At 36.9% G+C, this 70,741-nt stretch overlaps 6 protein-coding genes and 1 long non-coding RNA gene across 9 annotated transcripts; 3 read left to right on the forward strand and 4 right to left on the reverse strand.

Annotated features, from left to right (window-relative positions):
* Positions 1-8,431: 8,431 nt before the first annotated feature.
* On the reverse strand, positions 8,432-13,018 carry LOC103448372 (adenylyltransferase and sulfurtransferase MOCS3). Its single transcript, XM_008387627.4, has 11 exons — positions 12,751-13,018; positions 11,992-12,084; positions 11,817-11,872; positions 11,523-11,587; positions 10,775-10,849; positions 10,559-10,637; positions 10,316-10,354; positions 10,074-10,182; positions 9,686-9,804; positions 9,129-9,245; positions 8,432-9,025 (listed from the first exon to the last, which is right to left on the reverse strand). Exons 1-11 carry the CDS (start codon positions 13,016-13,018, stop codon positions 8,633-8,635), a joined length of 1,413 nt encoding a protein of 470 aa, XP_008385849.2. The 3' UTR covers positions 8,432-8,632.
* Positions 13,019-13,133: 115 nt separating this feature from the next.
* LOC103448373 (uncharacterized) lies at positions 13,134-16,617 on the forward strand. 3 transcript variants are annotated; one of them, XM_008387628.4, is made up of 10 exons: positions 13,134-13,265; positions 13,600-13,672; positions 14,609-14,738; positions 14,821-14,904; positions 15,017-15,097; positions 15,186-15,325; positions 15,410-15,524; positions 15,623-15,692; positions 16,080-16,142; positions 16,225-16,617. In XM_008387628.4, the coding sequence occupies exons 3-10, from the start codon at positions 14,677-14,679 to the stop codon at positions 16,300-16,302; spliced, it is 693 nt and encodes a 230-aa protein (XP_008385850.2). In that variant the 5' UTR covers positions 13,134-13,265; positions 13,600-13,672; positions 14,609-14,676; the 3' UTR covers positions 16,303-16,617. The 3 variants fall into 3 exon arrangements, with proteins under 3 accessions (XP_008385850.2, XP_028944721.1, XP_070664300.1); XM_070808199.1 differs by lacking the exon at positions 13,134-13,265 and adding an exon at positions 13,429-13,515; XM_029088888.2 differs by lacking the exon at positions 13,600-13,672.
* Positions 16,618-16,836: 219 nt separating this feature from the next.
* LOC103448374 (uncharacterized) lies at positions 16,837-19,291 on the reverse strand. Its single transcript, XR_531209.4, has 3 exons — positions 18,072-19,291; positions 17,360-17,611; positions 16,837-17,091 (listed from the first exon to the last, which is right to left on the reverse strand). It is a non-coding gene; the product is annotated as an uncharacterized lncRNA (long non-coding RNA).
* Positions 19,292-26,517: 7,226 nt separating this feature from the next.
* LOC103448375 (GDP-L-galactose phosphorylase 1-like) lies at positions 26,518-28,913 on the reverse strand. Its single transcript, NM_001293885.1, is given in 7 exon segments — positions 26,518-27,114; positions 27,210-27,458; positions 27,568-27,753; positions 27,841-28,083; positions 28,217-28,276; positions 28,382-28,503; positions 28,792-28,913. Coding segments are annotated over 7 exon segments (1,341 nt in total). The 5' UTR covers position 28,913; the 3' UTR covers positions 26,518-26,754.
* Positions 28,914-33,602: 4,689 nt separating this feature from the next.
* On the forward strand, positions 33,603-36,952 carry LOC103448376 (uncharacterized). Its single transcript, XM_008387630.4, has 5 exons — positions 33,603-33,911; positions 34,213-34,366; positions 35,128-35,178; positions 36,428-36,520; positions 36,656-36,952. Exons 1-5 carry the CDS (start codon positions 33,769-33,771, stop codon positions 36,713-36,715), a joined length of 501 nt encoding a protein of 166 aa, XP_008385852.2. The 5' UTR covers positions 33,603-33,768; the 3' UTR covers positions 36,716-36,952.
* A 153-nt stretch (positions 36,953-37,105) lies between these two features.
* Positions 37,106-41,161, reverse strand: LOC103448377 (prohibitin-1, mitochondrial-like). Its single transcript, XM_008387631.4, has 6 exons — positions 41,028-41,161; positions 40,401-40,588; positions 39,956-40,072; positions 38,974-39,144; positions 37,966-38,178; positions 37,106-37,493 (listed from the first exon to the last, which is right to left on the reverse strand). The coding sequence occupies exons 2-6, from the start codon at positions 40,575-40,577 to the stop codon at positions 37,317-37,319; spliced, it is 855 nt and encodes a 284-aa protein (XP_008385853.2). The 5' UTR covers positions 40,578-40,588; positions 41,028-41,161; the 3' UTR covers positions 37,106-37,316.
* Positions 41,162-41,293: 132 nt separating this feature from the next.
* On the forward strand, positions 41,294-47,037 carry LOC103448472 (condensin complex subunit 2). Its single transcript, XM_070808200.1, has 13 exons — positions 41,294-41,623; positions 41,970-42,071; positions 42,174-42,291; positions 42,452-42,516; positions 42,600-42,660; positions 42,736-42,936; positions 43,257-43,513; positions 43,663-43,801; positions 43,887-44,137; positions 44,692-44,746; positions 45,721-45,866; positions 46,259-46,369; positions 46,548-47,037. Exons 1-13 carry the CDS (start codon positions 41,351-41,353, stop codon positions 46,773-46,775), a joined length of 2,007 nt encoding a protein of 668 aa, XP_070664301.1. The 5' UTR covers positions 41,294-41,350; the 3' UTR covers positions 46,776-47,037.
* The last annotated feature ends 23,704 nt before the right edge of the window (positions 47,038-70,741 follow it).

Raw genomic sequence — 70,741 nt, forward strand, 5'->3', positions numbered from 1 at the left:
TGACTGTTGCATGCACATGAGAATTCCGATGTGCCTCAAGAGTAATCTTGTCATTATTATCCAAAAATCCATTGTCATTATTATCCAAAAATTCACGTGTCATTTTTTGAAATTATTTTTTACTCCACACCATGCTTAAAAAATGTTTTTTTTTATCAAAGCATAGTACTCATATTTTACAAAATTGTAATTATTGCTCCTACGTTATTCTCTTTGACAATTATTATGTCATATTAAATACATATAATTTTTAGCCATTTCACATATTCACAACAATTTATATAAAAATTTATCAACTACTCAAACATTATTTTTTTGTTAAAAACATTTTTACCAAAAAAAAATGTTTACCAAACCCTCAGCAACTGTATTTTACAGCAATTTATTCTCACATCACAATAGAAACAATTCTTTTAAAAAAAAAACACAGTAATATCAAACTACCCATAAATTAGACCCAAAAAAAAATTGTTTTAGTCGTCATGTGGCCTCCTTCTGTAGTCAGCCCCGGGTTCATGTTCCTTGTACCTGTTCTTGACAGATTCAACGTTAGAGTCACCCAAGATAGCTTCCTCTGTCCCATCGTATGCCTTGTCCGCTGTCTGGCCGGCCACACCTTGCTCCACCACCTTCAGCTTCTCCTCCGCCTTCCGCTTCTCCTCCGCCACTCTCTTGAACTCCTCAGCCGTAGAAGGTGCTCTCTCTTCTATACCTGTGTGGCCGTGGTGGTGCTCTCCCTTGCTCCCTTGGCTGCTATACCTCTTAATTGAAATTTCAGATAGCATAGCAATCAAGTCCGAATTCCAACATTGATCAAAGAGTTCCATTTCCAATTGATTCACTCAATCATAGTACAAATATCACCACCAAATCAATGTTATCACATTTGGATTCGTATGTTATTTTTTTTCTTAATTCGAATTGCATCGTTAATTTATGTTTGAATTTGGGACATAGTACAATAAACTGGAGAATTGAAATACTACAAGTGATTTTCACATTTCTCCGCATACTTTCTAAAATAAAATCGTAAGATTGAATAAATCAGACAAAAATCAATTATCACACAATTAATTAGTTACTTGACCTAAAACCAATGGATCAATCATTCATTATTTATGAACCAAATTAGTGATGAAACTATAACTTACCTGGTTGGTTGTGTAATGACATGCTGCTAATGACTTCAAAATTGTGGACCTTGACCTTGATGAGAAGGCGCGGAGAAGAAAAATATGCCCTCCCATGTTGAACTTGAACACACTAATATAAGTAGCTTAATTTGATATCTTGATTTCGGATTGCAATAGAAAGAGAAGGAAAGGAAGTGCCAAATTAGATTTGTGTTGGCATATATATGATATATGGATGAAGGTGCTGAGGTAAATGGCATTACACGCGTCTTCTGTTCTGAGCAATGTGGGTGCTATAGAAACGTGGTCCTGTGTACGTTTGCCATGTCATTCGAAGCATGCAAACGTTTTGTACATATTTTGTTTCCTTTGGGATGTGTACATTTTTGGTCTATCTGTTGGAAAGTGATATAGGATAACAATACATTACCCTATATTGTATTTAAAGAGAGATAGATGATCAATAAAAAGCTTAAGAAATCTATTTACAGAATCATTTGTGCAAATTGAAGAAATCAAGAACTGCTTCGTTTATGTCGATATAATTTTGTACAAAAAGTTGCACTACAGACATTTGTCTCACAAATTTGAGATCAATGATCTCAGTCTTAAAGTATTTTTTGGAGATTGAGTTGTACAGAATCACAAGGTATCTTTTTGTCTCAGCGAAAGTATATGATGGAGTTATTCACAGGGATTGAGATGCTTACTTGTAAACATACTAACACATCTATTGAGATAAATCACAAGTTACGTGAGTAGGAATTGTAGACATCGAAATTTCGGTGAAATAAATGTTGATCAATAATTTGAATTTCAACGTTCACGTGTCACATAAATTTTACACATAGCATGTGACTCAACAAAAAATCGAGAATCATCAGAAAAGTCATCAAACATGACACGTGTCAACACTTGGCAGAAATGATTTATTTCATCTGATTATTTAAATCCAAAAAGCAGGTTTTGAAATTCTATAAATAGGAAGCCAAGGCACTCATTTTGGGGAACCAGTTCATAACCAATTCATAACCAATTCAAGACCAATTCATAACCAATTCACCTCACACCAAAACCTTGAAGCTTTGAAACTCCAAAGCTCCCAAGCAAATCCCGAAGGATCAAGAAAGCTCTCTTCGTTCTTCGTCAAATCCTCCTTCAAGATCAAGCCCCGACGGCCCTTGAAGAACTTTCACCAATTCAAGATCAAGCCCCGACGGCCTTTGAAGAAAGTGTTCATCGTTCATCATCCGTTCATCCTAAGATCAAGCCCCAACGGCCCTTTGGATCAACAACATCAACAAATCCACACATCCAACTGTTCTCCAAGATCAAGCCCAAAAGCCCCTTGAAGATCTGTTCATCACTGTTCTTCAAGATCAAGCCCAAAAGCCCTTGAAGACTCGTTCATCCATCAACCTTCAAGATCAAGCCCAAAAGCCCCTTGAAGATCCGTTCCCTCGACCTTCAAGATCAAGCCCCAACGGCCATTGAAGAAACTTCCAAACATTCATCCAAGATCAAGCCTCGATGGCCCTTGGATCAATCGCACATCCACAAATCAACACCTTACGGAGATCGAATCAGAGGATCAAATTTGAGAGAGATTGTAACCCTAAATCATTAATACAAAAAATTATTTTGTACACGTGTTCTTGTCTCGTTCGTTTCAGGAATTTCCGTGTTTACAGGAATATTACTAGCTAGCTTGTTGTTGGAAGGCTAGTATATATACTTGGCCCCCACCAGACCAGATATTGCTTATAGTAAGTGTGGTAGCAAAAATCAATTGTCTTCAGTTTTGACAAATTTGTATTTACAAAATAATAAACACATTTGATCAAGGTCAAAGCCTCACACGTTCACTAAGTTGGGGGAGGGAGGTTTGGCCAATGGATCTCCAATGCCTAAGTCAGTTTCTCTGAAAAGAGAAAGAGTTTAGGGATTCTATTGCATAGCAAAAGTTTACCAAAAACATATGAGGTATTTATAGGGAGGTGACCGGAGGGTTAGGATTTTGCCTACACATGGTGGCTTACCACTGGTCATGGTGTGTCATCCGTAAGATGGATCATGAAAGAATTATCCCAATATATTAATTATGAGATAGTATCTTGGGATTATTTGGTAAATCTCATTGATTGTGGTGAGTATTCCTTACTTGTTTGAGTTGATATTCAACCAAGAATGTATTAAAGATAGTTTTGATGATTAATCATATCTTTAATGTCTTTGACTTTTCCATGACACTAGTAGGGGAGCTTGGTGTAGTCATAATCAGTTGCTCGAGCCTCCAAATATTGAGTTGCGCGTGAGAATATTTGTATGTTCTGTCTATTTAATGAGAGCAATCTTGTCTTCTTCGGAAAAAGATCTACATGTCGTTTTTTGAATTTTTGAATTTTTTTTTTTACTCCACAGTGGTTAGTTAATTCATGCATACTCCTAATACTAAACATAATAGTGTTATTGATGATTTTTGAGATACTTGATGTCCGCATCGTGTAAATGACTTGTGTATTTAAAGCATGCTCACTTTGATGTTTTTGGATATAGGAATGCAGATTGGGCATGCTCAATCATTGACAGGTGTTCAACTTCAGGTTATTTCACATTTGTACTTGGAGGCAATCTTGTTATCTAGTGAAGCAAGAAACAAAAGATTGTTGCTAGATGAAGCATTGAGGCTGAGCTTTAAGGTATGCACGTGACATTTGCGATTTGTATGGATTTGGAATTGACTTTCAGTTGGGATTTATACCTCAAAAGCTTACGCAGTTGAATTGTGGTAACAAGGTTGCGATTTACATTGTTCACAATTTAGTTCAACATGATTGATCGGCCTAAACATGTTAAAGTAAAGAGACATTTTATCAAAAAAGAAATTGGAAGCTAGATTAATTTGTTCACTGTTTGCTCTGTGAGGATCAACTGGCAGATATTGTTACAAAATTGTGTTTAGCAAAGTCTATCATACTCACTCGATAAGTTGGACTTTGGTAATATTTATGCACCATTTTGAGAGGGAGTATTAACTTATGTGAGCCCAACCCAATTGAGTTTAGTTAACTTATTACTAGCCTAAGCCCGTACATTTGGCGTGTAAATAAGTTTTTTTTTTTTATTTTGGAAAATATATGGGAGAGAGAGAAGTTGGAGAGAAATGTGGGGGAGTGAGAGGAAACGTTGGAGTGGAGAGAGGTTTATATTTTTATTTTATTTTTCAAAATTAGAGATATACTATGATGATATGTGGGTGAAAGATGAAAAAATCAGCAAAACTTAGTTTGTGTAAAATTACATTACTGCTTATGATTTTATTTTGTGATATAAGATCGAATTGACAAAGAGGATTTTATTAATAAGTAGCTTAGATAATTAAGATTTTGTATAACTACGACTTACTTATATATAGCCCTCGGCGTTATCTATTTATATTCCTCCTCCATATTTTAGCATTGTTTTGTACTTTTCCTCTGTAATTCTTTCAGTCCCATCTAAATCTCATATATGTTCGAGGGCATTTCCCCCCTATTCGTCCAAAAGTTGTGCAAAAGTGTTTACGTTCAAGCTCCATAGTATATACGTAATCGGACCTTCATGTGCATGAGGTCTCTAACATATGATATATATGAGGCCAGCTAGCAAGCAAAATGAAGCTTACCAGTTTGCTCTCTGTCACGCCATTTGACCCACTCTAATCACTTGAATTTGATCATAGAGTTGCCCCCAGAAATGCATCAAGCTAATGAAAACCTCGTTCATATCTCACGAAATTGTTTGTCTCTCCACATGAACAGCATCCACCGTCCATAACTGACTACAAAAATCCTCAAATCATAAACCATGTAAGAAAAGCATGATCTCTGTTAAGACAAGACCGCCCTTAATTAATTCTACAACAAGAAATAACTGACTAATCACATTAATTAATTAAATTAAAACGTACAGGTACATGTGTTAATTACGTGTATATATATGTTAATTACGTTTATATATATCACAATGAAGTCCCCTCCCTCTTCAAAACCCTAGACGATGCTGGTTTCCAAACTTCAATTTGTGATCGTTTCCACACTTCTACTATTGCTATCGCTTTTTGTGAGCACAATCCAAGGGCATTATTCCAATGCCACCACAACTGCTGCTGCCGGTGCATCCACGTCACCGTGGCTGAAAAAAGTAACAACGAACTGGCCACGCCCACCAAGGCCACGAGGGTGCCGGGGCCGGCCTTGGATATGTCGTAGGAAGGAAGAGTTTCCGGAAAAATGGCCGGATCCGTTTCGGCAAAGATGGCGGTGCTGTAGAGATCGTTGTGTTGACGTCAGCTTCGATGTTTACAATTGTGGGTTGTGTGGAATCAGATGCCCGTTTAGTTGGCAATGCTGTGGTGGTTTTTGCAGTAATACCAATATTAGCCCATTTAATTGTGGGAGATGTGGAAACAGGTGCCCTTATGGTATGCGCTGCTTGTGTGGCATGTGTGGCTATGCGGAACCGGACTTGCCTCCATGAGTTCGTCCTCCGTTTCCTTTTCCTCCTAAAAGACCATGGCCGCCGCGCCCTTCGTTTCCTTTTCCTCCTAAACAACCGTGGCCACCGCGCCCTCCGTTTCCTTTTCCTCCTAAACGATCATGGCCGGCGCCGCGCCCTCATCCACCCCCATTAGTGGAGCAGTAAAGTTCTTAATTTTTCGAATTGTTCGTACGTAATCGTGTACTCTTAGTTTGGTCACCTCTCCCTTTTAAAGTCCTGTGTGCCAGGAGAGTTAGTTTGGTAATTAATTTGGAGTCTTGGTTCATATTGCAGTTCCATGCATGGAAATAGCTAGGGCTTTCATGTTTTTAATGATGTTTGTAAGAGTATGATCAAGCCATGCATGCATGCAATTTATTTGTCTATGTACGTGCCCCTTGGTGTTGATCCTATATTTGACTTTTTACATTGTGATCACTATTTTACCCTTTTATAGCTTTTAAACGTTGTGCATAGATTTCCCACGGCTTAGATTTGTATCATCATCAGTTATCCATCATAAAAAAGAGTAATTATTCTGCTTCTTTCATCTTCTGCTTTCCGATTTCTTGATAATATTTTTTTGAATTTGAAATACTTATCAATCTATTTTAAGGACGCTTTTAATTACTTATGTCAGGTTCCTTATTTATCGGCATTACCTAAATTTCTGTTGATCTTTTACAATCTAAGCTACCTCTCATATAAGTGTTTTACAATCTAAACTACCTGTCATATAAGTACTTGTACAAGCTAAACTACCTATCGTATTGTAACTACCTATCCTGGTGGAACATGTAATTTTACATTTTTTAATTTTTTGATCAGAAACATGTAATTTTACATGATTCTCGTTTTCAACAATATAAGGTGCGGTCCTCCATCTTGGTAATGTCAAAAGCTCATGAACACACAATCAATGTCAAAAGCCAATGGAGCAATACTTATATAACACAATCACATATAAAGCTCGCGAATCATGTATTTGAAATCTCGTGGGGATGTGCCATACCTGTTATCCAGGTAGCAAATACCAGAAAAACTCAAACCAGATATTTGTCATGTTTGCCTTCATCGTCTGCAGAGATGTTCCTTATAGTTCTAATAGCTTCATACGAATTCGAAATTCAAATTTGGATGCTAATTAGGAATCGCAAGGTATATTCAAAACAGGAGTGGGTTAGGGTTGTTGAAATCGTGATTTGTAATTTATAGTTCAAGTTAATTTCTGGAAGAGTCCTAATAAAACATTCAATGGCAATTGATGTAATTTGATTTCAAAGTATGAACACTTTAATTGCTGATGTGGATGATTGTTCTACTTATTAGAACTCACCTATGACTGTGTAATACATTGGACCTATAGCAGAACAAGCTTATAAAATTGGACACATATCAAAAGACCCCAAAAAACAAAACTTTAAAAATTCACCTAGATCTTTTGGTTAATAGAAATCCGACTACAACACGACCGATATTCAATCCAAATCGACCCTCTCTTATTAATGTCATGTTTACTTGAATTGATTAGCAGAATTGTTGAGAAAAAAAGAAGAAAAAAATCACCTAAACTTAGGAGGCGGGTTCATAATGTACAAGTGTATTAGATGAACTAACATTAAGGGACGCTTGAATTTATGTGACTAAATTTTGACTCACAATTTAACCATTTAGACACTGATACATCCGTTTACTATTGAGTTGGGTTTACATATACAAGAATAAATTTCTTTTCCTTGTAGTTTTGTCCAGGTTGAAATCTTGTGCTCATGATATTGTGTGAGTGGTTTATGACATGGTATTATGTGAGTGGTTGATTTTTAATCATTCGAAGTCTCGCAAGTGAATCGCGAAAGAAGTTTGGCCCGACTCTCTATTGTCTAATTTGCACTTTAATTTGAATAATTCCCTTGGGCTGTCTCCAACGGGAAAATCCAAATTTTGGGTCCAGCCATCTCCAAGAAATGCATTTTGGGAGGGAAATATAGGAGCTTGAGTTTTGGGGTGGGTATTTGGGTCTTGCATCCACGGTCCACCTCAGATGGATAAGAAATGCAAGTGAGAAGAGTGCTCAGCGAGCTGCAACAACACACGAAGCGAGGAGAGTGGCGAGCCCGAGCGTCAGAAGCAACATGGTAAAGGAAATTCGGTTCCGGTAGGCTTACAACAAGCTCATTTTCTACGGCTGAGATGCACGAGTCATTGCCATCCATTGACTGTTGCTCCTGTTGGGTTTTGACCGGTGAGGTGCGACAAGCTACATCATTTTTAAATCTAACTACTCAAATTTATTTTAACGGTATTAAGAAAGATCCAACGCCTCATATTTAAACATGATGGTCAAAATAATATTATTAATTAATCAAAATCATATCCAACACAAGAACTCATCCAAAACTCTATAAATATCCAGCCATTTGTCAATGATTCATTAAAAAATTTGATTTTTTTCATATTTCACTACCAAAATTGTATTTTTAGGAATTTGAATTGTTTTTTAATAAAAGTGTTCATAAAAATAAAATATAGATTATAGAAAAACTAATTTCAAAATTATTAGCAAAAATCAAAGATATACAAAAGTTTAACAAATTATAAAGTTGCGGGTGAGAATTATAAGTGCAGTACCGTAGGAGAAAAAAACTCACTAACCCAAACTATAGATGAAGAGTTGAAAATTCGGGACTAAATTTTAGAATTTTTCACCTTTCGGTTGAAGATAGCCTTGAGATTATAAGTTGAAAAGAAGAGAGTAAAATATTCCCAATTGCACATAAAGAAAGAGTAAAATGGCTTGTTTAAGTGGAAATTAACATGACCAAAATCTTAATCCGAATTATCCCTTCGTGTGTACATACATGAAAATGCAACACTAATACCCAAAATAAATACTCTATATCAAGACGTATACCTGCAAACTCAGACCGGAAAGACCAAAAAAGGGTATACAGTACACAAGTTCCAGAACTAATCAACTCCTACTAATAAGTAGGGACGTTTGGATCGACCTCATGCGCCCAGCCCTCCAGTCCTCCGATGATGTCTTTGGCCGATGTGAAACCCATCTTCTGGAGATACTGAACAGCCCTTTGAGAATCGTTACCCCTTCTACATATTACATATACATGCCCACCTGAACCAGAATCAGTACCCCTCTGGTCTTCCTTTTCCTTTAAGGCTGAAGTTATTTCCGGCAACCGAGCCTCCAATCGTGGGAGTGGGATGTTTAAGGAATTCGGCAGAGAAACAATCTTGAAGTGATGTTCTGGACGAACATCGACCAAAACATGAGCCTCGCCACTAACTAGTTTCTCCTTGTACTCTTTACTGTTTATTCTGGAGTCTGGCTGAAGTAAGTTCAACTTCAAAGGTAACTGTATTGAATAAATAGCGTGATTGTTAATACCAGTTCTCAATCCAATCATACATTTAAAATCAAATACTTTAATAGAGACAAATTGTGAGACAAATTTTTACCGGAGTCAGTGGAGAATGAGTGAAGTTTTCATAATCAAATTCTTGAAATTGCTGCTTAGAGAATGGTGCTTTCACACCGCACACTACGCACTGCGGTGACCTTCCTCGAATCTTAACCTGGAATACAAAGAAAATTTCTAAAATGCACACCAACAGACAAATAAGCCGTATCTGATAAACGTGAAACGTCAACTGTGAAGCTAATTATTCATTTTCAGTTCTAAAAGAAAACAAATCCAGATTTCAAAAAAGCAAATCCACGTAGTAGGATGGTAACTAACTCCTTATTAAAAGTTAGGCACAATCGACCTGAAATCGAACATGTAATCCAATATCCAAAGAATGGAGAGGTGTTTAGGGGAAGGGAAGGACGAATGGTCATTGTGTAGGGGGTCAACTCGACCAAAAGCCTAAATAACTAGCATACTGAGGTGACATTGATTACGTACATGCAAAGCCATATGGCTTCAACAATTCTTGTTCTAAGACTAATGCATTCATAAAATCAAAGCAAATTAAAGTCTACTGGATTTCAGTGATACTAAGATGAAGCATACATTACGTATCCGTCCTGACAATGCATCAAATAAAAGCATGCGTTCTGAGAGTGGTTCTCCAACTGCACTTGCAATCTTAATAGCTTCTAGGGCTTGGAGACAGCCAATGACACCTGGAACTGAAATAATTGAGTAGTAAGAAACAGGGACTTGGTTTCTCAAGCAAGGAATGAAAATACTAAGTGAGATATTTTAAATCAAACGAGAAATTAATGATGATTAAACTCCTGATTACCAAATTTTCCTCCTAACCACTATACAAGTCATCAAACTACTTCTCTTTGTAGAACATTTCACCTTGTACAGCAGCAGACTGGGATTGTTAATAGGTAGTTTTCCAGAACTTTATATTCCATGATTTTTTAATAAAAACAATTTATTGACATACCAACTCCTAGGACACCAGCGTCAGAACATCTTTGACATGCGGTTGTAGGTGGCGGAGTTGGAAATAGGCATCGATAGCATGGACCACCATTATAATTGAAAACCGTGAGCTGCACAAATATATTTGGAGTAAATACTTGGAAACTTTAACATGATAAAATACTGCAAATGACAATTTATACTACCTCATTATACAAAATCATATATTACAAATGAACCAAATAAGATTTCTACACAACATACCTGCCCTTCTAATCCCACTGCAGCACCAGATACAAGAGGCTGTAAGAGTATATCAGCACCCATTAGTACTTAGTGGAGAAAATTGAATAAATGAGTAAATGGAAAGTTAAAACAATACAAGAACAACCTACATATCCATACAATATATGTATATACATGTTGCATATATGAAAACCATGAGCTGGTAAATAAAAAAGGTAACACAGAGTGCCTTCGTAACATCATCACAAGGAGCCAATTTACCTTCCCTAACACCACACAACAATCGTTAATCATGTAACGACTAGGAGCATTGTCCGTTGCATCTACTATTATATCAAATCTTAGAGATGAGTTAAGGATGACACTATATTTCAGCAATTCGGGACCAATAATAAATATATAAGATTGTAAAAGTGTATCTCTGAATTACAATAAAGGAACAAAAGATATTAAAAAATTGAAAATCTTCAAGGATACTTGCTCATAATTTCCAAAGCATTGGATGTACGTAGTGGTTCTTGGTACTCCACAATCTGAATAGTGGAGTTAATCCTGGGACATGAATCCATGTTAGAATGACGCGAAATAACTATAGTAAACAGGAGTTTTTTCAACCAAATAAAAAACAGGAGTTTGTCTATTAGAAGTTAGAACCCAGCAATTGACTGTGTTGACCTGCCCTGTATTGAAAAAACATTGAAAAAGTAAGCTAGATCCCCCATGCAGCGTCCCTTCCCCAACCCCCGAACCCTCCACCAAATGACACCCCTTCCTTCCCCATCCTCACAGCCAGTGGCGGAGCTACATTCGTTATCTTGGTGTGGGTGATGGGGGTGGGACCCTGGTTTGAAAAAAACTTTCAGAGAAATGCAGAGGTTTGGCAGTTTTTCTTATCAACTTTGCATACCCTTCTGGGACAGATTAGATACGCCCCTGTCCACAGCCACCTACCTCCAAATCAACCATTAAATAGTCCCTCCTCTCCCTCTCTAGCTCTCAGAGGGGTGGCGACAGGATTTTGCTGGGTTTACTCAACAGACAAGGGTAAATTTGGAAGTTCGTTGAAAAAAAAACTTAGTGCTGGTGTATTGTATATTCTGAGTGTTAATAGAAGCCCTCAAACAGAATTTGATAGAAAGCAAAGGCCGGTATATCATTTGCAATACTACTCCAATAAAGGTCATTCTTTTAAACACTGAAAAATATTCCCAAAAGAGAGACATACGAATGACAAGCAGCTGCAGCAGATTTCACTTTTGGCTGACCAATAAAACTTTCAGTGTGGATAATCTGAAATAGGAAAGGAAACAGTAAAAATTCGATTAATATAAAGCGAAAAAATATCCACATACATTTGCGCACACACAAACTCCGCTTAACAAAGCGCACTAAGTCTGCATCACAATAGTAAATTAACTGAGCTTTACCAGTTAGCATTGGTATCTTATTACCATTAAATACATGACATAAATTCAACAATATGAAGAACAGGAGTAGGAACATGATTTCCAACTTGTACCTGTCTGTGCATATTATTGAGCTCAACCACATCATGATCAACCACCCCCAATCGGCCTAAAGATTCAGTTCCCAAAAAGCAGAAGAGTTCAATTTCAGTTTCATGGTATCAAATCATCATAAAGACAATATCTATAGTAGGCATTGTTAAAATCCCAATTAGCCGGAAACATTACCAACACCAGAGGCTGCAAGATACAGCAGAACAGGCGAGCCTAATCCTCCGGCTCCGACCACCAAAATCGATGACTTTAAGAGCTTTGACTGCCCTGATTCAATCAGGATATAAAGTCCAATTAGAAAATCTCAGCCATTAAAAAAGATGCAAAAATCATCTCATCGTTTACATAGATGTTATATGAATTACAAGGCTCAAAAATCATTCTTTCACCTCAATGCCTCAACTTTTATTTTTTTCACAACAAGCCTCATTTGGTGCCTAGGATTGGATAGGATCACATAACCCACTAATTCAACAGGTATGTTGACTGAAAAAATAAAAAATTTGTATCCAACTTGAACGTAGAAGACGGATTACTCATTAAGTAAACTTGTCCATTCCAATCCCCCAAAATGGTAGAATTCCAATGGATAAGTTTCCTTCGTGTCTAACCCCCATTAAATCCTACAAAATGTAAAGTCATTCACCGCTACCCTTAATCCACCTTTAAAATACATATATAACGGATTATCCGTTCCAATCCAATCCTAGATACCAAATAGAATTAAGTTCTTTGTGTTACCAAAAATGAAAAAGAAATTACCCACAAAAATTACTATAAGAAGTGAGCTCTTTTGGACAATTCTAAATCCTAATTAAGTATAATTTATAAAGGTTATAACTTTGCAACATATGCATGCCATACATGTATACATACATACATATACATATAAAATAAACATATACACACAGACACGGGCTCATAAAATTATACCTTGGACTCCGAAAGAAGGGAGCAAGAGGTGGCGACTGTAGCGGTAAATCATCTGAGGCGACAAATCGTGGCCGTAGCCCGAACCAACGGACGGGATAGTGGGAGGACAAGAGCCATTGGAAACGCTGCCGTTGGGCTGCGGAAGGGTAATCTCTTGGAGCCGAGCTTCGAGGGCTGAGATTTGACGCTCTATTTCGCTCTTACTGGCCTTCAAGTCTTCGAGCTGGCGAAGAATCGCAGAGGCCTCGCCGCCGCCGTCGTGATCCATGGAGTCGCAGTCGCAGTCCCAGAGAGTAAAAGCTAGCTGAGCAGGGAGCTTTTGAGGTTTGGAAGAGCGGGCGCAGCGCGCGCCTCTCTGCGGGTTTTGTCCATGTTTCACTTGTGAGGGGCAATCTTGTCATTTCCATTATTGGATCAAACCGTTCGTCCTTGACGCCGTTATCATACAAGCCCCCCTCCTCCCTCTCTCCCTCCCTCCCTCCCCTATTGTGCAAATGCATCAGAGAGTAAAGTAGGTGAGTTTATCTTCTGAATTTCTAGTCGCATGCATTAATTTGGTTTCAAGAGGCTTTGGATTGATGTTTAGAATTTCATATTAGCAAAGTTAATTTGGTTTTATAACTTTCTTAATTGCCAGAAAAAATAAATTAAGAATTTTTCTGTTAAAATTGGTTCTGTGGAGTTATAAGAGTTTGGGTGTTTGTGAAAATTCCCCATCGAGTTAGAAACAAGGATATGATGCAAATCTGAACGTGGTGTGTTTTGGTATGTGTGTATGTGGGTATAGCGTATAGGGGCGTTACATTTAGATGACAGGATGCTTAATATACCTATTTTTTCGATTGTTAGATCGAACAAGGAAGTTCAATTTATCAAGGATCAAGTTTTGGAGTAACAGACGCCACGCCACCTTCGGTTTGAGGTATGGAAATCTCGAACTTGGAATCTGGCTGCTTTCGTGTTGTGTTTTTCTTTGAATGCTCTGGATTGTATGTATGAAATCAAAACTGAAATGCTGTTGCAATGTTTGATGAGTGGGGTTTGTTTTGGTCAGTATTATATCTACTCTTCATGGTTAGGAATTTACTCGAAACCATGTTGAAATTATTTGAGTCATGTTTTGAAGATAAACCATTGCTGTCAGAAGGTAACTTGGATTTTTCCGGCAGAATAATGAATTAGGATAGTCGTTTGAGCTGCAAGTAACAAAAGCTACACCTGATTTTCTGGATTCCTGCGTCACCTTCTTCACAGTCAGCTGTGGCTGGACTTTGGTTAATCAGCCCGAACTCATGAAATATAGGATTATGAAAGGCTTTTGTCTATGTTACTCTGTCAATCTCAATTTTTTTCCACTAGACATTTTAGTAAGGTGAATTTTTACTTGATTTCTACACAGCAGAAAGACCTTTTACGTGTTGGATAATAATATTTGATCAAGTTGGATTGAGAGAATGAACAGATGGTACTTTATCTGTTTCCATTTTTTACCATGCTTAATTTTCTATTCAAAATGAGTTGGCAAGATGCGGCGGCTCTCTTTTCACTTTGGGCCTTGAGAGTTGTTGCATCATGCTAGAAAAACTAGTAACTTTTAGTTTTAGAGAGACGAAGGGATTCTTGACCACCTAATTGTAAAATAAGGCATAATTGGCTGACAGAAAAAGTTGGCATGTTTGGCTTCTGACATTGGCGTAGATATGTTTGTATTTGTGGTTGTGTTGCATGTATGTGTGCATTTGTGTCTGTTTTATTAGTGAAAGTAGTACAGCAATTATTTTTGCCTGTTTTTGGCACCCAGAAAATATGTTTGAGGAGCAGAACCAGTAATAACATGCAGAGCCACTTTTAATTGCAGTCTCAGAACCTTTAATTCATTGACGCAAGTAACTGGTAGTTACTCCCCTTCGGATTTTGGTGGACATAATGCCTCGATACAAAGATGAACCTCCAGCGGTTCGCGTTTACACAGTTTGTGACGAATCAAGGTCTCTCCATGGTGCTTATGTATGTTTCCAGAAAGTAGAAACTTGTTTTCAGTGTTTTGTTTATGCATATATTTTGTGGCAGGTATTTGATTGTGAGGAACGTTCCATCTTTGGGTTGCGGCAATGATCTGTTGAAATTGTTTGCATCCTACGGAGAAGTAGAGGAGTATTTTACTATCCTTTCTCTTGTACAAGTTTTAAGTCTTTGATAATCCAACTGTAAAGTGTAGACTGTTGTCCTTCAAATCCTTGTAACTTTGGTTGTTTTCCATATTCAGGTGTAAACCAATGGATGAAGCAGATTGTGATCAATTCACCGACGTTTATTGGATAAAATTTCGACTGGTCACCAATGCCAGGTGATTATGTCAGATGATAACTTGTTGATAATAGTTAAACATAGATCTAACATCTAAGTACCAAACCCTATTGGTTTTAACATTTTAGGTTTGCAAAGAGAAAATTGGATGAGTATGCTTTCCTCGGGAATCGACTTAATGTATCATATGCTCCTGAATTTGAGACCCTTTCTGATACAAAGGATAAGCTGGAAAGCAGGACAAGAGAAGTTCTAGGACGATTGAACCGTATGTTCTTTTGTAGTCATGTGACCAATTGATTTAAACTTATCATATCTCCCAGAAACATGATATATTTATTTATGATTTCAGCCAGAAGATCTAAGGGGTCTACAGTCAATAAGTCCGGTGCTTCGACTGACCCTTCTTTGCGTGCAATTCCCACTCAGATTGATTGCTTTCCCCAGCATGTAAACTCAAGTCAAAGGTATTGCGAACTTTGAATTGGAAAATTGCTCTTCTTGTCACGGACACAAAACGCATTTGAACCTTGGTGTTCTGAATTGCCTTTCTTTTTCTGGTTAGGGACTCTGGAGAATCACAACTTGCTTCACACGTTACTAACCCTCCTCTTTCAAGAGTTTCCTCTGATCAGGTTTGTTATTATTTTCAAATGATTACCTTTAGGCCTCGTTTGGTGTCTAGATTGGATTGGAATAAATAACCCACTATGTTCACAGTATATTGAAGGTAGAGGTGAATAATTTTTCTTTTCGTGGGGATTAAACGTGAAGGAAACTTATCCCTTCTATACCTACCATTTTTGGGCAGATTGGTCGGGATAAGTTTCCTTAATGAGTCATTTCATATTCTACCTTCAAGTCAGACACAATTTTTTTCATTTCTCCACTCAACATATCTTGAATATAAAGGGTTATCCATTCCAATACAATCGTAGATGCCAAACGAGACCTTAATCTTATGCTACTTTTGTTGTGTTAACTGGTTAAACTGACATTTGATCCGCTGTAATTCATTGAAGGAGTATTTTCCTTCCCAATCTATGAATCAGACCGTCAAGATGGTGAGGGAGAAGCTCAATAAGGTGATAACATCAATTGCATGTGTTTTTTCTTCGACCTTTGTTCTGGGTTTTGTAAAATGTAATGCATTTTCTCCTCTACCAGGTTCAGTCAAGTAGTGAGCATCTGCAAGATGAGCGTGCATCCAAGAAAACACGGGTGGACAATCGAAGGAGAATTTAATGATGATTTTTTTTTTCAGAGAAACCCTAGAGGATCGAGAAATTGTCCTCTCAGTCTCATATGGCTATCATCAAATTGTGCAAATCAGATCGCAAGAATTTTGTAGGACGGTCCTAAAACTGATTGATACTGGTGTGGTACGACCTTCTACTCAGAGTGCGCCATATATTTGTAAGACAGACCTACAAGTTTACTTGCCATGTAAACTACGTTGAGTAGCAATTTTAATAGATAATATTGTAAATGCTACCTGTTTTGTAAGGGACAAAAAATTCCCATCTATTACTGCAGCATAAATGAAAGAATTCGACAAAACGTATTCCATCTCGGAGGGCTGGGTGGTTCTGTGATTTTTTTTCTTTTGCTTATATTTTTTAAGAAAATAACTCAGGGTCACAAATCCTTGCTAGACCCCTATCCGCCACTGACTAGTGCCTTCGAACCTTGTTTTTTACCAGGTAGCATTGTAGATTGCACATCCAGTGCGATGCTTGTAATTTAGTTCTGCCGCAAGCTTTACTTGGAACGCAAATCTGAGTCGGGCGCAACCCTCCCTTCATTGCCACAAACATTACAAAAGTCGTTTGCACAGGTATCAAAAATATCGTTTGTAAACACCAAACCTACACAAACTAGAAAGTTCCAACTTCCAAGGCTCCATGCCCAATTGCCACGATGAATCAGAGCAAACGGATCAAAACCAAATCATTCGGGTGAATGAGAGAATAAGACCACCATGATGCAAAACCATTTAGATGCCTATACAGCATATAACATGAGCGGTAAAACCTATACCGAGGATAACGTTGAATTAGAATTGCATAAATAGCGAAGAAAAGGAACAACTCTAACTCCAAATCCAGATTAATTCTACTTCTGATAGAATATCAACAGTGATTAGCATGAAAGACTTTATCAACTTTTCCCTTTGACTTAAACAGAAACTTAAACTTTTCTCCAAGTTAAACAAAACATAGAGTGGCAAGGCACAAGTGCTTAAAATCTCACAAAGCAAGTTCATCTTTATTCCGAAACAAAGTTGTCAAAGAATCCAAACCTTTTCAATCCATAGGCACGTTGACTTAGCAATCACGGTTTATCTCTCGGAGCAATCTGCTTCTCGTAACGCTGCCTAAACTTGGCCATCTGGCTCATATGCTCAGCCATTTGGCGTTTCGCCTTCAAGTGGTAGACTTTACCAGCGTGGTGGATCTTTGGCATCATAACCTGCATCAATCTCCCACTCTGTGTCACGTAAGATATCCATTGCATCTGAGGGTGCATCCCTTTCTTCATCTCCTCCGATAATCTGCAGTTTCAAAGTATCACTTCTCAGTTATCAAAACATCACCTTTCACAAATTCACACCCAAATCTATCAAAAATCAAACGAAATTGAGAAACAAAATAACTATCACAACTCAAAAACACAGAGCATTTTTCAGTGTATCAAACGGTTGGTAGAAGCATTTCATCAAACAGTTGGTGTTCATCTTCACTTTAAGCCCCAAATTTTATTACTTTGACTGGTTCCCTTTGAATATTATAAAGCACCAAGTTTTACTTATATGCATTTCATCAAACAGTTGGTGTGCATTGACACTGTTTCCTTCGATGCTCATAGTCACGTTAGCTAAACCCTAAACCCTAAACCCTAAACCATAAGTGACTGTGTCACCAGTAAAAACAGAGGATTCGAAAATATAAGTAAAAATATAAAAGGGATGGGAAATCTAATGGCGTGTGAAGTGGAATACTACCAGTACTTACAGAGATTAAAGCAAAGCCGACGACAGAATGAGAGCTTCCAAATACAATCGTCAGGTTTGATACAAAATCAGCCGCTCCGACGCCCTTCTTGTTGCTTGGTCGTCAAAACAGAGTGTAATAAAATGTGTCCGACGGCCTTGCCAACGCGGGCTTACAATTAGATTTGGGCCTCCACCTTACAATTTTGATGCTTGCTCCCAATTTTCGATGCTCGCTATAGTACATTGAAACACTTAGGTCTCGTTTGGCACATTGTATATAGGACCAGATAAGAATAATTAAACAAATCCGATTGTTTGGTGCAGTTTCATACTAGACAGACTCCGGATTAATTACTCTGCCCCACTTATTATATACGGCTCACGTTGTATAAGTAATCAATAATGTTATTCTTACTATATTTTTGTACCACAATTGTATACCACTTTAGATGGCGTGGACAGTCACATCATCTAAATTAATTAGCATTTAATTTCAAAATGTTTATCAATAATTAATAAAAAGATTGTTAATTAAATGATGATTGTGGTATACAAGGAGTCTCATTCTTCCACCTAAGATTATTTAAGTGTTCTAATTAATAAAAAGATTGAAATTAAATGATGTAACTTGTCTAACTCATCTGCCACCTAAGATGATGATAAGAATAGGATTACGCATAACTAATACACTCTAAAACCTCAATATTATTTAGTCGGCTAGGAAATTGCTCACTTTCTCCGTCCCCTCAATCCACCGCACCCACCACCAACTCTCGACGTTGTGTCCTTAGTGAACCACAAGGCATTGCTAAAGACCAGACAATGCCTCGCCGATGACCGTATCACCAACGAACTGATGCCCTAATTGTAGATCTGAGGAGGATGGTGAACGTGATGATGGAGCAGGTTCTCTGTCACTGCATCGGCTTCGTTTCGTCCTCCAGAAAAGGGTTTTATAGACTTCATCCTCCATAAAAGGGTTTTACATACTTACCCAGCATTTTGTGTTTAGGGCTTTTTTCAATTTGGAAATGCAAAATTGTGAGCAACTTTGTTCGGTTTACTGGGTTGGGGAAGATGCGGTGGCGAGAAGCCATGTTCAACAATTGAGGTGTTCACAAATTGACTGAGATTGGGGTGGGTATGGTGTTTGTCACCGGAATTGAATGAGGGTGGTGTGGCGATGGCGTTTGTTAGTGTGTGGGATGAAGGGACAAGGGCGCTGATTTTTTTTTTTTTTCTGTTCTTAAAATTTTTAAAACATATTAATAGAAAGTTTAAAAGAAGACTAGAAGATGAAAACACTGTGAACAATTTCATTTTCTTTTTTGGTTTTGATTAAGGAGTGATTAGTTTTTAAAAAATTTAAAAATAGTATGAGACAATGATGATAGGATCTCTTAATAAGGGCATATTTTTCTTAATATTACATAATTACCATTTTCCCCTCTTTATGTAAATATTATTATGTATCAAAAGTGAAGGTAAAATAGGAAAAATAGGAATATGATTGTCATTTTCTTAAAAGATACAATATTACTATTTTGTCCTCCTCATGTCAATATTGTGTATTGAAAAGTGAGGGCAAATTTGGAAAAAGTGGGGAAAAAAGTTGACAAGGTATAATGGTTTGAAGGCAGAATATATCATCACAAATTTGTTCTTTTTTGGTCTTTTTTCTCATTAATAAAATTAATAATAGTTCGAACTCTTTATTTGGAACAGTACTAAACATAGTATAAATAATACATCATTAGTCTGATACTGCACTAAACGCCCAACTAATTTAGTCAGTACTATCTGGTGGTTATTTATCTTATCCGATAGAAATAGTCAGTACAGTTCGAGCTGCCAAACAAGGCCTTAATATAATTATTTATTGACGGTCGATGTCTCTGTCATTATATATGAATGTAAATAAGTGATTGTAATAGTATATGGATGTATTGTACTTAATCTCCAATTTCGAGTGCTACTTATTTATGCTCAGCTTTCAATGATATTTTTTACTAGTTTACCTTTTTGTTAGAATGACGTAGAATCATTTTTTTTCAATCTCTCATAATACTTTGGGAGCAGCCTCTCCATAAATGGGGGTAAGGCTAGCCGACATTCACCTCTCCCAGACCCTGCTTAAAGCGGGAGCCTTGTGCACTGGGTACGACCTTTTTTTTTTACGACCTTCTCATAATACTTTGGGAAATACCCGAAAATCGGACAATTTTTTAATCTTGAGACAGAAATATGACAAATCGGTCATGTACAAGCCATGCACACTATGCACAAAACCAAATTTAATAAATACTCACATATAAATACTAAAAATCAGAAGCCCATTGCATCATTTTCTTATTTGGAAGAGAGGGATGTCGAGAGAGCTCTGTGAGCTATGGGTTTCTGGGTTGAGGTTTGATCTCTGAGCTTCGATTTCAAAGAGAGAGAAGTCCAAAGAGAGGTGAGAAGAGTGAGTTGATTTTGGGTTGACCTCATACTTGTGATTTCGAACAAAGAGATGCGAAGAGAGGTGAGATAAGTGGAGCTGTGTTTTGTACTATATTTTCTGTTTTGGCCAGAAAGTTCCATTTTTTCCAGTGACTGAAGCTTCGACATGCATAGTAAGGTAGGGTGTTTAGTTCCAAGTTCCTTCATCAATGATTTTTGTTTGTAAGATGAATTAATACTTAGAAGTTAAATTAGGGTTTGTGTTTCATGTTGGGGCCTATGGATTGTGGAATAAATTTTAGGTTTTGACGTTTTACAAAACTAGGATGGAACCATTTCTAGTTCAAGTGTTAAATTGCATAAATTTGTGAAAATTTTTCCGTAATGTGCATATGGTGTGCATGGCTACATCTTAATATGAAAAGCGGGAATGTTCACTAGTTATGATACACGTATGTTGTGCCCCGGAAATAAGCGAGTATGACCACAACCTAGTTGGCCTCAGCAAAAAACTAAATTAAGAAAAAGCTTAGAGGATGTTAAGGATCATGCGTATCCATTAAATAACGACAACGAGTATCATGTTTTCCACGTGCACGGTTAAGCAGTGATTGATATACATAACAAGACTTTTCGAATTGCCATTGTAACCTTATATATGTAACAATTATGTTACATTGAACTACTTAAATGTAATTACATATTGATGGTCAAATATGGTCCTTGATGTCTCTGTCATTATATATGAACGTTAACAAGTGATTGTAATAGTATATGGATGTATTGTACTTAAATCTCCAATCTCAATGATGTGTTTTTACAAGTTTACCCTTTTATTAGAATGACCTTGAATCATTTTTCTTTCATCTCTCATAATAATTTGGGAAGTACCCCAAAATAGGACAATTTCTTAATCTTGGGACAGAAATAGGACAAATCGGTCATGAACAAGTCATGCACACCATGCACAAAACCGAAATCACTAAAATACTCACATATAATTTATAAATACTAAAAATCAGAAGCCCATTGCATCATTTTCTCATTTGGAAGAGAGGGATGTCAAGAGAACTCTGTGAGCTCTGGGTTTCTGGGTTGAGCTCATATCTTTGAGCTCCGATTTCAAAGAGAGGGAAGTCCAAAGAGAGGTGAAAAGAGTGAGTTGGGTTTTGGCTTGACCTCATACCTCTGATTTCGAACAAAGAGATGCGAGAATGTTCACTAGTTATGATGCACGTATGTTGTACCCTGGAAATAAGCGAGTATGACCACAACCTAGTTGGCCTCAGCGAAAAAATAAATTAAGAAAAAGCTTATAGGATGTTAAAGACCATGCGTGTCCATGAAATAACGACAACGAGTATCATGTTTTTCATGTGCACGGTTAAGCGGTGATTGATATACATAACACGACTTTTCAAACTACCATTGTAACCTTATATATGTAACAATTAATGTTTAATTGTATCCATGGTCTAAAATATCCATAATATCCCGATATTTCCATCGAAATTTCCGTGTTTTTGGACTACCGATATTTCCGATATTTTAGACCTTGCTAAGTCACTCATGTATCTTACCATGCAATGTATAAAGTGTAAAATATTGTACTAATTCATTATATATAAATGATTATGGTGTGTTTAAACTTCTTTCATTAATTACTACATATTTTCTATACTCATAATGTTTGCCAGCTCACTTTATAATCAACTTAAATCAGTTATATTTATCATGCAATGCATTTCCTTCCAATTTTTTGTGATAAACTAATAGATAATTGACTAAATAAACATCCTGCAAAGTTTCAATAAAAATTTCCAAGCTTTTCTTACAATTTCCGTGGTTTTTATTCAATTTTTATCGATATCGATAATATCCCAATATTTCCATCGAAATTTCTGTGTTTTTGGATTACCGATATTTCTGATATCATCGATATTTTATACCTTGATTGTATCCACTATACCAATAGGTTGCCGTTAAAGTTTCTTATTAATGTGAAAAGCAGCTCGTTGCTTGATCTCTAGTTCTACACATGTACTGTACATATGATGTGCATATAGTGTATATGAACAGGTGATGGCATTATTTTTCTGATTTCAAAGAGAGAGTTGTGAGCTCTGGGTTTTTGGGTTGGCTCAGATCTGTGAGCATATCATGTGCATGTCGTGTACATACAGTGAGCAAGTCTTGAAAAATTCATCAAATAAAACACTAGCATTTAATGTCTGGGCTTTGTTCCACCCTCGATGTGAGTCCAGTGGTGGTGATCTCGAGCCTCAATCGTTTGCCGTGTTGCCAGAAAATGGCCGGAAAACTCGCAACCTGCTTGAGTTTTAATCCCAACTATCAGGGATGAGATTCGTGATAAGGCTAGGTGTTTTGGACTCGTGAGGACGAGATGAAATTGGTGATGGCTTCGATTTGGACGGTGTTGGTCGGGATGACTATGCACCGTGTGTGCACAGTGACAAAGGGAGAGAGAATGCATGAGGGAGAAAGTGAGAGAAGAGAGAATAAGGGAGAGAGAGAGTAGAGAGAGAGTAGAGAGAGAGAGAGAGAGAAATCAGAAAATTGGAGGAAATAACCAATTTATATATGAGCGTAATTAAGTCTTCAAGGTGTAGAAAAGTCATATTTATGTCCAATTGTTGTGCATGGCATGTGCATATTCAAAATGTCCTATTTCTGTCCCAAGATTAAGGAAAAGTCCTACTTCTTGGTATTTCCCTAATACTTTTGACACAACTATATATTTGCAATAGAAGTGGAAAATTTGAACTAAACCACACAATGAGTTAGTTATAATAAATTAGTATTGAACTTGTTATTTATGAAAATCGAACGTAAGTTCTCACACTTACATAGTCCTCCTATACTAATTTTACCAATACTAGACAAATAACTTGTTAGGCACAGCCACGTTAGTTAAGTGCTTCCCCGACACTCGAATTCAAATCTCCTAAATAGTTTAGATAAGTAGAAAACGGTACTTTTTTTTTCGGAAACAGAAAACGGTACTTTTGATATGGTATAATTTATGGGCTTTGTTTTTGTCAAGGAAATTATTCTTAATTATGAAGAAATAGATTTACGTACTAAAGGTCCATAAGAGAAACAAAAACAAGCAAAAAAAGGACCAACCAAACAAACCAATAAGAGCCCAACCAAACAGCTAAAGCCTAAAGACAGAAAAAACATAAAGCCGAGAAACCCGTTGCTACCGCCTCCGCCGACATAGTGCATCTTGACCAACGCAAATCTATGCCCATCACCAAACATCGCCTCGCCAAACTCATCATCCAACCCTAAATAGCTCTCTGTGCACATCCACAAAGTAAAGAAACCGAAGCTCTACGCACCATCTCGATGGGAAGTATGACTAAAGGTCGAAGCTCAGATGAACGATAGGAAGGGATGCCAGTAAAGTAAAAAGAGGAAGGCAGATCGAGATGTGGAGCAGAGGAAAAAGCACTAGAGAAGGGGAAAAGAAGAGACAAAAGAAGAAAGGGGAAATTGGCAACCGACCCAACCGAAGATAGAGTTGGCACCACCGACTTTTAGTAGGATTGAAAACCCCATGCTAGAGTCGGCGCCACCTATTTTTGTGTGCAACCTATGCATTTAGATTTAGTTGTGGGCAGCTCTTTTGGATAGCGATCAAATCGGGGCGTTTTGATATAGACCCCTCATTTTTAGGCTTCTTAGATTAAACATCTGTTCAATTTAACAATTTGATTAAACATTCTCCTACAATTTTGGTGTCATGTGTATTTTAATTAACCCATTGTAACATACCTAAATTACATATTTTGCCATAGCCTTTAACATATCTCTTTGCCGTATCCAGTTTCTTCACCCCAAAATGCAAGCAAGTTTCCTAGATTCTTGCTAACTATGTCTCAGAGTTTTAATCCGAGTAGAATACTTGTTGACTATCAGAAGGATTTGAATTTAAGGATATTAATAATGTTATTTTTCTAGTGAATTTTATTTTCCAACGGCACTTCCTTCCTATGACATACCATAAGTTTCAAAAGCCTTCTTTTCGTACCGAGGTCGACGTTGGTATTCAGGTTCCAGTTACTGATTTTTATTCAATTATCAGTTGGGTGCATTGATTTTGATTGTCTTTCAAAGTCGAAGGTTTTGATTAAACGAAAAAAATAAAAGATGAAAACTTGATTAATCTAGGTATAGCTGAAGTTGTTATCGAGTTAAAAAACATGATTCACATGTTAGGGTCGATGCATGTTGTGTATTAGCCAAATTATTAATTATGGTTTTAGTATTAATTGAATTAAGAATCCCATGTGGAGCTTCGGTTGGATCTCAGATCCATCCAACTTGCTAGGAGTTACACCGCAACCTACGTAGCTAGTATAAGAAGTTGAGGGTCCTGAGCAAGGCTATGATTAGTACATTATTAATGTTATGCTGACTCATATTGGACTGCAACTTTGTAATGCACCAGTTAACATTTTTAATTTGGTACATTATTGGACTGCAACTTTGTAATGTACCAAGAGTTTGGTACGTAAAGTTTTTATTTTTGAAACGTATTTGTCTGGAAAAACGTTATACAGTGTGTGTTTGTAATGTACCAAGAGTTTGGTACATTACTTAATGTTACACCGACTCATATTGATCGTTTGGTTCATGATAGAATGTTAAATTAGATCATTCAAGACGTTTGGTACGTAAAGTTTTTTTATTTTTGAAACTTATATTTCTGGAAAAACGTTATACAGTGTGTGTTTGTAATTTACCAAGAGTTTGGTACGTTACTTAATTTTACACTGACTCATAATGATCGTTTGGTTCATGATATAATATTAAATAAGATCATTCCAGGCATTTGGTACGTAAAGTTTCAGTAATTTTTGAAACGTATTTGTCTGGAAAAACGTTATACAATGTGTTTGTAATGTAACAGGAGTTTGGTACGTTACTTAATGTTACACTGACTCATACTGATCGTTTGGTTCATGATATAATATTAAATTAGATCATTCCAGGCATTTGGTACGTAAAGTTTTTTTATTTTTGAAACGGATTTGTCTGAAAAAACGTTATATATTGTGTTTGTAATGTACTAGGAGTTTGGTACGTTACTTAATGTTACATTGACTCATAATGATCGTTTGGTTCATGATATAATGTTAAATTAGATCATTCAAGGCGTTTGGTGCATAAAGTTAATTGCATAGGGGCAAAGTTGTACTCACCGGTCATTAGCTCCTATCAAAACGAGATTATACAAAGAAATTAGACTAAAAGCTAGAAATGGACGACGCCATTGGGCTAGTATCGATACATGTAGTAGGCCAACTAAGAAATGTGGTTCTCTGTTCGGAGGCTTTGATTTTGAAAAAAAAAAAAGAACACGAGTAAGAGACTTTCATAGATGGGATTGAATTAAAAAAACGTGGAAGAACCGGCTTCCTAAAGAATAGGCACGTACATAAATATATCTACATAAAAGGATATATATGGAATTTAATAATTAATATATTAAATTAAAAAAACACAATAATGACTTGTAATCTAAATAAATATAAAAATGTTGACATAGCTATTGTTTAGGCATCCTAATCAAATTTTGTATTAGAACCAATGTTTAATCTAAAGAGGATTAGAAAAGTGATGGGGATTCTAATTTTCCCAATTATAATTTCTTACACGACATGTTAACCCGACTCAAAATGATTCGAAAATAGCAAGTTGAGATCAACACGTTAACTAATGGGGTCGTTATCAGATCACACTTGGGTAGAAACTTCTTATTTTCCTTCACGCAACCAATTATAAAACCGAGGGATCAAAGTAATACACCACGAATTATAATACAGGTAAATGTCATAACCAATATGCCCATTTTAAAATATATTTTCAACGTTGCTTCACTTATTTCATAACACGTGATATACATTCTTGTGTTTTATGCACACAGAAAAATCTTTGGACCAGGAGGGGGTAAAACACAACTGACATGACACCTTTATACACAGAAAATAACATTTATTCACCCACAATAGTAACCACAAGGGATTTTACGTATCCATAAGGCACCCTAAACAAATAGATCGAAGTTGTTACGCAGAATACACACACTGCAAACCATGAACAGCTGACTATGCAAAACCAGTTTTGCTTATTTAGGCATCGGCTAGCATCCAATAAAAGGTACAGACATTAACCCAAATCGAATACTGCAATACTAGATTCACATTGTAAACACCCACCAATCTGCTCATTTACTGCAGAACAATGCATTCTTGTGTCTCACCAACCATAGCAGCGCGGGAGCTTTTGTTAATGGTAGCGTCGACTTCTTCATGAGAACGAGGCTTAACTTCTGGATCCTCCGGCAAATTTTCATTCCCATTATTACCGGAAGCAATACGTTCGAAAATAAGAGCATTCACTTCTTGGAACCTCTCTTCAGAAAGGGAAACCTCTGCCAGGAGCTTCCAAGCATTTTCATCTGAAGCCTCGTCGTAGTCCTTTTTCCTCTTCAAGACCATATGCCCACTAATTTCCCACACCGCTGGATTCACCTGTGTATCCAGAACCTCTGCACTCACTTCTCCAAGAGCTTGTTTCTCAGCATAACACTGCATTTCATACGATATGCATGGAGGTGAGTGAAACAGCCTATGCACAACAAAAATATTACTTACGAAGCATTTGTGTTTCATTGACTATATACCTGTGGCAGGAGAAAGATTCGCTTTCCACAATCAGAGATAAGGACATTGTACGGTACGTTGTTTTCTTGAAGGCATATGCAGGCATCAGAGACGGTGTAAGACAAATCTTCCAGAGTGTTTCCACCCTCAAAAACAAGACCTCTGACAGGATAGTTCAGAAGCTCAGAGACCTTCACCTCAGCATTCAGAGTGGATATTTTCTTGGTAGGAGCCTTCTCAATGGGAAAGGTCACGGCCAAGTAGTAAGCCTATAAACGGAAGAAAATTTGTTTGAGTGACAACTATAAATAGTGAAAAAATCAGAAGCTGAATCCAATAATTAACGCCAGCTTGCTAGAAAAGTATGCAGTTAGAAACCTGGAAGTGAAGGTGATTGATGGTAGCAAATGCACCCAAGCTGTTGTAACCCAATCGAAAGTAAGGACTCCCAGCTTCAGCCGCCATGTGAAGTGCAAGCAAGAAGCTTTCCCGGTCAATCCTTTGTGGCAAACGCTCAAAAATACGAGGAATCAACAGCACATGGCCATATTCAATAGGACTGACCTGTTAAATGGGGGACAGTAAACGATAAATACTTTTTTCTCAAATACCTTGTTAAGAACAAATAATGCACAAGGAGAAAGAGCTTACATTAATGGCAACAACGCTCGGAGAATTTTCAACATCAATGGGTGCACTAGGGAAAAAGTGAACTTCACCATCTTCACTGGCTTCAAACCGGAATAGAACCTCCTCTTGTCCAACTTTAGTGAAGTTAAACTTGCTGCTATCAAAGGGCTGGAGGACCTTATCAACTCGAAACTCAGTTGGTCTCTTCTTAAGATGGCGACCCTCATTCAGCTGGGCAATGAAACCATATTGCCCTGGGATCACCTACACCAAATTATCAAAGAAATTGGTCCCCATATGCCACATAAGTATATAGTCCATACACATTGTTCCTCAGCTCGAATTTCAATTCCCGTTAACAAACACTACAAAATTGAGGAAAAGTAAGTGAATCCACCTTGGTTTCACAAGCAGTGACATCATAGCGAAATAGCCCTCTCTGCATGCGATCCTCCCACTGTACCATTAAGTGGTAAGCAATTTTACTCCAAAATAATTGCTAAACACAAGAGGTAATAAACAAATCTGGTGATCTTTCTTCATCTCCTGTAAATCAATTTACCTCCCCGAGAAGCAGCGAGTCAAGAAACGCAACGGGAGGCTCTCTTTTGTCATGTCCGGGCACACCCGTGTCACCATTATTCACGTTCCGCTTCTTGAAGGCATACAATGGAAGTTTTGCCCCTACACAAACCGAAATTGGTACAAAACCCAGTCATAACTAGAGCCTATACCAAGCGAAAAACCATGAGAACCCAACATAAAATCATTTTCTTCAAATCCCATAAAATAAAATAAACAACGGACCGTACAATGTCCTTATCTCTGATTGATTCCATAAAAGAAAAAAAAAAGCAAGAATCTTGACAACTTATCACATAGGTAGGCTTGTTTTACAAAACACCTATTCAAGTGCATAACAAATAAAGCACAGAAATTCAAGTTCAAAGCGGAGGGCATTTCAACAAATACCTGGAATGCAACATTGGTTAAGGCAATTGCGGCCACAACCCTCGACGCGGCGAGCACCCTCCTCCGCCTCATCTTTCTGGTAATTCGAAACGACGGTGGGAACCCTCTTGATCCTCAACATCATGCTCCCTCCCCTTCTTTCTCTCTCTCTTTTTTTTCCTTTTATTTTTTCTTAATTCTCAGTAAAATCAAACACCACCAAACCCAAAACCCCCCGAAAACAACAATACGATCTACTCGTGCGCTTTATAGAAGAAAAAAAATCTCTAAAATCTCCTAAGAATCTAACCAAGAAAGTCTAAAAAAGCTAATATAAGCAGAAGAGAAAAACAGAGGATGCAGAACCGCCACCAGCGAGGAAGAGCAGGTCGGAGGGGCTACCGCCTTCGGAAGGCAAAGCGCCACGCCCGCCGTGCGGCGAAGGGTTGCTCTCAATTACACAACCCTTTCGTCGGACAGCCCGGACATGAATGAGCGGCCGAGGAGCTCCGTGTATAGCCGTGATGTCTACAACTCGTCGAACCTGGGTCTTACCCCTAAAAATATACCAAAAAATTGATCAAACACCTTCCTTTCTTCTCCCTCAGATAAAATAGGAAACAACCCAGAAAGGCGAGGATCGCCTGTTTCGAACTGAAGTGAGTGGGGGTGTGGGGAGGAGATGAGGGGGTGGATTTATAGGTGTGGGGAGAAGAAGGGGTGTTCGTGGCTGAGGGTGTACCGTGGGGTATGTATTTGTATTTTAAGGATAATAATTGAGGGAAAAAAACCCACATAAGCTGGTTAGTAAGTTCATTATTTTTCAAAATATATTTTCCAAAAAACAACAATAACTAACACAACTAAAATTAAAAAAAAAATAATAATAATCATAACGTAACAAACTATTACGAAAAGGGTATAGTATTTAGCTTAATTTGCATGCAATTTTTTTCCTTCCTTGTAAAGTAACCCACCTTTTGTTTTATCACAAACGCAACCGTCCACCGTAGGAAATTTCCCAACCGCAAGGACAACATCTCAACATCATAATCCATAAAACCCAAAATTCTCACTTCATCTCCGAAGCTTCCCGTAAGAGAATTCTGCATATTGTGAATCATTATTTAATTCTTTATTGGCCCCAGAAATCAGGAAAACGGATTAAAAAATTAAAAAATCTAATCTAATCCCACTTAAAGGACCCCACCACTCAGAAAGAGTGAATATTCTAAAAGATGATTATTTGAATGTATTTGGATTCTATCCGGATCCAATCCAACTTGTGGGGGTTCTTGACATCCTCACATTTTAGCCTTTTATCATGTATCATACGATTATAAATTATTATTTTTATTTAAAATTAAACATAAATAATACTTAAAAAAAATAACCGTACGATGTACGATAAACAACTAAGATGTGAGGATCTTTAGGAACCCTACAAAGTAAATTCGGAGAGGATCCTCTTCCTATTTGAATAACTCAACAACTTTCGTTGTAATTGAAAGAAAATTATTCAACATTTGTGCCGCATTAACACACTAACAAAATGGGGGGATAATGTCTGGCTACTTAAGGATGAGTAGAGATTCATGCTAACAAATTTTAGTGTTTAAATTACAGAGTTTTGTGCTTATGATCAGAACCGTTCATATTATGAATCATTTTGTAAATATCATATTTGCCAAAAAAATTAAAACTAAAGTCGTTCAGTCAATCTATTGTATCAAATACATAGACAGTTCATAATTCTTTCATTAATTCCATTCATCTATTTTTACACAATTCAATAACTCAACAACTATGATTTTAATTGTTTCTAGCATAAACGATATTTATATAGTGATTTATAATATAAAATGTTCTAATTATAATAATTTTGAGCAGAAATTCTTACTTATCATTTGAGTAATTAAGTATTGGTAGAAGTTTAATGATATGACCAAATTGATGTTTGATAGTAAAGTATTGATCAATTTTGAGATTAATGGAGGGAGTCAATTCCAAATACCTTTTTTAATAAAAATAAAAAAATAAAAAACCTTTTTATTGTTAAAAAAATTAAAATAAAAACCTTAATTTGACCATACTGAGCCTCCAAAAAAGAAATATAAAAATACAAACCAATCCCACTTGGAGGGACCCACTAACGAGAGACAGTGAATATTCTAATGCGTGCAAACAAACACGTGGGTTGGAAGGCTGCCTGTTGATAATTAGACGACAGTGAATTGACCATGGCAGCGGATTTTAATCTTAAAAAATTGGAGCCGAGTCTTCCTACGAAATTTACAAGAAGACGGTCCGCATTCCACAAAGCAAGCACACAAATTTTAATTGAAATAAAAATTTAGGATTCGGGATCCATGAGGGAATCATTCTATATGCTGTGTTTTGGATGAGGTGGACTTATAACTTCAAACCTACCATGATGATGTACTGTACCTTTCAAGTATTTAGGAGCCTAACTACCCTCATGGTCGAAAGAGCGTTCGGAAATCTCTTTGTGAGGATTCTTTAATTATAGGAATCTTTTAATTATATCTATTTTATTGTATATCATGTGATTATATATTATTGTAATTTTTTTTAAATTGAATATAAATAACATCTAACAAAAACAAGTCGTACGATCTATAATAAACGGACGTGATTGGAGAATCTTTAGAGTCCTCATAAAGAGGATTCAGATAGGATCCTCATTCCTCATCATCATGCTTGTAGTTTTTTTTTTTAAATTTTATTTTATCAATTTCTTGATGTCTAAGTTAGTCATTTAGTATTACGGTATTCATTTTCATTTGTACATAAGTAGGAGCTCAAGGCTCAACTTCATAGATGACGCATTTGATATTAAATTGTTATAGTTAGCTTATTATATGGTTTTCCCAAATTATGCATCTACACTTGGTGTAACCATGTCGTTGAATAACAAATAAAAATAAAAACTAATTTCATGACAACTCGCTAAAACTCTAGAGAAAACCAAAATGATAGTGTGTTGTACTCGAGAGAAAACCAAATCACAATGTGTTCACATGCACGAGTTGTTTTGCCTGCAACTCCCCAACTAAAGAAGTATTAGTAGTGCATGTAGTTCAATATCTTAATGAATAGAATGTTAAATTTTTATCTATGCATTATGAATTCTAAACCCTCTCTTTTATTTTTTGTAATAGTTCGAACTCCCATCTTTTTCTCTTAATAACAGTTAATTAAAATAAATAAATAGTAGTCTAAGTCGTCGTCCTTAAAGTTATAGTAAATGCACCAGGACATTCAAGGACGCACAGGGCCCAAAGTACTATGCAAAGCAAAAAGTGGTGGTAGTAGACTAGTAGCAGTCGTCGTCCTTAAAATTAAGGGACATGCCCCATAATATCCAAGGACAATCACCTTATCCATTGTCCATGTCTTGCTCACATGGGTGTGGGCGGTGACCATAAAAACATGGGGTCTTCATGCCAGTTTCACTAGATGGCTGCATTATCCTTGTTTCTAAAGCTTGTACCTAAACACATATATATTGGTATCCAACGCTGAAGTTTAGTAAATTGAACATGTAACCAACAATAAGAGATTTTATACCTAATTAATTTTGATGAATTTTTTGAGCTTGTCGTAATGTGGAGCAATAACCTCTTTAGATAATACAGTTAGAACTTTCATAAAAAATAAAGAATTAAAGGAGCAAATAAGTTATGTAAGTCCTAACAAGTTATCTAGATGGCCATTGTTCTATATTTGACAAGTTCAAGAGTACTCATGATATTTTAGTTCAAGAAGACAAAGTTCCAATTTTCTTTTTTTTAATATGATCTCACATTTTTTTAATGTTTTGTTTTTGGACATAGCGATAGATGATTTGAACTTAACTACAAAAGAGGAAGCATAGTAATATTTGAAAGTGTTTTTGGTGAAATGAATTTTGAGTTCAAAAAGCACTTCAATTGTTTGTTGGAAGAAGCACCAGATGTATGATTCTTATAGGAAGCACTCCAAATGTTTTTGAGGATCCACTTGAATTTTTACTAAAGATTGATATTAAAATATTTTCACAAAAAACGGTTTTAATCATTTTAAAAGTAGTCCAGATGAGCCCTAGTCTGTTTGAGTTCTGCAAAGTATCATTCTATGTTATTGTTATTGAGAAGGGCATGTCATTTGCTGTTTGAAATACGTCAACATAAGGTTTCGAGCCAATTCACACGGCCCTCTAAGGGTCTGTTTGGTACTCTACTTGAATTCAACTTTTTAAACTCAAAAATAATTTTCAAGTTTTAAGCCTTAAAAATTTGTTTGGTAGGATTGTTTTAAAAAACTGAACTCAAAATTAACTCAAAAATATAGTTTATTATCCAAAAACATAAAAAATAAGTTTTTAGAGTTTTTAAACTTAAACTCACTATTTTCTTTTCTCTCTCTCCTCCCTTCTCACTCCAAATCTATGTCTTTCTCTTTTATTCTTCTCCTCTTTTTTATTTTTTATTTTTTTTTTATCTTTTTCGTCTTTCCTCCAATCCATTCTCTTCATTATCTCGGTTCTTTCTCTCACTCATCTTCCTCTCTATCTCGTCCGATCCTCTCTTCTTTCTCTTTCCTTCAATCATCTCGTATTTTCTTCCCTCCTCTTTCTCTCTCTCATGCTACCCTTTATTTTTAGATCTCTTTGTCTAGTTTAAGTCGTAAGATTTAAAAATTTTAAATCGTAAACCAATCAAGTTTTTAAGTTTTAAAGAAAATTATTTTCAAAAAATATTCTTAAGAAATATTTTTAAAAATGATAAAAAATTTCAAATAGAATGACAAACAGTCCTTATAGAGTCGGATTTAAATTTTTTTTTTTTTTAACGGAACCAGAATCCGAATCCGGTTCCAGCTTTGGGGACGCAACCAGGCTGCAACCACGCGGTTTCATTTTGCTTTTTATTTTTGCGGCTAGCTTGTCGTCTTCGAGTTCTATCCCTTCCTGACCCAGAGATAATCGGCGCTTCCATGGACGAGGTAATCACTGCCGCTGATGCCTCATCAAATGGATCTACATCATCACAGCCGTCCATTCTTCCCTCCAATCTCCCCCTCCTCTCTGCCTTCCTCTCCTGCGCTCTCGCTCAGTTCCTCAAGCTCTTCACCACCTGGTATTATCCTCTCTCTCTAGGCATTTGAACATGTAGGTTTATGCTATGATTTGTAATTTTCCATTTTCAGGTAATTTGCTTGATGGGTAATGATGGGTTCTTTTTAATTTTGTGAAATTATGTGACAATTTAAGTTCATTGGATGATTAGGTTAATTTACACGCACTGTTTTGTTAAAAAGTAGATGGGTATCTGTTTCGGTTTTGTTAATTCTATTTGTGTCTTTTGTTTTTCCATTTTGGGTATGCTTAGTGAAGTTTTGTTTGCTCAGGTTTTCAAATATTTGCTCGTAGACGTGCAGGTACAAAGAGAAACGATGGGACTCCAGAAGAATGCTAGGGTCAGGGGGAATGCCCTCATCGCATTCGGCGACTGTGACGGCATTGGCAGTTGCTATTGGTTTCCAGGAAGGAACCGGATCCGCATTTGCCATTGCCGTGGTTTTGGCATGCGTTGTATGTAACTCTTAACCAGGTTTTGTTCATTCTTTTTGCGTAGGCACGCATGCTCACGTATATTTCTTTTGGATTGTCATGTGAAATGCTCGACATAATGCCAAATCCCATTTTGTTTGTTTGTTTTTTGAGCTCGTTGCATTCTCTTTAGACTTAATACCCTGAGTTCTTCTTATTAATGTCACATTTGAAACTTCAATTGCATTTGTTTTTCTTCACACAGTCATCAACTTTCCGTTTGTGATTGGATTGTCGTCACTTATATAGTATATAGAATCATTTATATTGGTTCTGTACAACTTAATCGACTACGCTTGGGCCAACAATCTTCTTTGATTGAATAGAACATAACAAAAGATGAGTACCAGAATATTGATCTTGTGAACTGTCAAGTGAATAATATAGATTTAAGATCTATTTACTGGTACTATTAACTTGTTGTTTCTTATGGTTTTACTCTGTCTATTTTAACATCCAAACGCACTCCATTGTCTTTTTGTTTCCTGGGAAGATGCAAGTCTTCTAATTCATATGTTTGACCAGTTATAGGTGTAGACTAGAAGCCCTTGATACAAAAGTTACTCTATGCGGTAATTGACCTTAAACAAAGATGAAACATGAGAACCACAATCAAAACTTATTATAATTTAAAGAGATGATACGACTATTCTCAGTTCTCAACATTGTTTGTCACTTTACATGCCATGCACAATTTCTCATGGAGTTAGGTTTCAGGTATATAAAATTATTGTTTCTTGCAGGTCATGTATGATGCAACTGGTGTAAGACTTCATGCTGGTCGTCAAGCTGAAGTAAGAATATTTTGTAGCCGGCATGCTTTGTGAATAATAAAGAATGGGAGTAGTTTGGTGAAGTTTGTTAAGTAAGCTTGGGGTAATGGGATGCAGACTGATTGAATATATGCCCATTTGAGCAAATTTGCGTTCGAGTTTCTTCTATTTTCTTTTCTGTGGATGCTATGTGATAATTGTTCCGTTTACATCTTAAAAATTCATTTCTATTCTGGAGACAGTTATATTTATGCATTGTATGCATCGTTTCCTTTGAAGTTAGTGGTCATTGTAATGTTTCTGTTGGCAATAGCAACACCTTTGTTATATTACTATGTTATTGGGCACCAATATGCAATGCCTAGCTGTTAGCCCGTACATACCTCCTGAATCCGAGGATAAAAATCATAGCACATTATATTATACATTCTTGTTAGTCATGCAGTTTACACGTGTCATTTTCCTGTTCCTATAAAGCACTGTATAGTTGGAGCCTAAGACGCAATCATCAGCTCTTATGGTTGGCAAGTGTGGCAGGAATCCAAGGGTCAAACATATCATGATAGCCTCATATTAGAGGCACTGCTTTTGTTTTTGTTTGTCATTCACTCACTCTCATGATCTGAACACATCAAATTAGAAAGGAATGATGACTAATATTGGAGTGCCTAGCATAGGTGCAGATGAATAGACACGAATTAGGATTCTCAATATTTATTTAAGTTGCAGTATGTTGATGCGTAAGTAGCAATACAGCCAATCCCATCTTGCTCATTTAAAATTGCTTTCTCCGGGATAAGGCAGGGGTATGTAGAGTAATATGTTATATGCAAGTTATGTTGAAAATGCGTTTCTGTGTTTTGTCCTGAAGTTTTTGAAGCTATATGCAAGTTATTTTATTTATCCTTGGAGCATATATTGCATAGACTCACATGTTCACAGCCATACTGTTATATTAAACAAAAAAAGTCATACAACAGTGGATCCATGGTGTATTCATTCTTTACTGATTATGTTTTGTCACGTTTCGTGTTAACGTCACCTAAAATTCTGGATAAACCCTGGGGATTGTGGACTTGTGTCCAACCTTTATATTTGAAGTTATGAAGCTTCATTTTTGATTAAAAAATGTTAGTTGATAGTGGTGGTTGTTTACTGTGTACTTGTTTCATAAGTTGTGTAAGTGTTACTGTATATTTGGTTTGTTTCAATGCTTGTGTTTTACTGTATTTTTCTTTTCTAATTCAATACGTTATGTTGCTTATTGCAGTTATTAAATCAAATAGTGTGTGAGCTACCTCCAGAACACCCTGTTTCTAGTGTTAGACCTCTGCGGGATTCTCTTGGTCATACTCCATTGCAGGTCTGCTGCATTTGCGTCTTCATGTTCATTCGGCATCAATCATTGTTTATTCATGCACTTGATTGTCAATGATGAAGAGTTAATACGAATGATCATAACCTGTATCTCTGTTTTGTTCGATTCATATTGCCGCAGGTTCTTGCAGGTGCAGTGTTGGGATGTATTGTAGCTTATCTCATGAGAAGTTCCAGCTAGCAGATGGTTAGTGAAACACGGCCCTTGGCGGTGATTTGCATTGTCGAAAAAATCTCAACATTCTTCCCCCCCCCCCCGCCGATAGTGAAAGGATTTAGCAAAAAGAATGCTAAGTTTGTACTCAGAATTCATCTGTAAAATCTTTAGAAATCGTGTTTAATTTCTCTGAACAATTGGCTGTATGATAATATCTGATAGTTGATCCCGAGTATATAAAGATGATTTCCAGCTCGGATACTACCAGTGCCATACATTTTTACTCGTCAGCGTTTCATCCGATAGGCTCAAATCACGCGATTGTTCATGTTTCTTCCCTTACAAATTCCACTCACATTTACTTGCGACCGGGCAAACATCGTGTAAAACAGGCGGGACAGAGCCGTGCCCGGCTTAGTGTAAATTTGCATCACCGGGGAGCATGCATCTATTACCTCCTCCCCACATTGTTCTTATTCTAGTCAGTCAGAAAATCGTCACAAAGTGGGAATATATCCAGAATCCCTTTGTTTCTATAACCCATCACATTACAAAACAACCATCCGGTTTCTTCATTTATGAGTTTTTGAAGCATCCCCACGACCGAACAACTTTGCTTACTTAACTACTGCACATTCCCCTGAATGTTCAGCAAAAGTTCATCGGCGTTCAAGTAAACCATGTTTTTGGAATCTGAGATAACCTGGGCGATTTCTCTTGCAGCCTCAATCTTCCGTAGAGTGATAAATGCTGGATTGTTGGCAATGGCTTGACCAATCAGCTTCGCACTCGTTGCTTCACCCTAGAAATTAAGCAGGCAAATCAACAGAGTCAGACGTTTAATTCAATGGACGAGAATCTAAATAAAATGATTACCAGAAAAGAACAGAAAAAAGATTAATCCCATACACACATTTTACCACTATATATTGTACCAAATTGGAAATCCAGATAATACTACAGATAAATAGGAGGGATGTTTTCCAGCAGTATGGTCCCGATACGTGCGGGTACAACTAAAGAAACAAATGTTTGATACAATGTGTTGGCATTTAATAATCAGACAAACTGATTCCTTTTCCGGTCACGTACTTACTACCACTACAAATCTATCAATTCCCATTATCATGAAAGGATGAGCAGCCGATCAATGTTGCCGCCCCAGTACTGTCTCTATTTTGAAATACTTTACGGATAAGTAAAAACATTGCAAAAACATGCACCAAAAAGAAAACTATATTCAAAATTGAGAAATTAGCATTCCCCCATCTCACCTCTGCTCTGATAACAGCACTTTTCTTGTCTTGTTCGGCTTTCTCCACAACAAATTTTGCCCTCTCAGCCTCTTGTGCAGCTACCTGTTTTGCTTCAATTGCAGTCAGAAACTCCTTTCCAAAAGTCAGGTTAGTGATAGACACATCATCCAGTGCAATGTTAAAATTCGCTGCCCTCTCTGTCAAAATTTTCCGTATCTCCCTACTGACGGCCTACGAAATAATAAGAATACCATCAACAAACAGTCAGTGACACATGGAATACCATCTCCAATTTCTCCCTCACATAATATGTACACAAATGAAGTGTACAAGTTTGCAATGTACCATAAAGGAAGAGGAAATAAAAGACCCTACTCATCATCAGTACTGCTTCAAATGATTTGAGTTATGGAAATCAACCATTTGAGTCGCATCAGAAAGAATAGATCACCAGAGATGCACAATAATCAAGAACACTTCCCACTAGCCAATGAACTTTTTAACTCAAAATGAGGAGGATGAAAGCAAGAACGTCAAACTTGCACTTTAAATCCCAAGCCCTCATACCAATCAACCATTTGAATACCTATCACACTTTTGAGTACCAGCATTATTGAATTTTGAAAAAAGAGTACCGGCTATTAAAGCAGCACTGCACTCGTTAGACAACCTTGCAATTACTGAATTAATCGGTATTTTACTTTTTTATTTCCAGTTTTAAAAGTTTTGGTACATTATTGGTATAGATAGTGATTTCTCACCGGTAAATTGAACTATTACCTTGTTTTCTTTCGATCAAATATCATATTATATATACCTACAACATAACATATTAAACATGCAAAAGACATTACAGTACCTCAAAGGTTAAAAAGAAAAACCAGTACATAGTTGTGGGAGAGAGAAAGGGGAGAAGGGGATCAAGAAAACAAACTAAAGCAATGACGGATTGAAATAAAACTCAAACTTAACATAACCAAACAGTCCTAGTTATAGCCAAAAGAAAATGATACACCTTCTGCTTACCTCTCTCTGAGTAATAAGTTGGCTGGCATTATACTGTGCAACTACAGCTTTCAAAGTTTCATGGATAATTGAAGGCATGACCCTCTCAACATAATTCTCACCCAGAGTTCGATAAACTGTAGGTAATTCGTCTGGCACGGGACGGGTCAGCACTCGAAGACCTACTAATACCTGAAAGAAAAACCAAAATATGTAGAAATAAAATGAATTATGATTAGTCAGTTTGAAAATTTTCGCTTTCCAAAACTATTACTGCCTCCTTAAACCTTTGTATCCTAAATACTTAAACAACATTATAACACTTCACTGAAAAGTGGAAACTACAAATGGATAATACCAGGTTCAACTCAATATGACAGCAGATAACAATTCTCACACATAAAAGACCAGAAGCAAGAGGGAAAATGGGTGCCCAACAACATAATGGGTGGGACGAGTTAACGACACAAGATTTCATGAGAACTCTGAAACTTTTGGGATCAGATGGGTAGAATAATAAACACCAAATAATATAAAGCACATAGGAGAAGCCCATGACAAGTGCTCACTGGTTTTGACAAAGAGATGAGTTGATGAAACATCACTGTAGGCATTAGCCACGACAGTAACTTATCACAAGATTTAAGGGCTTTTGTTGTGTTCTATAGATGTAATGAAAGGTGATGCAAGTGTTTCAACCTTTGACGTACATAGTTCATGGAGATTGCATTTGTACCTTACCCTATCCTACCTGAAAGTAAATCATAATTGAACTCTCATATGCAACATAGCTGATCAAATTCATAGAGATATAGGATGTCCTACTTTAAGACCTCAAAGACATGCTCTTAAAGTTCACTACATAACTTATACAAGTCGATGAAAAAATTGTTTAGGAAAAAATCGAATAACCTCAAACACATTATTACACAGTGGCCAATTTGTATAAATTTTAAAGCTGTTCTGAGAATTTTCCAGGAAAAGGATTAGGATATTTACATACCATCTGGAGGTCACGGCTTCCAGCTTTACTCTCCACTACATAAGGTTTTGCACGAACATCATAGATGACCGGCCTTTCAAACCATGGAATTATAAGGTGTGTCCCTTCAGGATAAACCTGCAACTTTAAGATGTAAATATATTGTGCTGACACAGTAGATACAGAAAAAAAGACATGCTACAGATAAAGTTATGGACATACAAGTATAGAACAAAACTGTTTAATTCATAATATTGTGATAGTCCACTTTTGTTTCTATTTTGTGCAAAGCATTTGCTGAATTGGACATGGATTGGCTCCATGTGAGCTATATAAGCAATTACAACAGATCTCATTATTGACCAGTCCTTTTAAAGTCATTCTTAGGTCGTGAAAAATGTGTTCAACAAGATTTTAAAACGATCTAACGTTACACAATTCCCAAGAACTGGAGAAAAGAACTAACCTTGTCTTTGACACCAACAAGACGACTGAACACAATGGACCTATGCCCTCCATCGACATTGTAGAGACTATTGTTAAGTCCATATACACCAAGACTACCAACAACTCCCACCGTAAGCAAAGTTGCAATGCCACGAGCTCCAGGAAGTTTGGGGACTTTCATCTTGTTGAAATTCATGTTTTTGAATGCTGAGTGTGGACAAGTTAAATGCCAGTGTTATTAATCCAAGTAAATCATTCAAAATAATGCCTTTATTTTTCTTCGATTCATGTTCGTGAATCTCGTAGACACTCCCATTTTTCTCTCCTCCTAAAATTTTCATACCGGCCAAACATAACCTAGAAAATTGGACGAAAATCAGAAAAGAAAACAGACCCAACTTGCAAATCTCATTACTTTGTTACCTAAACAGTAAAACCAGAACGAGTAAACAACAATCGGTTGAAAAATAAGGCCCAAAATGTCGATTTTTCCCCAAATTTTCCTTTTTCTTTTTTGTTTGCTAAAAAACTTTCTCACCATCCAAACACAAAATTAACAAAGAAATGCACAAACGAAGAAGAATGGGTAGATAGATTGGAAACCTAAAACACGAAAAACCAAAAGATCGAGTAGAAATCACCATACCAGAAGAATCTGGAGAGTCCACTGGCGAACAGAAATGAGATGCACGTGGAGGGTTTAGGGTTTATGGCCAAATTATAAATGCCTAAAATAATAAAAAGCAAGAAATAAGGAGCGAATGCGTGAGGAAGGGGTTGGAAATTGGAATTGCCGAATAAACGACATGTCGTCTGATTCTCTACAATCCGACGTTTGGCGGGAACCACACACAATACGGCACGTCGTGCGTCGTCTCGCGAATAGAATCAAATTACAAACCCACACGCAACCACCATTTTCCCCTCTTTTCAAATTTACTTCTTCCCTCTCTCTCTCTGCGCTCATCAATGGCGGAGGCAATGAGTCCAAAACCGCCAGCAGAGCCGAGGAGTACGGCGTCGACGGCGAGCCGTCCCCAATCGCCTACCAGTCCGCTTTTCGTTTTGGGCTCCAACGACGACCAGCTCGAACGTGCACAGGCACGCGTGGCACGCGCCGCCGCTATTCGTCGCAAGGCGGCTACAGTTTCCGCTCATTCTTCTCTGCCGGACGATCGTTGTCTCAGCAGAGAACAGATTATAAAACTCTTTCAAGAATGTATCAAAGTCGCCAGCGAAAATGTCCGTACATACCCTCACCACACTCCCACTCCGCTCTCTCTGCTTATCTAATCTATGAAATTACATACAAAAAAATAGATTGCTGAGTGCGTTTAGTAATACAGTTACTATATTTGCTGTTATTGACCAAATTTTACGAGGGTTTGTTTGGTTGCTGAGAAAATGCGGGAAAGGAAAATGAAGAGAATCAGCATATTATGGACATGGAATAAGAAGCATATACTTAAAAATCATACCTCTCTATGTTTTTTTCATTCCTAAAGCAAAAAAAGAGGCTCATTAGTTTATTTTATTTTCAAAGTTTTCGATATTTTTGTGATTTTTTGTTTTGTTTTCTGTATGCTAGAAAATAACCCAGAAGAACACGTGGGAGCTTAAGCTTATCGATCATCTTAGCGACATTATTAAGGTTGGAACAGAAAATGGCGCGGAGACTAATTTTCAAAAGGTTTGGAGCACTTATCGTGAAAATTGGTTGGTTTTTGAGATATAGTTGGTGTTTATGTATGTACTTGTGGAGATATTATTGTTATTGGTTTTGAGTGAATAGGCAAGTTGCACACTGGAAGCCGGGTTGAAAATCTACTCGGCGAGGGTGGATTCATTGCACGCTGAGGCATATAAGGTCCTAAGTGGGATGAATCGAGCTCGTCTTGAAGATGAACAAGGTTGGTGGTTTAGACATTGGTTTAGGTCTGTAATTATTTTTGTGTCACAGATTTTGTGGTCCCTTTTTTCTTTATCTCAGACAGTTTTCGGATTTATTAGCTTTGAGGTTCACTGCTTCTTTGCTTTGGTCAGTTCCCTAATGTTTTGCTTTGGCGACAGTAACTACGACGGAGGATGGCCATGTCAGCAACAAGCAGGGTAGGGAGAAAGAGTCAGAGAGGAAGGTATGAACTTTTATTTGTGTTTTAATTATATTGCATTACAAACTTTGACTGCAAGTTCAAAGTAATGAATGTAGTTGTAACAGATAGATCCAATGTCGACAGTGGAATCCTCCTTTGAAGCTCTTAACATAAAGAAGTTTGATGGTAACTAGACTATCCATTTTGGTTATTATCTTGTTACTTTTTAAAGTTCTAATTTGATTTATTTTTGAACTTTAGTCACATTGGTGGCGGATCCTCTATATCATCAAACGTTTGCACAGTTGGATGAAGGTGGAGCCAAGGGTCTGCTACTGAATAACCTTGGAGCATATGGAGGATGCCAGGTGCTTTCTGATGCGTACGAAGTTCCAGGGAAGTGCAGATCATGTTCATTGCAAAGTACTGCCTTGGAATTGATTGATCTCTCTTTTGCCAAAGGCGAGTGAGATTAGAATCTCTTGCTTGATTTGACCAAATCACCATCTCAGTGAGGTGGCAAATCAACTGATTGGGTTGTTAATGTGTAACCATTATGACTCTTTTAGTTTGACAGCACCATAATATGGTGGTGAGATTGGTAGTGGTGATGATGGTGTAATACCTTATTATGGTGAAATCAAACTAAATGGGTCTTAAAAATTACCCCTTAAGAATTCAATGGGTTGATTTGCCACCTCTTTCTCATCCCTTTCCCCCTCCCTGCCTTTTTTATTTGTCTTCTCTTTCAGCCATTTATTTATTTTTTGGTTTCTATGTAGAATCTGTTGAGCAGATGGTGGTGGGCATACGCGCAAAGACTGAAATATGTCCTACTCTCAAGGAGATATTTTGCCAATTTGATGAAAATAATCATCGATCATCTCCAGATTTTAATATAAGCCAGAATGCAGATCTCAAAACGGATCCCTTCAATGCTGCGGACTATTACACATCGAACATTGATCATAATGATAATATGGGTGGTGATCATGAGAATAATAGTTTCGGAGATCCTTCATTTCAAAGTCATCATGAGGTACTTGTTATGGCTATATGCAGAAGTCATTTAGACTTTGATAAATGGCTTGTTACATAACACGTTTCCGCCAACAAATCTCTAGTTTTCTCTATATATTCTTGCTGAATGAAAAAGATAAATGGAATACGTTTTCTAAATTTGCGCAGGATAATAACTCCCATACATCATATGAAGCGGATGTGGATGACAGATTTGAGAAAGTTTCTATGTTTTTGTTTCAAGGTTTGAGATTAAAGGAAAATTCATGGGCTGGTCCTCATCACTGGAAGTATTGGAGGTCTAAGGGTTGGTGTTACAAAGGAAATGACTTTTCGGTTTGCTCTGTTGTGGGTAAGCCTTGATTTTACTGTCTTTGTTTTCTGTTCTGTAGGTTCGGAGGAAGCTCCTGCCACTCGAAGCAGACCAGCTACTAATATATCAAAGAACAAAAACTATAAGGAAGTTGAGCTTGATTTCACAGCATCTCTAGACAACGAAATTCCAAATATCTTTGCTGTGCCAAAAAAATTCAAGTCTTCACTCCTACCTGCAAATCGAATACCTGTCAGTAACAGGCTTCCAGATGACTACCATTATAAACCTGAGAATCTTGTCAAGTTGTTTCTTCTTCCCAATGTTCTGGTAATGATTTCTCCATGTTGTCCAATAATATACAAAGCCATTGTTATCCATGATAAAAAATTTCAAGGAAAGATGGAGATTCTGACATGATCATGATCTCACTCCATGTATAGGACGCTAATCCAGGGTAGATATCCATCGGTTGAGTTTGTGATAACTACAGTATAAGAATCCGCAAAATAAAATTTGTCACTTAGTTAAAGAGTTGAATACAAATGATAACATGCTATTACTCAGAATATGTTGTACTTGTGCAGTTCCATGTTTCATATTTTGTTTGTGTTCAAGCTTAATTCCGTTATGTAGTAAGGGTTGGTTTTGTTATGAGCTGAGCCTAAGTTATGCTAAAGCCAATCTTGAACTGTTTATCAGGTCTAAAATCATACAATGGTCTTGTGCCTTCAAACGATGGCCAAATGGTTAGCCTGTCCAAGTTGTAGGCTTAATATTGGCCTTAGGACACTTTTTCTCATATTTCTTCCTAGGTTTCATTAGTTTCTGAATCCTTATGTTGTTTGATGTGGTTAGTGGTAAAATTTCAATTTTTATTGTAGTGCCTTGGGAAGACAAGACAACAGCATACAGGTATCAGCTTCTTCGTACGCACGGGTGTGTGTGTGTCAGTTTAAACATACATCATGATTCAAATGTCTAATTATCATCCACTTGTAATTTTGTTTTAATGGTTTTTTATCGGGACACTTTGGATGCGGTCCCTAGCTATCAATATTCTTTGATTGAAAACTTGTTAGTTTTTAGTTTTTTATTGAGGTCCCTGACATTAATGTAATAATGTAAGTTACTATATTTTTTAAATTAAAAATTAAAAATTGAAAATTGAAATTTGTAATTGTTTATATTAATGAGATTTTAAATAAAACCCATAATTTATGGGATTAAAAATAATAAAATATAAATTATACTCTCTATTATATTGTGTGTGTGTGTGTACATTAACCAAAATTAACAAAAAAAATTATTGTACCAAAACATGGATACATTCTCAAATCAACGAAAAAGAATGTATCCATATAAGTTTAAACATGGATTAAAAAATTTGAATAGATTTTATATTAAAAAAAAGGGTACATTTTACATATAACAAATTGATATATTTGAGAATGGGTACATTTAAGATTAAAAAAATTGAAAAATTATATGAATGGGTACATTTAAGATTAAAAAATTGAGAATCTTTTTATGTATAAAAAAAAACTAATAGGTACAAACTTAATTTAATTTAATTTTTTATTATTTTGGAAATGTTTGAATTGAAAATTAATTAGAAGTTTAATAGAGGTGTGAGTATTAAACCCTAAATTAATTACTAATTTTTATATTAAAAAAATATATAATAAATATGTAAATTCATTACCACATTATTGTTAGGGACTTGAATCAAAATTTAAGAACTAATAAGGTCTTAGTAAATGAACAGTAAGAACTAAGGACCGGATACTAATTTTTCCGTTTTTTATCTATTGGCTTATGATAGTGATCTTATTTTACTCTAGAACGAAAAAGGCTAATTTCTGCACAACTCTTACAAGAATTGAAGGATGACTCTTATTTTTAATTTTCAGATTATAACTCCTGGAAACAAAGTCACAAGTTTGATGAAGCACTGCCACCATGGGACGATGAGAGTGTGCTTAGTGGCCAATATGATGATGGATGTATTCATAGCGATGTAGAAGACTCGGATACTCTTGTCTCTCCACCTCGTCAGGTTTCAAATTTTTCTTTGTTAGTTTATGAATATGAAAACTCTACCTTGGTAGTTGGTGCTCATTTGGAACTTTAGATTAGGTCAGTAGATCTTCCAATAAATTGGGCGAAACTGCAATAACAAAAATGTGAAGCGATTTCTCTGAAATGGATTACAGGGTGCCACTGAAATTAGGTTGGGAAAACGTGGCTATCTCAACCCTGCATGCTGGGGTTGTTCATTTTTTGTTGCTTTCCTGGACATGCAATTACTTTGTGTGTGAATTGAAATTACAATGTCCTCATTGTTTAATGATAATAACGCACTGAGAAAATCAATTTTTTGGGAATGCTGGGCGTTATGTTTCCGCACGAAGAACTTCTGGTTAAAGACTGTGACTTGTGATGTTTCAGGTAAGCAACATTGAAGTTCGGTACGACAGAACTTCAAAACAAGTTGATGTTCATGCATTGAAGGAAACTCTGTGGGGTCATATGCAAGAATCTGCCAGATTTGCTACTGCGGTAAGCATATTCTGATTGCATGTGCGGAATTCATATTGTTTTTCTTCAACATGTTCATGAAATTTTTTTCCAGTCTCATAACTTAAGTATCTCTTTGCAAGTTACACAGGGATATATTTTCTTGTTTTATCTACTAAAGGGGGCTTTTCATTCATTCTGAATATCACTTTACTTACAGAAGGAATTCAAAGACACCATATCCTTCAAGTATGTCCTGGCTACCTTTCCTGTCAATTGCCGAGCTGCAGCGGCTCAGGATATCACGCCCCATTTGTGTTTCATCTGCCTTTTGCATCTAGCTAATGACCGCGGGCTAAGCATAGATGACTGCCCAACTTTAGATGACATGAACATTCATCTTCCATCTCGTCGAATCTCAGATGGAGTGGACCAGCCCTCATCGTAGGCAAAGATGTAGTGTACATTTTGATATGTGAATATTTGAAGCTGGCTTGCCATCGCCATATGCAAGCAACCGGGGCCTTTCGAGCAGTACTGAAAGAAACGTAAGCCTATTTCAGTCGCCTTGATTCTCATGTTTTGCTGCATGCTGTTGTGTTGATTTTGAGCACGCCCTGAACTTTCCTAAGCTAATCCAGCTTCTGTATATGCTGTTCAATGTGTCTTGTGTGAATTTGATATGAAATATCAGCTCCTAATTTGCTTCCTGTGCAATAATTTTATTTGATTTTTTGCTTGCAACCTAGAGGTCGCACTTGGTGCGATGGCAAGTGCCTTCGCCCATGAGCGGTAGGTCTCGGGTTCGAGACTTGGGAGCAGCCTCTCCATAAATGGGGGTAAGGCTAGCCGACATTCACCTCTCTCAGACCCTGCGTAAAACGGGAGCCTTGTGCACTGGGTACGACCTTTTTTGCTTGCAACCTAACTTTTTATGACCAACCTTCTAGTTTAACTGCAAACCATATTGTCAATGGGAATGCTAACACTAGTCACGCATCACTGAATGCTAGCCATTGTTCTTTATGTTCCCTCTTCGGGTCCCAGAATGATCGACGGGTAGCATCCACAGGGCCCATGTGCGACTGATGCTGGCGCAACCCTTGTGTCAATTAGTAGAAATTGAGAAGGTATGCAAGGTGAGCTGGGACTGAAGTTTAATGGGACCAATTATATGCAACGTAGCTATTTTAGAATGGAAAACCAATGAAAAGGGTTTGAAAACTTTGAGTTTTAACGATAAGGACAAAATAAAGGGTAAAGTGAATAGTATCAGGATTGACTTTTTAGTGTAAAAATGTGATTTTTCGTTAAAGTAAACAGTACCGGAAATTTTTCGTTAAAGTTCCCATTTTAGAAAGCTAGGCTCTCAACTGAAGAGTTGTTTGCTGCCAGTACAAGTTATACAATAATAGGGCTTGTTTGGTATGCATAATTGGATCTTAATGAATGATTTTTAATTTCACGATACGTTGAGATGAAAAATAAAAATATTATGACTAGATTATCATCCAATCATTTTTAAAAATGGTAGGAGTAGAAGGGACGAGTTTTCTTCATGTCTAATGCTCTTCGAATCTCCTCAAAATTCATTCACTTCTACTTTCAATACACCTTAAAACTAGAAAGTTACTCGTTCCAATCCAATCATATATACCAAACGGGCGGAAATCTTGGACAAAAAACACATAAGGGAAACTGTGAGTTATCTGGCGCTTAGTTGGATCAAAAGGATAAGGGAGTATCTAAATCTGTTGGACAAGATTTGTCGGTGCAAAGCACGTTGAGCATTGCTTTCTTTCTTTCCATTTCAAGTCTCCTAAGATCTCTTCATTTCCAATCCTAGGAAAAGTGGAATCATCATCGTCATCCTACAACCTCGAAAGAACATTTAGAATCCTTTCGATTTAGTTTTTAACAATATTTGACTACTCAAATATGAGTAGGAATTTCTACTCACAATTTTTCAAAATTGTTCGTTGTCAACTTATAAAACTCAACTTATAAAACTTCGTGTTTATAATAAGAACTGTTCAAATTATAAATCATCCTATAAAGATCTTCTCTAAAAAAAATCAATTAAAAATAACATCGTTTAGTCATTAAAATGTTTGAAAACAAATGAACGGTATTGGTAAAGGCATTACGAACCGTTTATGCATTTGATACAATATATTGACTAAACGATCTTAGTTTTAATTTATTTTTAGCATAGATAATCTTTACAGTGTGATTCATAATATAAAAGATTCTAATTATAAGTACAAAACTCTGTGATTCATAATATAAAGTTTTGAATATGAGCTCCTACTTATTTTTGAGTAGTCAAATATTTTTCTTTAGGTATTTTTGGTTGGATTGAGTGTTTGTGTAGGCTTATAGGCTATCTGATCTCATGTGGGTCCTACAATTGTCTGTACACACAAATATTACTGACTGCATTAGTCATCTAATTTAACTTATTTAAGATTACAGAATCCAGATTGTTCAAAAAGGTGACAAAAGAAAAGTTTGAATAGTAAAATCATCACACATTTGTATCCTTTGCCTTATCCATTTCTTTGGGAGCCATCTATTTATGGGTTCTCTTTTGACGGTACTGAAAATTAGGATTCAAATAAATAAATATTGTTCTTTATTTTTGAAAAATTGTTATCGACGTTTCAAATTAGGTGTTTTGTATTTTGCATTATAAATCAGAATGGGATACTCATTGTACTGAAGGACTGCATGACTAATACTTGTCTATTTTTGTTGATATTTAAGAAAGGGTTAATGCTAATTTGCTTTAATAATTCTCACTTAGTACTACAACTTAGTGGTAGATTCTCACCAAATATGAATTTGAATCACAATATTACTAATATATTGTGAGACTTAGTCAACTTCTTCACATTTTTAAAATAGGAAAACTAATGAAAATGACTTGAAAACTTTGAGTTTTAATGATAAAGACAAAATAAAGGGTAAAGTGAATAGTACCAGGATTGATTTTTTAGTGTAAAAATATGGTTTTTCGTTAAAGTGAACATTATCAGGTGCTTTTCGTTAAAGTTCCCTTTTAAAATAGATTAGTTTAAAAAAGAATTATCTGCTTTAACAACTAGAAAACATAATAGTTAAATAAAAAAGGGGAATTCAGAAGAAAAGAAAAAAGTTTGCGGACCCTTTTAGGTGTGTCTTAAAGTCGGGTCATTTTATTTTGATTGGGAGAGGCGAAAAAGTCCAAAATGAACGGACAAGTGGGCCTTGGAAGTGGAGGGGTTGTGACGGACCATTCACTACAGCCTACAGGCGCACTAGTGCTACAAGTGGGACTCTTTGCTAGATTCTTGGGGGGTCCACAATTAATTAGCCGACTCATAAAACATAAAAAAAAATAAAAAAACTTTACGAAAAACTCCCAGTACTGTTCAGTTTAATGAAAAATCATATTTTTACACTTAAAACTCAAAGTTTTTAAGTCATTTTTATTAGTTTTCCTTAAAAAAAAAATTAGCGTAAGTGTTATTATCAATTTACTTATGTTATTAACATGAATTTAGTTTTTAATACCTTAAATCTATATCATATGAATTATGTGGTTCGTTTTTCGGAGTACAACGATATATTTTACACTAAGGGAGAGGAGGAGTTCGGCTAAGATACACAATGGGCAACCTAATTTGGTATTGAATTCGTCATCCACGAGATTTGAACCTAAGACCTCTTACTTACAAGTGAAGATGAATACCATCAGACTGTAGTACTGAGTAGCTATGTGGTTCAATCGTTTCAATATGGTAAACTTGTGAGTGTGATATCAATATATTAAACTCATACTAAAATAGCAGTATTATTACAAGTGTCAAAGTTAAATTGCCTGATTTCTATATAAAAGTATCGTACTCACTCCAAGTACTGCACTGTGCAAGATGCATGGGATGTGATTCAAAATAAAAATTTTCTCCACAACACAATTAGCCCATCGTGGGACCCGATGCAAGCTTAATCTGCAGGAACCGCACGTTTCTACTAAGAGCTAGTTAACCTCTTAACCATGGAAACAAAAAGAGCAAATGAAAGCAATTGAAGAATATTCTTTCACCGACCTTATCAACCATTGTCCAATTATATTCAAATCTCACTCCCTCTTGCATGTTATCTGCTGTTATATCTTTCTTGTATAGAATCTTGCTCCTAAAATGGACGATAATATTGTTTTCTTATTTATTAATACGAGCCATGTTGGAGAAGGGAGGGATCAAACACGAAATTTCAGGCGGAAGGTTGAATGTTCTTAAGAACTTGATATACAAGTTCATTATAAATATACTGTAAAAAGTAAAGAAATCGAACATAGAATCTTATGTGTTAAGTCTTAATGTTCTTAATCATTTGAACTGCAAGTGTATTACAATGATGTAGATTGTTGAAGGGGTAAATCAAACATAAAATCTCAGATGTAAGGCTGAATGCTCTTATCTACTACTGGAGTTACTAGTCATTTACTATGATACTCTAGAAGGGAGGAATCAAATATGGAACCTCAGTACATGAGCGAAAGCTCTTGACAACTTCAATTATTAGTTCCTAGCTTCTGATCAATTTCTAACTGATGCGTGAATTTGAGTATACGGACATAGAACCAAATATGTAAGTTTGAATGCTCTAAACGAATCTACAAATCCCGTGCGATGATATTGTAAACAAAATCAAACATAGAGCATTAGATGTAAGAGTGAATCCTCTTACTGCTAAGTGCTAACCGGTGAGTGCGTTTGAGTATATGAACGTACATAATTCGATTGACCCTTTGCTTAATTAAATGAATTGATCGTGAAAATGACATGCATGAAGAGATAAAAATTGTAGTGTGATTAAGGCACTGCTGGCTTCCAATGAATTTCTTTTGTACTTCTTTTGACTATTATAATAATATTCTGCAGCCATGATCCTATGAGCAAGACAATTCCATCTCTCTCTCTCTCTATAAATACGTCCCTAGGCTTTTACTTGTTCTCTACTACCATAAACCACATCCCTCTCACTCCTCTCATTCTTCGCACTTCATCCTTATTATTCCTATACTACCCGCACCACCTTTTCAGTCCCTCAGTAGACGCCATGAGCAAGCTTAATGAAAAATCTCAGATTCTTATGTTTTCTCTGCTAGTTTTTCTTCTCGTCCTTGCACCTTTGTTGTCCTCCTCACTAAGGACTCCTTACCTCTACATCATCACTAACCTCCTCATCATTGCTCTCGGAGCACAAGCCGGCGTCCTCTCATCCTTTTCCAAACTTGATTCAGACCATGACAAGAAGAACGGCTCTGGCGCCAGTTTTTCTTTTGCTCCCAAGCCTGTGGTTCCCACGGAGCTAGCCTCAGACGAAAAAAGGGTTGTTTCCCGTAATGATGAACATCAAACGGTTGTTGCTCCGCAATATGTCGAAAAGAAGGCTAGGGTTGTTGAGAAATCCAAGTCTGAGAAGATTGTGGACACTGTGAAAGTGGAGAGTGTGAAGAAGTGTACTTCTATGCCTAGCCTTTTCTTCATAGGGGGAGGTGAGACTTATCATGGAGATCACGAAGTGATCGAGGAAAAGCGTTACATTGAGGGAGAAGAAGAAGAAGTTTTCGAGGAGCTTAGTGGGCAAGAGCTGTTTGCCAAAGCTGAGAACTTTATTAGCAACTTCTACAAGCAGCTGAAGATGCAGAGGGAAGACTCATGGAAAAAGATTCATGAGTTTTATCACAAAGCCTTCTAATATTTCTGCTGCAATTTTATAAATGTTGTTATTGTATGTCATAATCTAGGTCATTGGTTTTTTGGGGATTATGATGGGTCAGAGGGAAACAATCCATGTAATTTAAGTAATGGTTCCTCCTTAATATCATTATTTGCGTTTGTACAGAACTACTGAAGTTACTAGTTCAGACATATTAAGAAAAAAAAGAAAGAAAGAAAATATAATCTAATTATACATATATATAATTCCTTGTACTGAATCTCCATATATTTGAATATTATTTTATGGGTAATGAGTGATGAAATTTTATGATTGTCAAAAAAAAAAAAAAAAGTGATGAAATTTTATGTTTTCTATTAGATCCTTACTGAAACATGTTATAAATTGATTTCAAGTTTCTCTTTTTAGTTCTTGCAAGCTTAACATTTGCAGTGTTTGTCTAATATACTCATCTGCAATCCAAGAACTGTTGACATCAGTGAAAATTAATCAACTCTAGCTCCAGTACTGTTTAAAAGAAAATCAAAGTACAATATTAAGATGTTGTGGAGACGACGGTAGAATGTAAGAGGTTATACCATACAAATAATATTGGGTGTGTGGATAACAATAGCCATAATATTTGCTTTATAAGATAAAAGGTACTTAAGTAGACATGCATGCAGTGGCGGATTCAAAATTTTAATTTTGAGGGCCTAGTGTATAATATTCAAGTTTTATTTAGATAGAAATTTTGCATGTGCAGGTAGCGTGCAAAATTTTTTAGCGGGGGAATTTGTCATGCTCTAGGTGGGTCTATAGTCATCTGCATTCATGTCGACAAATGCCAAAGCAATTTGCCGAGGGATATCAAGATCCCATGTTGAGGGTTGTCGATACGTTTTGCCAAATGTTGCCGAGATATTCTTAAAAGGCAGTTCATCAAACACTTGATGGACACAAAAATGTCTCATATCAAACCTTCAGAGAGTTCTAGAAGACCTTCACATGCATTTTTCCTGACTTTCAGAGGGTCTTGAGACCACCAGTTACTTATTTCCACCATCTAAAACAATTAAAGAATATAGACATAATTAATGTCTTTTTTTTTTTATAAATGATAGGAACTATACTTACACGGGGGGTGTAGTCAAATAAGGATTTAGAAGGATTTTAAAAGATTTTAGAATCTTGGTGTAGTCAACTAGGATCTTACAAGATTTTAAAAGAATCCATTCAAATACATGGGTAGTCAATTAAAGGATTTTAAAAGACTTTAGAACCCTGATGTAGTTAACTAGGATTTTAAAGGATTTTTATAGAGTCTATGCAAATCTATAGGTATTCAAAAATTCATAGATTTTGAAAGATTTCCTTCAATAAAAGATTTTGTAGGATTTGAGAAGGAATGGTAAGTATAACAAAATCCTACCTCCACCCGTAGGATTTCTTTTCAACCTTTCACTTTCTTTCTCTCTCTCCCCACACTGCAACTCTTGCTTTCTTTCTCAATCTCTATTTTTTCCGAGAAACCCATCCTTCCTTCCTTCTGACATCTCAGCCACCCACCCCATCCTCTCAATATACAATCATTATTCCATTGTATACAATCGTATACAAAAGATAGCAAAGTTGATCATACCTTTGGAGATAGGACTAGAAGAAAGCGAGAGAGGGGGTGTGGATAATTGAAGGGTTTGAGTTTCATTTGTTGATGGACTCCATTTTTCCTACCTTTGCAACATCCATTCTTCTCTCTCGCATTTGCTGATAGACTCCTTCATTTTTCCTACCTTTGCAGCATCCATTCCTCTCCCTCTCTCTCGAATAAGAGGAATCACTTTTTAGAAAAATTCAAAAGCCGAAAGCGCTTTCATGAATGAATGATTATGGTGGAAGGTTTCTGCCGTGGAGGACCATGGACATGGAGGATAGGGGATAGTTGGGAGAACTGGGCATAGTTCTTCATTCACTTTCAAGTTTAATCTTATTTTTTATTTAAAAATAAATTTTAAAATGGCAAGAGAGTCTCTCCAAATCCATTCAAATCTTTAATCAAAGTCCATAAGAATCCTTTTAAATCTTAATCAAAATCCATAAGAATCCTTAAAAATCCATTTGAAAGTTGTCAGGATTCTACAATCCTTTGAAATCTGTTACTTAAAAAAATCTTTTAAAATCCTGTGAAATCCAAATTGACTACACCCCCATAATTCATCTAAATTGTGAGAAGGAGAGTTTGAACTTCAATGCAAAGCATAGAACACACTATGATCTAGCCAACTTGGCTAAATCTAGTTCTAGAAACATAAGTAGTGTTGAAGAAGAGAATATTTAGTTGTTGAAAGTTTGGATATTAATGAGTAAGCTTGTACTAAAGCAATTTAACATGATCAGAAAAAAAAATAAAAGGACATAGTTTCTTGGAAGAATCATGGTTGGTGCCAAGAGAACAATCCACCAAAGCAAAAAAGATAATTTCTTAAAATGTTAAATATTATTTTTCCCATAAAAATATTAATGGTAACATTTACAAGCTAGCTATACAAACACTAAAAAAGGAGGAGATATTTGTATCTCCACCTGCTCTTTGGATGGTAGTGCGTACGGTGCCAATAGACTGGAAATTCGAAGGATCTAATTGGTGTCCAAGTTCGTTAAACATCTTTTTTTTTTATCATTTTTTGTATCTTATATTTCTCTTTCTGGTTTTTTTTTTTTTGGAAAAATATTTCTCTTTCTGGTTATGTATAAAAAGATGAATCCCTTTTGCCCTTTCTATCTCTGTTGTGGTGGTAGTGAGTGAACAACAAGGACAATATTCGTGATTTAAGTATTCGGATGATCACATGGTCCTAAAGATCTCTCTATTATGCATATTGGAATGGACCATTTGACGTTATCAATTCATTTCCTCACTTATTTTAAGGGTTCATAGATCTAAGTGCTTAAGGATATTTATTCCAACACTCGAGATCATGTATTTGATTCTCTGTTTATGTTGAATATATAGTAGGAAATAGCTAGGACAAGGATTAAAGATAAAAATTTGAGAAATAGTGTCAAACATGTCTCTTTAGTTGGAGTTGTGTTTGAATTGCTTAGAACATGTTTGTGAAGCTATTTCCATGTGATACACATAGTATCAAAGCTTTATACCAAACAAACACACTATACCTACAAAAAAAAAAAAAAAAAGGTGAAAAATTCAAGTTCAAATCGCAAGCCGACAGATCATTAACATTCATTTGATCAGTCGGAATTTTCTCGGAAGCTCAAGTTCGTCATTTTGGCACGGACGGCCGGCCACTATTTTGGTCTGGTCGATTGCCATGTACAAATCAACATTATAGACATTTTGCGAAATTTTAACCGGTCACCATATTGTTGCCCCCTCGATTCCTTTATTTTGAAGACCTTCCAATAGTTTACATGTCTTTGGAAATTTAGGTCAAATATACCACATAAACTCTGCAAGTATTTTCAACTTTACTTTGGAAGATGTGGGAAAAATCATGTGTAAATGTACACTCAACCTAAAATAACTAAAGCAAACCTCATTAGATATTTCACCAAAGTCGATAATATGCGTATTACATCATGCTTCTACCTAACATACAATTATCCTCATCGATCCTAGGTTTTGGTTTGACATTCTATATGCTTAAAACTTCTGCAAGTAACAAATTTACTTAGTATGAAGCATATATAAGTCCAAAAAAGCAGATAGAGATATTATAATTTGAATGAGAAAGTTTTCAGTGTACCGGTAAGACGATCCGGTACATTAAGTGTCATAATACAAGTGGATAGACACTTGAACGAAAAAATTATACCCAATTATATTATGACGTTTGATGTTCAAGATTATGTTTCCAGTACTCTAAAAAAATCTCTCCAAGATAAGCATGGTATATATGACCATTTTTGTTGGGACCAACAGAATATTTGTTGGGAAAGATAGGATTTGATAAAAGTTAATAAGTAAATTGACAGTCTTTAGATCGAACTTTTTCTATCCTGTGTAATTAAATTGAGCAGACAAAATATTACAATATCTTCCACTATAAAAATGGAAGTAGAAAATATAATCTCACAAAAAATATGGCTAAACTATCTCTTACATTCTCTCGAGGGCACTTTTTCTTCTCATATACGAGAGAGGTTCTCTTCGTTCTCAAACTCTCTTTAGTTTGGATTTTTTGATACATTATTTTAAATGTAAGGTTCCATCACAAATAGCCATGCATTTGTTGAATGTCATTCATCAGAACTTTTACATTCTCCCACTTCAATGTCAATGAATCGTTATCATATCATTTGTTTTTGTTAGTGTTGGTATTGGTGCCATAAGGTGAAAAGTTTAGGAAAATGAGCTGTCATCTTGTGAGGACTGGAGACGTCTCCATCTCGTGCAAAGTAAGGTTGCACAAAGGTAAAACTGCGTCGTGGATCAGATCGAGGAATTAAGCTTTGTGTGGTACTTTGTAAGAACCTTATTTGCACTAATGGATTGGACTCAGTGGAGAGTCTCCGATTTTTTAAACCAGAAGTGGGTTTTTCTTCTGGCCAACAACTCTATCTGTTGTTTATTGTTTTTCTTGTTTACATATTTCACTCTTTGCATATGATAATATGGCCACCATGATTTGTAAATAGATATGTTCATGCAACTAAGTTTATAAGAGTTAGAATGTGCCCTGAATTAGACCGTGGTCAAATAAGAACACTTCAATAAACCAAGTTTTAAATTGATTAATTCCACTGTTTGAAAAGTAACGAATATGATCTTAGTTGATTGGTGTAATTGTTGACAAGTTAATCAAGCAAATCTAGAATTTTTTATTACAGGTTGTTTGTACCATACTTAACCAATCCCGAAACTACTGAGCACCGGTCAACGTTATACCGTCAAGGACCTAGAAGAGTTTCCTCTAACCAGGAGGCCAATCACAGCACGACACGTGTCGACATCAGAAGCCAATCATAGCGCGACACATGTCAACATCAGAAGCCAATCACAATACGACACGTGTCAATGTCAGAATGAAACTAGAAACTCTCTTCTATAAATAAAGATCATTCTCTCACAATATTTCCTAATGTCATTTGTACTAAATCATTCACTAGTACTTACAAAAGGAGAGCTTGAACCTATGTACTTGTGTAAACCCTTCACAATTAATGAGAACTCCTCTACTCCGTGGATGTAGCCAATCTGGGTGAACCACGTACATCTTGTGTTTGCTTCCCTATCCCTATCCATTTACATACTTATCCACATTAGTGACTGGATCAATCTAGCGAAGGTCACAAACTTAACACTTTCTGTTGTACCAAAGTCCTTACTGATTTTGTGCATCAACATTTGGCGCCGTCTGTGGGAACGACACTTATTCCCACTCTCTTTAGCTTTGCCAAGTTGGTTTCCACCATTTGTACACTCTCTTTTGACCAGGCATCCCTATCCAACATGAGGAGCGAAGGAAACCACAGCACACATAATGACACCCCTCCCTCTTGCACCTGGTGTAAAGCAACGAAAGAATGAACAAAAGAAGTTTGTCTTCAGGCTAAAGTCGATGAGCTGGAGGCTCAGAACAACAAGATAGCGATAAAGAATGAGATCCTCCAAGAGCAGTATGAGAAGGTCTTTGAGACGCTCCACGAAACTAGGTGTACTCAAACACGCGAGCTCATTGCCCCTGTGGACATCAACCATCATCTGGGTGCCCCCCAACACGGAGGGTCACCTCCCTTCGACATAGGTATTCTTGATGAGGAACGAGCTAATCATCAAAACATTGATCAACATGAGACTTCTCTCAACCCAGATGCTTCAACCCGAAATAGGAGAAGTGGAGGAAGACACCTTATTGCAGAAGGTTTGGAAGGATCGAAAGCCATTTATCATGACCGCCGAGGCTTCCTAAAGCAACGTCGAGAGAATCCCCTCCACATATGCTCGAAGATCAATGACCTAAAGGTTTCTGAAAGACTTGGTCCTATCTAAGCTTGGCAATTCCTGACACGACCCGATAACCCGACATGACACGACACGACACGAAATTAACAAGTGTTCGGGTCAACACGATAACGAAACGGGTCGTTATCGGGTAACCCGATAAGCACCTGTTAAGATAACGGGTTGATTCGGGTATACACATGGGTAACACGATACACGATAAGCAGAATATTAATTTTTTAATTTTATAAACCTAAAAAAATACTATAATAATTATATATATTAATTTAACAATTTTATACTCCTAAAAACTATAATAATTATATTATATATTAAATTAACTATAATAATTATATATACTATAATAATTATACCCCCAAAATATTAACTATAATAATTATATATATATATATATATTAAATTTTAAATTATTTTTTATACCCTTAAAAACTATAATAATTATACATCCAAAATAAATAGATTTAAATCTACTTAATAAATATATATACACACACACACACACACACACACACCATTGAACTTCATGGGATACGAATTATACGAAACTAATTTCAACGATCCAACCGTCAAACTTGTTTGTATATGCTTCGAGATCGCTTCAGCAAAAAATTACAAAAAACAAACATTCACAGATCAAGTAACGAGACAAAACTTTTCGACGGTTATAAACGAAAAATCATGATTTAACGGTTATTTTAACTTCGATTTTGATGATTTTTTACAGCTACACTCCTTGACCCTATATGAATATAGCGAATGAATTCAATCTTCAATTTAAAATATTTACACTAGTGAATACCACAAAATCTTATGTTATACTTGATGAAAGTATGAATAAACTCGTAAGTGTTAGTGAATCTATTGTTTTGATGGGATACGCATTCTATGAAACTATTTTCAACGATCCAACCGTCAAATATGTTTGTATATACTTTGAGATCGCATACGCCAAAAATTGCAAAAAACAAACATTCAGAGATCAAGTAAACGGAAAATCATGATTTAACGGTTATTTTAACTCCGATTTTGATAATTTTTTACAGCTACACTCCTTGACCCTATATGAATACAATGAATGAATTCGATCTTCAATTTAAAATATTTACACTAGTGGATGCCACAATATCTTATGTTATACTTAAAGAAAATATGAATAAATTCTTATGTGTTAGTGAATCTATTGTTTTGATGAGATACGCATTTTGCGAAACTAGTTTCAACGATCCAACCGTCAAACTTGTTTGTATACGCTTCAAGATCGCATACGCCAAAAATTGCAAAAAACAAACATTCAAAGATCAAGTAACGGGACAAAACTTTTTGACGGTTATAAACGAAAAATCACGATTTAACAGTTATTTTAACTCCGATTTTGATGATTTTTTACAACTACCCTCCTTGACCCTATATGAATACAATGAATGAATTCAATCTTCAATTTAAAAATTTTACACTAGTGAATACCACAAAATCTTATGTTATACTTAATGAAAGTACGAATAAACACACTAGTGGGTCACTTTCATTAAGCTTTGAGTTTCATTGGCAAGGTTTAAACTTTTGAGAAAGGCTTCACAACCTTGAAAACAAAAACGCTTTCATTTTGCATATCCTTGCACATTTAATATTTGTTATAGATTAGTAGTGTATGGATGTATTTTTTATGAGGTTCTTATTTTCGAGTGTAGATGTAGTACTTAAACGACAAATGTGTTTTAATGTTTTGAAGTAATATTTATGTGACAATGTGTGGTATGTACAAATTTAAGAATTTTTTTTTTTTTTCTTAACGGGTCATAATGGGTCGGGTCACTTTACCTGTTGGGTAAAGTAACCCGACCTGTTAAGGACCCGTTAAGATAACAGGTGTGACACGACACGACCCGTTAAAATAACAGGTGTTACACGAAAACGACACGAACACGACTGACACGACCCGTTTGCTAGGCCTAGTCCCATCCCACGACCGAAGCTAGCTGCCAATTTAGGGAAGAAACGATAGGTCACAGAGGAACATGAAGGTACAGGGGACTCTGAGGTATTTCGACAGATTCGCCCCAGAAGTCAGTACGACGAGTCCAAGGAAAAACCACACGCCTTTGCTCAAACTTTCCTACTTTCAATAGGCGATGGAGACTTACGAAAGAAAATTCCAGTGGTATATGACTCCACTCAGTACCCCTTTGTCCTACAACTCCTTGAGGAAGTAAACAAGTTGAAGGCCGAATGTCAGGCCGATATAACTGATTGGAACCAACCCAGGCCTGGCCCTCTAACAAGGAGGATCCTCGATACCCCCTTCAAGCGAAGATTAAACAAAAGCTTGGTTTATAACTCTATACTGGAAGGGAGGACCTAATTGTACACCTTAACCTCTTTGAGTCCACCATGGCATATCGGATGCACACCGACGAAGAGCGATGTCTTCTCTTACCCTCCACCCTCTCTGGCGAAGCTCTAAACTAGTATTGCCATCTTCCACCTGAGACAGTAGACTCATTTGAGGAATTGAGGAAACTGTTTCTCTCTCAACACATCTTCCAGACTGATTACTTGCTTTCTGCAAATGACTTGTACACTATTCGCCAGAAGTCGGACGAGTCACTACGAGAGTATGCTGGTCGCTTCAGCCATGAGTATTCTTGCTGCGCTGAGACAGATGATAAGACTGCCCTCAAGACCTTCACGGTAGGCCTACGTGATTGTTTCTTCAAGTACATGATCAATGCCAACACTTGGAAGACTTACTCTGAGGTGATGGCACATGCTTACAACCATGCCTTCACTGAAGTAAGGACATACCAATGGAACCTCCATATGGTTAACCTTTATCAACAAATGGGAAGTGGAAGTCAAGTTCTACCAAGTGAGGAGATATTGGCCATTCAGACACCCATTACATCATCTCCTGCCTCGTTTAGCTACTCGCTAAGTCACCAAACGTATCTGTCTCTTGGTAAGAGGAAAGATTTTTACTCTCAGCAAGCCCATTACAACAAGAGGGATAAAAGTTCTTATCAAGACAACTAGGGGTGAATGTAGCGTTGACTATTATGACTATGGGGCCAAGCCTCATTCTTTCAAAGTGGAGGACTAAGTATTGAAGGAAATGCTATTATAAGAAGGCATACACATTACAAATGTTTTGACTCTCAACCTCTTGAGATCTTTTGTCACACAAGCCATTCGGCAAATATTTAAAGAAGAGGGAATTCAGACAACTTCTTCTGAGTCTTTTGCGTTCCTAGCATTGGAACACTTGGTCTACGCTGACCTACCCTTATACTCCAACTACAGAGCTTCAACATGCGTACTTTGACACAAAGTATGTGATACTAAGTGTTACAACCAACATGGTTCACATATCAAAAGCATGGATCCCTTCATGCATAGCAAAACATTTATAAGCATCACTCATATCAATCAACATAAGCATAATCCATTCTAAAACATTCATATATAAACATCATACATTCCAACATATCCATACATAAGCCAACTGTGCTTCAAAAGGGTTCAACATACTTTGTGTCTTCGACACTTGCTACAATGCGCCTCGACACCTTGCCCTTATTCTCACCAACCAGGTGATGAAATATGAAGAAGGAACTCATCTTCATGCCACCAACCAAGTGATGAAATGTACAACCCGTACTCTCTTTCATGCCACCAACCAGGTGATGAAATGTACAACCCGTACTCTAATATCATTTGGCAACTTGTCACTCATGCCACCAACCAGGTGAAGAAGGAACTCATCTTCGTGCCACCAACCAGGTGATGAAATGTACAACCCGTACTCTCCTTCATGCCACCAACCAGGTGATGAAATGTACAACCCGTACTTTAATATCATTTGGCAACTTGTCACTCATGCCACCAACCAGGTGAAGAAAGAACTCATCTTCATGCCACAAACTAGGTGATGAAATGTACAACCCGTACTCTCCTTCATGCTACCAACCAGGTGATGAAATGTACAACTAGTACTCTAATATCATTTGGCAACTTGCCACTCATGCCACCAACCAGGTGAAGAAGGAACCCATCTTTATGCCATCAACTAGGTGATGAAATGTACAACTTGTACTCTTCTTCATGCCACCAACTAAGTGATGAAATGTACAACCCGTACTCTAATATCATTTGGCAACTTGCCATTCATGCCACCAACTAGGTGAAGAAGGAACTCATCCTCGTGCCACCAACCAGATGATAAAATGTGATGAAAAGTGATGAAGGAACTCACCTTCGTATCACCAACGAAGTGATGAAAGCAACTCACTATTCATTCCACCTACCAGAAGACGAGTGGTACAACTTGAACATGTGAACTCCTAGCATTCACAAATAATCAAAAACCCTCAAGCTTCACAACTCAACTAGGGGAGCACTTATACCCAACAAGAGTTATAGTCACCAACAAAGTCTTATTGCAAGCCAACAACAACTTCAATGCATGGCATACAAAGATCAAGCTATTCAGCCCCCTTGCATCTACTTTAGACATTTCCCCTCTGTAACAATGCAAACACTACAACTCGTAGAAAGCTTCACACACTATTGATCAAGACAGTGTGAAACAAAACCAATTTATGGTGCCAACAAGAGCTTCATCAAAGGAGTTCAACCACAATTCTCAGAAGCTTCACACACTCTTGATCAAGACAGTGTGAAGCAAAACCAATTTATGGTGTCAACAAGAGCTTCATCAATGGAGGGCAACCACAATTCTCAAAAGCTTCACACACTCTTGATCAAGACAGTGTGAAGCAAAACCAATTTATGGTGCCAACAAGAGCTTCATCAATGAAGGGCAACCACAATTCTTAAAAGCTTCACACACTTTTGATCAAGACAGTGTGAAGCAAAACCAATTTATGGTGCCAACAAAAGCTTCATCAAAAGAGTTCAACCACAATTCTCAAAAGCTTCACACACTTTTGATCAAGATAGTGTGAAGCAAAACCAATTTATGGTGCCAACAAAAGCTTCATCAATGGAGGACAACTACAATTCTCAAACCTTCAAAGCAAATTCAAGACTGTTCGAAGCAAATTCAATTTATATGGTTCATCCAAACCTTCGACTACTACAAGGTGTGGCTTGCATCACAATGTCTTGCTCAACAATGTGGAAGCAAAATTTGTAAATGTTGTCTCTTCCACATTTTCAAATTTCTAGTTTCCCATAAAAAAAAGAAAAAAAGAAAAAGAAAAAAAAAGGGAAATTCAACAAAGCTTCATCAATGGAGGACAACTACAAATTCTCAAAAGCTTCACACTATCTTGATCAAGATAGTGTGAAGCAAAATCAATTCGTGGTACCCAACAAAGCTTCATCACAAAAGCTTCACCAACAAAAGCTTCATCAATGGAGGACAACTACAAATTCTCAAAAGCTTCACACTATCTTGATCAAGATAGTGTGAAGCAAAATCAATTCATGGTACCTAACAAAAGCTTCAACTCCAAAGCTTCACTTACAAAACCTTCACCCACAATAGCTTCACCAACAAAAGCTTCACCCATAAAAGCTTCACCAACAAAAGCAACAAAAGCTTCACCCATAAAAGCTTCACCCACAAAAGCTTCACCCACCACAAAAGCTTCACCTACAAAAGCTTCACCTATAAAAACTTCACCAACAAAAGCTTCACCCACAAAAGCTTCACCCACCACAAAAGCTTCACCCACAAAAGCTTCACCTACAAAGCTTCACCTACAAAAGCTTCACACTATCTTGATCAAGATAGTGTGAAGCAAAATCAATTCATGGTACCCAACAAAGCTTCAACCTCAAAGCTTCACATACAAAGCTTTAATATATATATATATACATACATATATATATATATATATATATTTTTTTTTTTCGGAAATTCGAAAATTCAAAAATTCGGAAATTAGAAAATTGGAAAATTGGAAAATTTGAAAAAAAAAAAAATTTTGAAAAAAAAAAATTGCCTAAGCCTCCTCTTCTTTGGGCCTAACAACTTTCATAACAAATATATATGAAGAAGGAGTTTTGGGCTACCACTTAGAAAGGAAATGCCTCATTTGTCAACCCCCTTGATCAGAGACTTGGGGAACTCCTACCATATGCTATTGCACCTTGATACTTGGAAGTCTCACGACCACTCAGTAACTTGGATTTTTCAAGTCTCCAAACGAGAAGTTTTCCTCACTCGGGAAATTAAGGGAGCATTACCTTAACCTACATGCTTCACACACAAAGCTTCAACATACAAGCTTCAACAAAAGGAAAAATTCAAAGAACTTAGTGAAGAATGCCTTGGTGTATTTAACACAATACGTTGAAATGAAGCAAAACTTGTTTATTGATATCTTCGATAAGTTACAAATATGTACATATACATGAATCAAAATAAACAAACAAGAGGGAGCCTTCACAAAGGTTGCTCAGGAGAAGTCTCAGCAATCGGCAGAACCCCAGAAAGATGAGACACCAGAGGGTGATTATTCAGAGCCTCAGTACTAGGCAGAACCTTAGAAGGAGGAGGCACCAAAGGTTGATCATTTGGAGCTTCATTACGCAGTACAGCCCCATAAGACGAAGGCAATAAATGCCTTTGGAACAAACCCACAAACCTCTGATGATCAAGTAAAATCTGACCATCAAATTCCTGCAGCTGGTCAAACTTCATTTTCATGTTTGTAGCATAGTCATGTGCGAGCCTGTGCAACTGTTTATTCTCATGCTTAAGCCTTCTGATCTCCTGTTTGAGACTTATCACTTTAGCCGCCAATGATTTAACTTGGTGGGTTTGAGCAAATAGGCATTGGGCCATATTAGACACAGAACCTGCACACTAAACACTGAGAGCCAAAGAATCCTTAACAGCCAACTCATCAGACCGTTTGGAAAGTAGTCTGTTATATTTGGGAGTGAGAAAGTTCCTGGCCACCACCGCAGCGGTCATGTCATTCTTCATCACAGAATCCTCAACGGTAAGATGACCAGTAGGGGATACGAAGGATGGGCGCCATATGTTGTCTTGAGAAGGCATGGCTGCCTCTTCACCAAAGTTCAAGTCAAAACGACGGTCGGAAGGGCCAGGCATTCTCAGCAATGATGAAGGAGAAATGAGGTGCAATAAATCTCTGAAGTAAGGGGAAAATTCCTACAAGCAATAACTCTTTGAATGTACTTCTTGCACATAATTGGTGCCCTTATAAAAGAAAGGGCAACAGGGCCGTTGGTTCAAAAATTGAAAAGGTACCACTCTCTGGATTTCGAAGAGGCACCACTTTCCACACGCAACATCAGCTCCTCGGGTACCACAGATAACTTTGCCAAAGATCTATGACAAAGTTTAGACACATAAATTTTGAAGGTCCAGCTACCCTACTATTACCCACAAGGGTAAAGGAACAGCACCACTACTTGATAAGAAAGTCCCAATGTGGTCAACCTCTGTGCTCCATGGCAAGGCAGACTGGCAAAAATGACCAACCTTTACTCATATTCGAGAAAACACTCCCAACAAGATTGCTTGCTAAAAAATTGAAGAGGACCGCCTTCCGAATCTCGAGAGCCAGACTCCCAACATGATTACTTTCTCAAAAATTGAAAAAACACCGCTATCCAAATCTCAAGAGTCAAACTCCCAACAAGATTGCTTTCTCAAAAATCGAAGAGGCACCGCTCTCCGAATCTCAAGAGTCAGACTCCAAATAGGATTGCTTTCTCAAAAATCGAAGAGGCACCGTTCTCTGAATCTCAAGAGCTAGATCCCCGACAGGATTGCTTGTTTTGAAAACTGAAGAGGCACTGCTCTTCGAACTTCGAAAGCTAGATTTCCTCAGATAAAGCTTGTCTGCAATCTTCACATGCAACATTAGCTTTCCAGATACCACATACCACTTTTTCAAAGTGCTCTGACAAAGTTAAAACACGTGAAGCTTGCAGCTCCCACTACATTGCTATGATTAAGAAAGGTAAAGGAATAGCACTACTACTTATTGTTAGGGAGACTCCTATATATGTCGACTTCCATCCTCCACAGCCAGGCAGACCTGCAAATAAAAAGAATGCTCAACTATTCTTCACATCTGAGAGGGCACTCTCAGCAGAGTCTCTCGAAATACTCAACTTCTTTTCCTTCCGATAATACCTTTGCAAACAAGCCACACCAGAGCAAGAGTATCTCATATCATCAGGGTTAAAAGCAAGAGTATCCCATATCATACTTTTTCCCCATCTTTTCCTTTGGCCTTGTTCTTACCTGCAAGACTAGGAGAAAAAGAACAATCAGTCAGCACTTGGAATCAAGCTTCCAGTCAGGAACTGACTGCCTGGATCCCCTTGCCTAATTACTTACCTGGCATTGCTCTCGAGTACTCATCTTCAACATCTTATGCTTCTAGAGAAGATACCACATCTGCTTGAGGAACAGATAGGGCAAGTGAGAAGGATACAAGGAAGCATGTGGAGATAAGTGTAATAGAACACGTGCCGATACATCCACTACTTTGTCAACAACAAAAGTATCCCATATCATCAGGGTCGAACGTACTCTAGATTTGATAGACTTGTTTTGACCCTCAAATTCTTGAGTTGGCCTTATACTTTAGAGGAAACCAGAAAACTCTCCAGCCTAGTTCAAGAATAAGCCTGTGGAAAGTTAATTCTTTAAAAGTAAAAGTATTACTTCTTTAAAAGCAAAAGTATCTCATATCATACTTTCTCCATTTGCTTCTCCTTATCCTTGTTGCTGTTTACGACACAAGGAGAAGGAGAACAATCAACCGGAAGCCGAAGTCGAACCTCCGATCCAGGTTGCTTGCTTGGAAGTTTGATTGCTTACCTTGTTTGTTACCTCATTCGGCAAATCTCCTAGCTCGGCGACTTGGGGGACTCCTACTATAGGGTTTGTATCGAACTTGACTAAGCTCGAAACTACAATTAAGCTTCAAGTGAAATTGATACATTACCTTGTGCATCTTCATCGGTTAAAGATACCACCTCTGGATGGAGGAAAAGTACTTCTAGAGAAAATGCCACATCTACACATGAGATAGATAAGGCAAGTGAAAATGATACCACACTTCGGTACTTAGAAGTTTTGTTTTTACTCAATAGCTTGGATCTTGCAAGTCCCAAACCGAGGAGCTTCCTTCACTCAGGAACTTAGGAGAGCACTGTTTGTATCATACTTGACCAATCCCAAAACTACTGAGCACCGGTCAACGTTATACCATCAAGGACCCAGAAAAGTTTCCTTCCAACTTGGAGGCCAATCACAGCATGACACGTGTCGACATTAGAAGCCAATCATAGCGCGACACGTGTCGACATCAGAAGCCAATCATAACACAACACGTGTCAATGCCAGAATGAAACTAGAAACTCTCTTCTATAAATAGAGATCATTCTCTCACAATATTTCCTAATGTCATTTGTACTAAATCATTCACTAGTACTCACAAAAGGAGAGCTTGAACCTATGTACTTATGTAAACCCTTCATAATTAATGAGAACTCCTCTACTCCGTGAACGTAGCCAATCTGGGTGAGCCACGTACATATTGTGTTTGCTTCCCTGTCCCTATCCATTTACATACTGATCCACATTAGTGACTGGATCAATCTAATGAAGGTCACAAACTTAACACTTTTTGTTGTACCAAAGTCCTCGCTGATTTTGTGCATCAACACAGGTTATTTCGCCTGGTACCAATTTCACATAACACGATTAACATTCAATACATGACCAAAATTCTTATCCAATCCTGAACATCAAATGAGGTCATACAAACAGGGTCTTTGAAATTCCAAGAGGAATCAAGAGTGACCTCCATATATGGAAATAAAGGGAAAGGCTACCCCGATAACTAATTTGACCTACAAAAACAAAGCTTTTTCCCACTAGATGAGGTCAAATTAACTAAGTTGGCACTAGGTGGGGTCGGCTTAACTAAGTTGACCACAATAAAGAAAGTAACTAACACAGCTATTCCTTCGATGAAACATAAAAGTAGCAGCTCTATCACCCGACGAATCATAACCCAGAGTCTGTAGAGTACTGAGGGAAAATAGCCAATCTTACTATCTACTGCTTCTTCGATGTTGTTAGTTTCTAGTAAACCAAAGATCATCAAGGCAACCGCAGAATTATCCGCATCTTGTTTTCTTGGATTTTCATATCCCATTGTATATAGCACGCCATCGAAAGTTGCAATTTTAGCTGATGATACATATCTCTTCTTGTGCGCATGACCAAATTCTTTCTCAATTCTACAATAGCAAAGTAAATATGCATGGATTGTTTAAAAATATTATCAACAACATAATTCCAAAAACACAATTTTTTTAACTGAATATGTTCATACTCGTAAGTTGGTCTAGGGATCCTCTTCTTGTCACAAAGCACATTCAAATTCTTTATAGCTTCATTTTCAGTAACAACTTCAACTGACTCGGAGCTTATGCCGAATGTTTTGGACAACTCAAATAGAGCTTTTCTTGCAGCATGAAGCCTTGCAATTGCCATATGTTTATAAGAAGCCGAGGCAACTAAGATACCATCAACATACACACTAGCAGTACTTAAATTATGCCAATAATTTCTTCCCCCTTTGATGTTAACCAACTTTCCGTGCTTATGGCAAAGCTTACACAATACTGACACAGGGTGATCTGACAATCTTTCAAGAGTAATTATAGGCTCCAAAAGAGGCTTAAATTTCTACAAATGTACCACAGCAGACAATTAACACAAAAACCACTAGTTAGAGTTCAAACAAACTTCCAAACCCTAATTAAAAACTTAATGAAAGGTGTGAAGACCTGTATTTTAAAAATAATACTTATATGTTAATTAAGTGTTAAATATAGGGGTAAATATCAGTTTACTACCCTCATGTTTTGTGGTTTTCAACATTTAGTACATCAAGGTTTTTTGTCCCAAAGTCATACCTAAAGTGTAAATTTTGAGACAATCTCATACATACGTTAGTCAAACTGTTAAGTTTCTTGTTAAGTGATGATGTGGCGCCCATGTGGACAATGATTGGGTGCCACGTGTCATTAAAGGGTCCACATGAATATTAAAAAAATTATAAAAAAAAAATATGGGCGTTCACCTTCACTCCTCTCTCATTTTCTTTCCCTTCTTTTCCCTGCACCCAACCTCCTCGCACACCCACCCATTCCCCTCCTTCTTCATCCCTTCTTTCCTCTACACTCATAACCCTCCTCCTCCTCCTTACAACCCTCCTGTCCACAATCGTCATTTCACAACCCCAACCCCTCCAGTGAAAATCAGTCTAACGAGGAGGTTAAATGCATCCATAAAGTAAACGAAAAATTACCTTGCAATTTGATTCTCTAGTTGTGATTTGCCATATTCCGGAGATTGGGTATGTGAGATATATGAGTATTTGGTGACGTCACGTGTCGATCCTGGATGTATGTCAAGATCGGGGCGTGACACCTCCTCACCTCCACCGAGCAAGACACCGTCTACACAGTTCTGGGCTCCGTTAACCTCGACATCCCCTGGCGCTCCCTTTTCCTCGACAACCTCTGCCTCTCCGCCCCTTATGGCGTCATATGTGACTTTTTCTACGAAATCCCCCATGAGCTTCTCGAAGCTGAAGAAGTTGAAGGTTTTTTATCTAGGTTACAATTATTTTTCCAGAAATGTTCTTGAATTGGTGGGAAATCTCTCTGAGCTGGTGAATGAGGGGAATGATTTGGCTGCTGCGGGAGAGAGAAGTGTTTGGGTTAAAACTTGAACTTTGGACTCAAAAGGGAGTTAGCCTAAAAGAAGGACTGGGAGGGAAGGAGCCCGAAGCTCAGCTAAAGCCCAGAAGGCAGAAAATGCCTTTTCCCGACTAGGTGCAGATCATTTAAACCACTTGCTCACCTATCTAGAGGCCAAGTGGTGTAGACCAGTCAGCTAATTAGTCCAAAAGCACTTTACAGTGACAGTACAAGTAAAAAACTGATGAGTCATTGCCCTTCAAGCTGCATTCGGCAAGATTAATGTTATAGGAGGCCAAGCCAAACTGTCTATAAAAGAAGAAAGAGATATTAGAGATAAGGACACTTAAACAAACAAATAAATACACAAACTCTGCTCAAGCCAGATTTGCCTTCAACGAAGCTGTAGTCAGCCCAAACCTTCATCCATTTCGGGATCAACCCTCACAAAAAACCTTTGTAAAAGCTCTGCTACCTTGTCTAAATCTTGTTGTAGTATCGATTTCCTTCTGTAAACTCATCCCCCTATCCCTCTTTTTAAGCTCTCAAACCCTTTATAAATTACAAAGATAGGAAGTTGCAAGATGACCAGCCTTACCCGACAAGGTGAAACCTTGCCCGACCCTCTTTGTTTTTGTCTTTTCATTCATAAGTCTAGTAATATGTTGTATACTTCCATTTGTATCCAAGTTATTTCTAGCAAGTTAATGATGAAAAGACTTCTCAGTTCTTGAATCCGATTAGAATCTGTATTCACAGTTTAAATCAGATATGAGTTCTAAACCCTCGGGCATGTAAGATTGATCATTCAAAAGTCATTGGTCTCAAGGCATAAAAAAAGAAGTTTATGTGGACTTAACCCATCCACGACAGTCTTTGATAACAAGAAGTCCGAAGTTACTTGGGGTACAAGTAATCGACCTATTTCTTAGTTGAGGTATTTGTCGTTTTCCCCCCTGAACTTGTAAGGAGATGCCAATTTCCCCCTT

The sequence above is a fragment of the Malus domestica genome, chromosome 11 (assembly GCF_042453785.1).
Source record: "Malus domestica chromosome 11, GDT2T_hap1".
Lineage (NCBI taxonomy): Eukaryota > Viridiplantae > Streptophyta > Magnoliopsida > Rosales > Rosaceae > Malus > Malus domestica.

What these genes read in the sequence shown, in the direction of transcription:
- LOC103448376 (XM_008387630.4), top strand. Translation starts at nt 33,769, where the DNA reads ATGGACGAGGTAATCACTGCCGCTGATGCCTCATCAAATGGATCTACA. An exon ending in CCGTGGTTTTGGCATGCGTT is followed by an intron (nt 34,367 to 35,127) that starts GTATGTAACTCT and finishes TGTTTCTTGCAG; the next exon opens with GTCATGTATGATGCAACTGG. An exon ending in TTGGTCATACTCCATTGCAG is followed by an intron (nt 36,521 to 36,655) that starts GTCTGCTGCATT and finishes ATATTGCCGCAG; the next exon opens with GTTCTTGCAGGTGCAGTGTT.
- LOC103448372 (XM_008387627.4), bottom strand. Translation starts at nt 13,018, where the DNA reads ATGGATCACGACGGCGGCGGCGAGGCCTCTGCGATTCTTCGCCAGCTC. An exon ending in TCAATAATATGCACAGACAG is followed by an intron (nt 11,588 to 11,816) that starts GTACAAGTTGGA and finishes TTCCTATTTCAG; the next exon opens with ATTATCCACACTGAAAGTTT. An exon ending in TGTCAGGACGGATACGTAAT is followed by an intron (nt 9,246 to 9,685) that starts GTATGCTTCATC and finishes TTTGTATTCCAG; the next exon opens with GTTAAGATTCGAGGAAGGTC.
- LOC103448373 (XM_008387628.4), top strand. Translation starts at nt 14,677, where the DNA reads ATGCCTCGATACAAAGATGAACCTCCAGCGGTTCGCGTTTACACAGTT. An exon ending in CGACTGGTCACCAATGCCAG is followed by an intron (nt 15,098 to 15,185) that starts GTGATTATGTCA and finishes TTAACATTTTAG; the next exon opens with GTTTGCAAAGAGAAAATTGG. An exon ending in CAAGAGTTTCCTCTGATCAG is followed by an intron (nt 15,693 to 16,079) that starts GTTTGTTATTAT and finishes AATTCATTGAAG; the next exon opens with GAGTATTTTCCTTCCCAATC.
- LOC103448377 (XM_008387631.4), bottom strand. Translation starts at nt 40,577, where the DNA reads ATGAATTTCAACAAGATGAAAGTCCCCAAACTTCCTGGAGCTCGTGGC. An exon ending in TTGTTGGTGTCAAAGACAAG is followed by an intron (nt 40,073 to 40,400) that starts GTTAGTTCTTTT and finishes TTAAAGTTGCAG; the next exon opens with GTTTATCCTGAAGGGACACA. An exon ending in AACTTATTACTCAGAGAGAG is followed by an intron (nt 38,179 to 38,973) that starts GTAAGCAGAAGG and finishes ATTATTTCGTAG; the next exon opens with GCCGTCAGTAGGGAGATACG.
- LOC103448472 (XM_070808200.1), top strand. Translation starts at nt 41,351, where the DNA reads ATGGCGGAGGCAATGAGTCCAAAACCGCCAGCAGAGCCGAGGAGTACG. An exon ending in TCAAAGTCGCCAGCGAAAAT is followed by an intron (nt 41,624 to 41,969) that starts GTCCGTACATAC and finishes TCTGTATGCTAG; the next exon opens with AAAATAACCCAGAAGAACAC. An exon ending in CTGCCAGATTTGCTACTGCG is followed by an intron (nt 46,370 to 46,547) that starts GTAAGCATATTC and finishes CTTTACTTACAG; the next exon opens with AAGGAATTCAAAGACACCAT.